The 72089-nt window shown below is 45.9% G+C and overlaps 2 long non-coding RNA genes and 1 pseudogene across 3 annotated transcripts; 2 read left to right on the forward strand and 1 right to left on the reverse strand.

Moving 5' to 3' along the window:
- Positions 1-12839: 12839 nt before the first annotated feature.
- Positions 12840-16594, forward strand: LOC123111804 (uncharacterized). 2 transcript variants are annotated; one of them, XR_006454752.1, is made up of 6 exons: positions 12840-13272; positions 14388-14660; positions 14735-14959; positions 15547-15666; positions 15872-15942; positions 16387-16594. It is a non-coding gene; the product is annotated as an uncharacterized lncRNA (long non-coding RNA). The 2 variants fall into 2 exon arrangements; XR_006454751.1 differs by lacking the exon at positions 12840-13272 and having other exon boundaries at positions 13327-14660.
- Positions 16595-22250: 5656 nt separating this feature from the next.
- Positions 22251-33086, reverse strand: LOC123114778 (protein NO VEIN-like; annotated as a pseudogene).
- A 386-nt stretch (positions 33087-33472) lies between these two features.
- LOC123116105 (uncharacterized) lies at positions 33473-34180 on the forward strand. The gene is made up of 2 exons (XR_006456938.1): positions 33473-33823; positions 33910-34180. It is a non-coding gene; the product is annotated as an uncharacterized lncRNA (long non-coding RNA).
- Positions 34181-72089: the final 37909 nt, after the last annotated feature.

The raw sequence follows: 72089 nt of genomic DNA on the forward strand, positions 1-72089 counted from the left end.
CCCGAGGTCGCCACAAGGAGCTCATGCGTCAGTTGGGTGCTACAGTTAACAGTGGGTTTGAGGACCACCTTACCGAGGAGGAGGAGTGGATTCAGCTGCATTGCCCGTGGACCGATTCTGATGCCGAGCACTTCCAGTCTGAGGACGGTGGCGCCGATGATCCCGCTATGCTCTGATGTGTGTATCCTCGTTTGCTCTCACCTGGAGCCGTAGCAACACTCCCTCTCCTTTTTGGTGTCTTGATGCCAAAGGGGGAGAGAGTTTAGGGATTTGCGATTTGTGTCTTCCGTCTCTTGTGTTCGTGTTTTCCTCGCATTTGCTTTGTTTGGTTTGTCTGTGAGACCTAAGTTCGAGTCATATGGTGTGAGACATATGCTACCTTATCTTTCCAGTATCATTATCTATGTCACTATCTAGCTTATGAGTTGCTTGTTTTTCCGGTTAAGTCATCTATGCTGCTCTCATAAAATGTAGGGGAAGCGTTGATCCTAGTATGTCTGCCATGCAGTTCAAAGCACTTATCTAGATAGCACACATCTAGGGGGAGCCCATCTACATTTTAGGACGGTGGGGTTTGTGCGCTTACTCTATATCATGCTTGTGCAAATCCCGTATTGTCATCAATCCACCAAAAAGGGGGAGATTGTAAGGGCATATTTATCCCCAAGATGTTTTGGTGATTGATGACAATGCTTTTGCGGACTAATCGTGTGCGTTAAGTTATATCAGAGATTCATCCATTGACACGAGACGATTTCCTCCCCTCGGTGTTTTATTCAAGACGGTATAGCTCCTTCGTTTCGTTGTTGGTGGACTAGTTTCGTAGGAGTCATCGTACTATCAAGAGGGGATCCGCTTTGGTAAGACTAGGGTGGAATCAACACGTACACATCCCTATCACACCCGTCGTCTTCCTTTCGCATCTTTGGAGCTGCACTTTCTCTTCCGTACCTGCTCCGTTCTGTGCCAGCGGTAGTATCGCAGTCTACAGCGGTAGTACCGCCGAAGCTCTCCAGCGGTAGTACCGCTCCACGAAGCGGTAGTACCACTCTCAGCGGTAGTACCGCTCCGCTGGGCGGTAGTACCGCTTGGGGGCCTTGGCCGTAGTACCGCAGCTGTTCCGCGCTACTACCGCCTCGATTCGAGACTGGTGTTTTCTCGTGTCGGGTTTTGCGGTACTAGGCGCGGTAGTAGAAGCGGTAGTACCGCTCCAAGCGGTAGTACCGCTCTTCTCCCGCGGTAGTACCGCTCTGGGCCAGGGCCCTGTCTTCCTCGCCAGCGCGGTAGTACTGCTGAGTAGGGAGCGGTAGTACCGCTCTCAGCGGTAGTACCGCCCTGCCCTAGCGATAGTACCGCTCTGTGCGGGGATGTACAGTGGGGTAACGGTTGGATTGTTTCCCCCACTATATAAAGGGGTCTTCTTCCCCAAAGTTGACCTACCTCTTTCCCCCAAAGCTCCATCGTTGCTCCAAGCTCCATTTTCGCCCGATCGCTCTTCCTAGCCAATCAAACTTGTTGATTTGCTCGGGATTGGTTGAGAAGGCCCAGATCTACACTTCCACCAAGGGATATTTGATTCGCCCACTTATCCCTAGCGGATCTTGTTACTCTTGGGTGTTTGAGCACCCTAGACGGTTGAGGTCACCTCGAAGCCATACTCCATTGTGGTGAAGCTTCGTGGTATTGTTGGGAGCCTCCAATTGTTGTGGAGATTGCCCCAACCTTGTTTGTAAAGCGTCGCCGCCTTCAAAGGCACCAATAGTGGAATCACAACATCTCGCATTGTGTGAGGGCGTGAGGAGAATACGGTGGCCCTAGTGGCTTCTTGGGGAGCATTGTGCCTCCACACCGCTCTAACGGAGACGTACTTCCCCTTAAAAGGAAGGAACTCCGGTAACACATCCTCGTCTCCACCGGCTCCACTCTTGGTTATTTCGTGCATTTACTTTTGCAAGCCTTCTTGTATTAAATCCATTGCTTGCATGTGTGCTAGTTGTTATTGCATCATATAGGTTGCTCACTTAGTTGCACATCTAGACAACCTATTTTGTTGCAAAGTTTAATTTGGTAAAGAAAAGCTTAAAAATTGTTAGTTGCCTATTCACCCCCCCTAGTCAACCATATCGATCCTTTCAGCATCCCTACTTCATCCCCATGGACTCTACTACAACTCGTCAAGCACCTCGAGGACCAATGACAAGAGCACATGCACGCATCGTCGAAACCGAGGTTAATTCTTTCCTCTTCGAACTTCATTCGGTTTCACATGAGTGTCGTTCTACCTCAAATGGATTCATTGTGCCTTCTTAGGTACCAAGGACACGACCATGAAGATGCTAGGAGGGAGACCCGAACATCTACGGAGAGAGAGGAGGAAGAAGGACTCGGAACGCACAAAGTCTCTCGGGAAGGAGAAGAAGGAAGAAGGAGGACGGGGAGGCCCTGGACACTCCGGGTGCCCGGCCATCCATGGCCCCGGGTGCCTGGCCGCCGGCTGGGGAACGCCCCTGGCCACCCCAGGTGCCCGGCCCACTTTGCCTGGCGCTGGTTGTGGCAGCCCGGGTGCCCGACCAAATGGCCCCGGGTGCCCGGCCCCTCCCTGGGCCACGCCCTGCTCACCCCGGGTGCCCGGGCCCTCAACCCCCGGGTGCCCGGCCTGCCATGCCCAGCCACCATCTCCCGTCCCGGGTGCCCGGGCCTTGGAACCCCGGGTGCCCGGCCCTCCTACAGGCGCAACCCGACGCGTCCCTGTCCACCCCGGGTGCCCGGACCACTCCGAGGGCCTGCATGCCTTTTTGGGCTTTTGCCCTTGTATCCCTCTCCCCCTCTTATTTTGTCCATAGACTATACCTCCCACCTAGCTCATTTAGAGGATAGCTAAGAATAGACACAAATCATAGAGCTTAGCTTATGTACCTCCCCTTGTGGGATTCCTCTTGAGAGAGAAGACTCCATTGGAGTACAAGACCTCCATTGGAGAAGATCCCTAGGGATTCAAGCCCCCCTTGAGGGAAGGATCTACCTAGATCATCAAGCCCTCATCTCCTTCATAGGATTTGGGATGAACTCTACCATGTATCTTGTTTCCCTTTGATTGTTCATGTACCTTGTGGATCTTGTGTGGTTGTTGGTCTAGTGGATGTGTAGTTGGACTTGTTCTTGAGTGTTCCTCTTGTTTTCTCTTTTGTGTTCATCTTGTTCTTGGGGATTCCCCCTCCAATTCGTGAAAGATCTTCACTTAGGGTTCCACCCTACAACAAGATGTCTCTCCGGCGGATCTCCTGGGACCGGTCGGCTTAGGTTTCTGGTGGATCCGACTGGATTAGGGCAACTTTTGTGGTCTTCCGAGTCTCTACATCCTCTTATCGGCCGTTTTTTCATCAGGGCTACGATTTGCTTCGCGGATCGCAGCCGTCGGCGTCTCCTGGTCTGCACCAATAACTTTTCGGCCACTGCTTAGCGAAGGCTCATAAGCGGCATTGAGCTATGCTCACGGCATGCCGTCGGTGGATGCATGAGGGAGAAGACTTTGCCACCCCAAAATTTTGAATATTTTTTCTACAAGGGTGTGTTTGTAAGGACCTGCGATACTTAATATATGGTTTTAGGCCTTTTCGCAAAAAGCATAATAAGCTCAACGAGACATGGTTTAGTTGTGCAAAAAAAAAGGAGACATGGTTTAGCAAACCACCGATGAAATATGTGAAATGCTTTTATTGCTGCTACATTACACAAGTCCAAATTATTTGTGTTTGTGTGCAATGTGATCTCTATGCACACAAGTAAGTCAGGAAAACATGTGTACGATGTGGTTATACAATGCAAACAGTCGGTCCGGCAAACATCTGCTTCGAAGCTCAAATGCTTTTTGATGAATAATCAAATCAGAAAAATAGTAAATAAATAAATAATATTTTTTATTAAAGCGTTGACAATTGTTCGGTGTGCTTGCAAAAATTTGTCATGAAATTAAATTCGTGGAAGTCGTGACAAAGAAAAATCAATGCTCCAAAGATGCTATTTTCGAAAGTATTTTGGAGTGCTCATTTTTGTTTTTTATGCCATGATGACTTCCACGGATGTCACTAATGATGACCTTTTTGAAGCACTCAATACATTCGCCAAAGTTTGCCATAAAAAATATTTCAGATTTTTTTTTGAATTCGTTTTCATTTGTGTCAGACTTTACTGTTCATCACGAGCTTATTTAAGCTCGACAGTAGAAGTACTTTCGTGTTGACGGCCTCTACTTCTCGTGTGATGAGCTTTTTATGCATTTTGCTATGTGTGTTCTATAGTGGCGTAATGGTGCACAGAACAAAATCTTAGAAAGGTTCGAAATTCGTAGAGGCCTGGAATTTTTCATTTGTGTCTTGCTTGCATCTTCTCTATCTTCAATTTCATGCTATAATTTTTTCCTGGGCATTCAAAGATTAATGTTTGCAAATTCTCGTGTTTTTTGGATTCAAGAAGTCAGGACATTCCAATCTTACGCCTGGTTTTTGAGAATACTACATCCGAAAGTGGCCCTAATTTGGACATCTCGGTTTGACTCTGGAAGAATTTGCTCATATGATGAACAGTAAATAAAAAACATTTTTAAGAAAAAAAAATGAATTTGGACACCCCCCCCCCCCCCAGCGGCTGCCGCCTTCCCCGGAGCCATCTGGCTTTGCCGGTGGGCATCGCAAGCAGCGGCGAGGGGAGAAGGTGAGGCGGTGGATGTTTGCGGCATGATTAGGGTTTCACCCCCGAGTCACCAGAACGGGCGACTCGAGGGAGGGGGCTTGAGCTTTACAGATGAACATTTGAATATCATATTTGGACATAAAACTATACATGTTTAATATTTTTGTCTTCTTTTATATTTGCAAAAGAGTTTTTTGGCGTGCAGGAGCGAATGCTTCCTAGAGGCGAACTTGATATCCACACCAAATTTACCTACTAATTTTGTTTGTCACCTGTCCCACCGTAATCGAGTTTTGTAACAACTTTGAGAACTGAGGTCAACTCCAGCGTGCGACCCCATCATGTCCATTCTAGTCCGCTTGAGGTATAACGGACCAATAGCGCGGTCCAACGCGCGGCCCCGAACAGACAAATGTCTGGTTTTCGACTTTTTTTGACCCATTCCCGGCCCAAACTTGCGTCGCACTTGGGGTGAAATAGGCATCGCGCGGACAGGCTGAACGCACGCCCTTGTCCTTCCCGTGGCCCGCCTGTCGGGGACACTAGCACTCCATTCGCCTTCAACCCCTCCACCCGTTCTCCCCCGCCCCACCCTGCCGTCGGCACCACCGCTATTCTCCAGCCGCCTCCTCACTGCTCACCCCCCGCCCGTCCATACCAAACCACGTCTCGACATGGCCGTCACCACACCCGCGTTTTCGTAGGAGTTTTGACCGTTGGTTGGAGGAGATTTGGCCGTCGCTGTCGTAGCCGGTGCCAGAGGGGATACGACCGCCGACGACGGCTATGAACCACGACAGCTTCCGTCGGGTGCTCCAGAGCGGCCTGTAGCCGGCCGCCAACCAGCCCTGCTGCACTGAGGTGATCATTGCGGCCTCTTTGCCACCATGACCGCAAGGTATTTGACACTTTGCCCAGAAAGGTATGGACAATGGAGATGATTTTTTTCTTCAACCACTTCATTTATTCATCGGACGATTCGTCCTCGGATGACGAAGATCTTGTGGTGGCTGCACTGGTCGTTCACGACCACATTGAACAGCAGCTTCCTCGGTACAGGGGTCAGTCCCTGGTCGTGCTCCCAACCTGAACCGCAACAGAGAGAGAGGCCACGCCATGCTCTATGCCGATTACTTTGCGAATACCCCACTCTTCAAACTGGATAGATTCCGTTGCCGTTTTCGTATGGCAAGACATGCGTTCAATCGTATCCGAGGGAGTGGTTTCTCATGACCCATACTTCGAGTGCAAAATGGATGCCCTTGGCAAGCTTGGATTCTCCTCTTACTAGAAATGCACCGCGGCCATCAGCATGTTTGCATATGGAATTTCAGGCGATCTGGTGGATGAGTACGTGCGCATGAGTGAGTCGACATGTCTGCTGTCACTGTACAACTTTTGCAAGGCCGTGGTGGCAGTGTTTGGCCCTGAGTATTTGAGGCAGCCAAATGTCGTTGATACAGAAAAGCTGTTGGTGATCAACGCCGCTAGAGGCTTTCCAGGCATGTTTGGCAGCATAGATTGTATGCACTAGGAGTGGATGAACTATCAATTTGCTTGGCAGGGCTAGTACAAGGGGCATGTTAAAGTGTACACTGTCATATTAGAAACGGTGGCTTCGCAAGATCTTTGGATATGGCATTCTTTCTTCGGCATGGCAGGTTCTCACAATGATATCAACGTGCTGCAGCGTTCTCCAGTCTTCACAAGGCTTGCAGAAGGTCACTCCCCACCTGTCAACTTTGAGATCAATGGCCACCAGTACAACAAGGGATACTACCTAGCTGATGGTATATATCCTCAGTGGCCAACTTTTGTGAAGACAATCTCTAACCCCCAAGGTGAGAAGAGACAGAGATATGCCCAAATGCAAGAGAGTGCTAGAAAGGATGTGGAACGTGCTTTTGGTGTGCTTCAATCCCGATGGGGTATCGTTCGAAACCCTGCACTGACATAGGATGAAGGGAAGCTTTGAGAGGTGATGACTGCTTGTGTGATCATGCACAACATGATCGTCGAGGACGAGTGTGATAACAACATCTTCAACCAAGGATTTGATTTTCAAGGTGAAAATGTTGATTCCCTGCACCAAAAACCAGCCACGTTGAACAGTTTGTCCAATTTCATCGTGAAATGCGTAATTGCACATTCATTTGGATCCTTAAAATGACTTGGTTGAGCACATGTGGAATCATATTGGCAACCAATAGATGTATTGGTTCATTATGTTCATTCAAGACAATTTCGATTTGGTTGTAAAACTATTTTATTAGAGACAATTTTGATTGGGTTGTAAAACTATTTTTATTTGAGACAATTAATATTTGCGTGTGCAAACTAGTTTTGAGCATTGAAATATGAATATATGGGCATTTTGACCGTGGCGGATAGGATGAGGTCAAAGAATGCGTCCGCGTATTGGGCGCACGGCCACCGCATCCCAATAAAGGCCCGAACACGACCTCATTGTCCTATCCAAACGGATAGAATTCGGGCTAAATGGATGTCTGTTTTGGGTCGTGCGCTGGAGTTGGCCTGAGCTTGGTGGTAAGCAAAATCAGAGGCACGTTCAAGAATCAACTACTATTATGCGACGATATGCTCACAATCTCATCACTAAGAAAACTATTATTCATGACGGCTGGTGTTATTTGACAGTATCCCCTCACCTGGTTTCCCAGAAATCGATCATTCCCATTCTCACGGGTACTACTAATTACAACTAGAAAAGATCTTTAGAAAAGCAAAGCTGTTAGCCAGCTTTATCTTCATCCTTCCAGCCTTCGCTTCCTGGACATTTCCTGTTCACCGACTCTTTGGACGCGGCTTGGTTAGAAAATAATAATGTCTCGTTTCTCTTTTTTCCTTTGGACAAGAATTATTGTTGCTCTTTTGAACTGCAATGTTCTGATTTATCAAAGCGATTCTCTTTCCAGAACACAAAAGATTTCACTCGCTTTGGGTTAGCTGTTTAGTTAATTAATTATATCACCAGTGCGGGATTATTTCACGTGTGGTGCACTGCACACTGTGTAGCTTATCCACGGATGATATAATTTCTCGATGGAGTAAACAAAGGCAAAAGACTAGTCATTTTCATTAATTAACAACGGTGTGAGAATTGTCCCTCTTTTTTGCTTTTCTAACAGAAATTGTTGCCTTTTCGAATAGTTGTCCCCATTCTTATTTATCAAATCACAACCCTCTTTACATAAAAGGATGTAAGAGCATCTACGAGCGGACTTGGCAAATTTGGCCCTCAAACGCCCGCTGACGCGCCCGGGCACGCCCCAGGGGCGCATCCGGACGGACTCTCATATTTTGTTTCAGGCGTCTACATATCTCAAATCTGGACTCTCAAATCCATACAAATACATGCACATCGATCATGCAACACAATGTCGCACGTAAATAGTTATTGTTGGTATCAAGCATACATAGCGTTTACATAAAATTTATTTGAAGTGCCAAACTCAAGCATTGCCTCCTTGGTTGCCATTGTGGATCCACATGTGCTCCACAAGATCATTGAATAGCTGCGTGTGCACCTGCTAATCTCAAAGATTTTGATGCATCTGCAGAAAGTTCATAAGCTGAGCCGCATCTTGATCTTCCGAGATTTCAACTTGTTCTCCGGGGTACTTCAAAATCATGGGTTTGGGCTACACCATCACTCGCATCCTCGACAATCATATTGTGTAGAATAACACAACATGCCATCAGCTGCCACAAAGTTCCTGATTCTCACATCATTGCAGCGCTCCGCACAATTCCCCAACGAGCATGAAGCACACTAAATGCCCTCTCCACGTTCTTCCTAGCCGCTTCTTGCATTGTTGCAAAGTGGCTCTGTTTATTGCCACGCGGCTCGGATATGGTCTTCACAAACGCCGCCCACTGAGGATAGATACCATCGGCAAGATAATACCCCATGTTGTAGTCCCAGCCGTTGACGCCTTGACGGTGTAGTTGCACGGCGGTGATTCCCTATTGCAAAGGCTCCTGAACACCGGAGATCGTTGATCCACGTTGATGTCGTTGTGAGAACCAGGCATTCCAAAGAAAGCATGCCAAATCCATAAATCATGTGATGCCACCGCTTCTAGTATGATGGTGGCCTCTTTGGTGTGACCTTGATACATTTCCTGCAGACCTTTGGGGAAGTTTTTACATTGCCAATGCATGCAATCAATTGATCCGAGCATTCCTAGAAAACCCCTTGCCTCTCCAATAGCCAACAACTTCTCCGCGTCCTGCGCATTTGTTTCTCTGAGATGCTCCGGTCCAAACACCTCAACCATGGCGCGGGCAAATTTGACAGTAGTCTTCAAGCACGTGCTCGCCCCCATCCTGACCATCTCACCAACGGCGTCTGCAGCAGTACCAAGTGCAAGCATCTTCAGAGCAGCCGTGCACTAAAGCTTGGCCGAGAAAGAGAGTTGGTCGCAACAATCCCTTCTCAGCTTGAAGTAGTCGTCGTGTGCCTCCACTCCCTCCAGAATGCGCAAAAACAACGGTTTCCATATGCGAAAACGGCGACGAAACCATGGATCATCCGGGAAAGCAGGTGTGGGAGCAAAGTAGTCATTGTGCAGTAGCTTTGCTCCGGACACCTTGTCCCGGTTGATCACTCTTCTCCCTTTGATTGAGCCCTTGAAGTTGAGAATATGCTCCACTTGCCGGTCCTTTTGCTCTTGCATGATCATGAGCATGATCATGTCCACTTCTTCGTCCAAATCCAACGAATTGAGAACTCATCTTGAATCATTTTGTCAAACTCCGTTGGTCCATACTCCTCGTCCGACGAAGCATTGAAATCCATCATTTACCTAACCATATCACAATAATTCCAATCGGTCAATGTGTCGAACACATCAAGCGCAAGGCGGAACCGGAGAGGTACCGGGCATACCACGGTGGCGTACGGCTGGCAACGACGTCCCCCGCGGCGAGGACGGAGCGTTCTTCCGGAGCTGGCGGGGAAGAGCCCGAACGACTGCGGAGCGGGCGCGGCGGCGGAGCGCGAGACGGACGGCGCGGAGGAGGAAGAAGAGAGGAGATAGCACATGGATCCGGCTGATCTACGGGGTGGATTTGGTGCAATTTCAAGTGGGGTCAGGCTGTCAAGTCCGACGTGGCGGGCGTGCCCGGGCGCTCAGGCGCCCGCATATCCGCCTCATATTCGGGCTGGATATGGGGGGTGTCGGTTAGTCCGGGCATTTGAGGGCCATTTGAGGGGCTCGTCTGGGTCAAAAAATTGTGACCTGACAGTGACCGGGCTGCCCGTCCGGGGCGTATGAGGCGGATTTGAGAGGTCCTGTTGTAGATGCTCTAAGTTCACTCGCTTTGAATCAGCTGTGTTATATAAATTTTGATTTAGATAGCTGTTTATATATGTGCACTCTGTGTCACGACAGAGTTATCAATGAGTACTTCACCCTACTAAAAATACACTGTATTAGTGTTAAAAAATGTCTTAAATTATGAGACGGAGGGAGTACTTCACATATGCAGGATTAATTCACATGCCGGGCACACGTTTGTTTTTGCCAATAGTGCACACATATGCAGTAGTAGTGCTACGGATTTATTCAAACGTGTCCTTCTGCCCGGATCAAATGTACCCGGAAAGAAATGTAAAATCAAAACAATAGTAAAAAAATTTATGTTTTTTTAACAAACATTGACAAATTGTCTATACATGTGCAAAAAAAAGAAGAAGAAGAAAACACATTCCTAATGTTCTGGACAAAAACAATCTTCAAAATGCTTTAAACAATATTTTTTGGTGCGCCGATTTTGTTTTGTTTTCTTGGCAAAAGCAAAATCAATTCCTAATTCAGTTTTTTTAATTTTGTTTACTATTCTTTTTCTTACTTTACTTTTTACAAAGGAGCAATTGAGCTCGCGAGCAGAAACTCTATGTCCGGATTAATTATTCTTCCGTTTTTAGTGGATTTTGTATAAAAAATTTCTAATCTATTTATCAAACATCAAGGTAGCACAAAGAACACTAAAAGTAACAGAAATTACATCCAGGTTTGTATACCACATATCGATGTCTACAAGCACTGAAGCGAACTGAAAGCGCACCGCCGTCATTGCCCTTCTCTTGCCGGAGCCAGGCAAACCTTATTACTCTTCTTCCGATGCCAATCGATAAACTTTCAGTTGAACATTGTGTAGCTCATCCACAAGGAATGTATATCGTGTTCTCTATGGTCTTTTTTTTCCTTTTTGACACAATCTCCATACGCACGAGACTGATTAAGCACGGGTATCTCTACTCCTAATGTCTCAATTGGTAGGTCGTGTTCCGGGTTTTATTTTTGTCCCACCTCACCCGGTCTTTTTTGGTACTTCTTTGGTACTTCCTCCCACCTCCCGCTCAGCCGCGAAAAACCAAGGAAAACCCCACGGTCGAGTCCCACACCCGCCCACACGCGCCTAACCTCCCGTCGCACCCATCTGTCACGAACGAAAACAAACCAGCAAAAATAAACCGGCGAAAATTAACCAGTGAAAAAAAAATCACAAACCACCCACCCGCACGTACGACCGAGGTCTCTTGCCCTCGAGCGAGAAACAGTCGCCCAACTCTGTGCCCTCGTTCGCCGCCGCCGCCCTTCGTCCCCTCACCACCACCGCTAGATCCCTTCGCCGCCGCTCGGTGCCGCCAGCCCCCGACCTCCTCCCCGTCTCCCGGCGCCGCCCGCCCCCCATCTGCTCCCCCGATCCCGGCTAAGCCCGGCCCCCACCTTCTCTCTCACTCTCGGCGGCGATCCTCGTGGTGTCCCCGGACCGAAGGCCGTCGAGGATGTAGAGCGTCGGGAGCGCGGCGCCGACGAGGAATCCCCCATGATGTGCGCGGCGAGGAGGAGGCGCTCGGGGCTGAGGAAGACGGGCGCGGACGGGTTGGGCTTCCTGGGCGCTGCGGGAAGGTGAGCCTGGCTAGGAGGAGTAGGTAGGGAAAGGACGGCGGCTCGCCGGCAGGTCACCGGCGCCGGGAGGCGGCGAGGTCGTCTCTCTCGCTCGCCTCTCCCCTTCTCCCCATCTCGCATCTCCTTCTTGCACCGTCGGTGCTGCCGTCCAGTACAGATTACCTCCGCTGCTGATTGGCGCCGCCACAGCACAACCGGATTCGGCTCTTCCATTCGTCTCTTCCCCTTTTCCATGTCCACAGATGCATCGCTGTGCCACCCCAGCGCGCGGCCGCCCCGGCTAAGCCGCCTCTGTCTCCGATGATAACTCGACGCGGCGCTCTCCCCGTTTGGCTGCCCAAATCCCTCTGCCTCGCTGTCACGGAAGTGGACGATGACGCCTCCTTGAACCAACGCCGAGGAGGTCTATGACGCAGGTTTGAAGGCGCCTGACAAGCCCATCGTCGCGCCGCCGACCTGCTGAAATTCGAGGTCGGCACCCGTGCGAACTCAGGTAACCTTGGTCGTGCTCGATAGGTATTGTCACATCATCTCAGTTTCTTCATTTTATCAAAAAAAAAATCACAGTTTCTTCAGATTGACATGGTCAGCCATGTACTAAAAATGTGATGTTGTTTCTGTAGTTAGCCTTTTAAATAGCAAGTGGGGTGTGTGTGTTGCATCTGATGTGCGTGAGCTCAACCTGGCGAGCTCCTGGGAGAAGGAAAAAGGAGCCACAACAGCCCTGGCGAGCTCGAGATGACGACGGTGCCATAGGTGGTGTGGGAGAGGAGATGGTCTCCATCCAAGGTCCGAGGACCAGCCATGACGTCGAGCTGCTGCAGCTTGGAGTCACGAGGGTATTCGCACCCCGGCGTGTCCCACTACGTGCTTTGGAAGAGACACGCATCAATCTCAACAGACCCTGATGCGTCCACATTATTTGTTTCTGAAACAAATAGCAGCTCTCCGATGTAGTAAGGAGAAACCAAGAATGACAGAGCATCCTCGTGTCAAACTCAACACACCCTGGCATTTCTCCATTGTTTGATTCAGAAACAGGCAGAAACAACTGCTATATATCTCTAAATTTATTTAAGGTTGTTTCTCTTATTTCTATTCTGATGTGCATGCATCTTCCCTTGCTATCTTCCATACACATATGTGCTACAACCATGCCATTTTGTCCTGTAAGTGTAACAAAGTAGTCTTCATGTGCAAAGAAGCAAAGGGCTTTTATGAGGCTATGCAATCATGCTACATGTTAGTTGGAAGTCCAATCTCGGCTTGATTACCGCTCTTTAAGCAAAATTATTAGTAACAGATCTTATCCTAGATGATTCTTGCTTGAACGATTTTAGAAGCACAACTATCAGTATGTGCACTTTATAAATGCAAGTCAGAATGCAGATGCTGAAAAAATATTTTGGAAATTATACATTATTCAGTCTCCCAGTTTGTGATTTGCTTTTTGTTTATGTTGTCCAGAAATGTACAAAGGACTGACATGTGTTATCTATAGCATGTCCCCTTTGTCTGAATGTTCAACTAGAAGAGTTACATCTCATTTGGCAAGGAGCACTGCAATAATACATGCAACTCTTCACAGCTACTAGCATGAAGTTGCACTCAGTCTCTCGCATGGACTAAAGAGTTATTGTCGGTATGTATCACTGTTTAATTTTTACAGTCTATAGGTTTATTTATATGGCAAGTATTGATCTCAAGGACAACATTGTTGTAACTACTGTCACCCATTCAAAAATTTCTTTAGAGGAACTACAGGTATTTTGCTGACCTGAGCATTGAAATAATGAGTACAAAAGGTTCAGGGCATATGCGAATGATTGAAGTTTTATATTTGCGGACAAGGGAGAAACGCTTAAAATTAGAAAGGCAGAGTAGAATTTTATACTCTGTTGTTGCAGTGTGGCTTTTGGGAATCCTTAGCACGATTATCCCAGAGGTGAAGCTTAGACACCGCCGTGGATTTGTCTGGCTATGAATCATGGTCATGAAATACGTTCATGTTGTTCCCTTTCCAGATGCTTTAGAACAGACAAGCGATGATGCTGGAATAAGAGGTTCTCGATTCCCTTTTATGTCATAGTTCATACTACAACACACATATACTGCAGCCTCTTAAATTATAAAATTATTGTCTCTTAGATTATAAAATTTCATGATATCAAATTGTACGTACTGCAAAATTTCTCCTTTTTACTGCCTGCTTGATTGTATAGATAGAATAACTAGATAATGATGCTCCATGCATTACTAGAGCTGTTGATAGCTTGTCCACCTAGATTATTTTACACTCCCTTCTTAGGAGAATTTAGCTTAGATATTTAGGTGCAACGCATGTACTGCGAAGCGAGATATTTAGTTTGTTTTTCTTGGGTAAACCATACTCTCGACATTCCAAAACCTCTACTACTAAAGGTACAATTTGGTTATAAAAAAACTATGCATGCGCTAATATTTTATACATTTAGGTTATGCCATGGTAGTACCATATGCACCAGAGTAATTTAAATTACAGTTTTTCTATGAGCTGTACTATTTTGCAATAATAGTACAGAAATAGATTGCAGGCATCCATGGCCGGATTTGTGATTTCTTATTCAAATAAGTTTTTTTTCTAAAACCAATCTATTATTCAAGGAGTCTGAATTCATATTATATTGTATTACTAAATAATGCCTAACTGTAAAATACCAGTAGCAGTTTTTCAAAAAAACATGGGTTACTAAGATATTATCAATGTGTTTATTCAAGCCAAATACTGCATGTCCATGGTCCATAGAGACTGCATGTCCATGGTCGCAGGGATGAGGGTAGCCGGTCTGCTCTTCGAGCATGCACTTAAGATGGAGCTTAAATCTCTGCACATGTGGTGCCTTTTTCGGTATGCTGGAAGATTGGATGAAAGCAGTACTGATCCTTTAGGTATTTCCAAATTATAGACGATGGCACGTTGGGGCTCCATACGCATACAACATTGCCGACTATGGCCTGGATGTGAGTTGTTTTCCGGACCATCGAAGATTGGTAATTCACCTTCTTCGCCTGCAGTGATGATAATAATTTGATATGTATCTGATCTATATTTCTCTCCTATTCAGGACTGGAACTCTACAATACAGTTTGCTTTTGATAATTATTGCTGGTGGATTCTAAGTTCTAACTCGAGACTAAATTCACGTATTCCCCACTTGGAAGATGGAAAGATGGGATGCTCCATGGAGTCCGCCGGCTTCCACCGTCTGTTAATCACAATCCTGCTACCAACAACTCTTTCCTGTTTTAGTAGCTCTGTCCTTTTGAAGACCCCAGCAAAGACAAAGAGGGTAAAATTTTTTTGTTAATGCTGCAAGAGATAGAGAATTTGTTTTGTAATGAAGCAATACTTGCTATTGATGCCCTTCTAAAGTAAAGTGGGCTTGGTAGAGTGATTATTAGATGCTGGAATATTTGGACCCATATAAATGATAAGATCTTCATAAATGTTGCTCCTTATATTCCAAGATGGTGCAGAAATCTCAAGGAATGCTTCAAGATCATAGAATATAGATAAAAACATCACCTCTACTGTAAAAATTGAAGCGAAAATCTATTTCCTGTTGTAATGCAGATGATGTTATCTGTGTTTTCTGGCTGATTCTTCCATGATTTTACTACTATGCTTCATTTATTCAAAATTAAAATTCTTCTGACTTTGGTACATGGCCTACTTGCATGGAAGATTAATCCAGTACTGCATTGGCGACAAAATATACTTTATATAGCAGGTCACGTCTCATGACAATATGAAGCCACATGTACTTAGTTTGTGCTCTGCAGTTTCTGAATGAGTTAGCATTATTGGAGTTTTACTTAACTTAAATAACGTAGCCGTTCTGTAACGAAAATATTTCTTATTCCCGTGGATTTGCAGAAAACTCATGGTGAAACCTCATCTTTCATTGATATACTAATTACGGACTCCCCATAAATTTCAAATGTTAATCAAAGTAAATAAGACCACCCGTCCATCGTGCAGGATCCAAGTTCTAAGGTACGTACAGATTATTCCTATTGCCTGCCAAAGAAATTGTTCTTTCTCTATTTATCATCTCCTTATAATAGTTCTTTTGATCTTCCCTGTCTTTTTTCACTACAAAAAGTCGTGCATCTTCCCCATCTTTTTTTTGTTCCAACCAACCTCCAAGTCCATAGTTTTCGTCAACATGATATACTTTTATTGGATCCGTGTGCCTAAGGAATGGTAAGCCTGGAGGATGTTGTTGAGGCATGACTTGGTCAGAGAGTCTGCCGGAGCTAAGAAGCAGAGGTACTTTTTTCTTTGTTATTTCTGATTCGTTTTTCCTAGATACTTTTGTTATGTTTCTCATGTTCTAGGCTTTAATCCCACTTGATTTATTTCATGGATCCTAACTATAATTCATATTTCTCACAATGTACTGTTTCTATACTGAACAAACACTTCATCTATATATGGCACTTGAATCTTTCACACTGAATCCGAAGCCATTATATATGTAGAAAGTATTTCCGGATGATTATGGATAAATGAGAGCTTGGTTGCACAAACCAATTCAAGTATTCCTCATAGATTACCAGCACCGTCACTGTCCACGTCCACTGCTGTTTATGGAGCACATAATTAAGATATGCCGGCCTAACACCACTGAGTTTCCTCGATCCTGAACACTCCTTTCCAGCTCGCAGCGGGGTAGTCGAACTTGACAAAAACACTGAGGGTGTTTTTAGCCAGGTACTTCTTACCAAGCTAAACCTGTGAAGGATGTCACCTCCACCGTCTGGCACCACGCCGTCGTCTCCACCCAGGAGTCCAGGCAGTTTCACTTGCAAGCACACGCTGCTGAGCCCTGTGACGTCGCTGGACCTTCCGGGCTCCCCTGCCCAGCCGGCAAAAAAGATCAGGCGCCCTGGCGTTGCACCCGCTGGAATATGGAAGATGAAGATCTAGCAGCTGACAGAGCAGACCAAGCAAGACAATCTCGCTGTCCTGGAGATCCCAGCCTGAGCAGGCCGAGCCGGCTGCTCTGTAATAGGTAGGCTTTATGATCTTTGGTCTGTAGTAATGTGCACCTTTTTCCTTTTCTTTCCTGAACTTGCTTTGCATGATGTTTGACTCCTGCACTCTGGTTTCGTTATTCGATAATGGAACACGCGGGGGGGGGGGGGGTGGCCTTCCTATTGTTCTAAAAAATCTCACAATAGCAACACCGTCACTATATGTGAATTTTCATTCTTCTCTTTCAAAATGCATTCCTTTTGCATGCGAATTGAGGGGATCATACGATGGCATAAACCTGAACGACGAGGAATTTATTAGCCACTGATATGGAATTTCTTGACAAAGATATGCCAAAAGGCAACAGAAGTCATAAAAATTGTTGAATGTATTAGCATGTGATAAGGTAATCGTTGATATAGAGGTGGTTGTATGAAAAATCTCAGTTTTATCATGTGTTGCGGTAACCATAAATATCTTCTTATTACCTCATAATTGTTGCAGCACACTTTGATACAATGAACATCAAGTAAGTAAACTTAGGTTCTTCATGCAAGAAACAATAGTGAGCATGTCAGCAATTTCAAGGAAATTGGAATAAGGGATGTACTCACACTCACATTCCAATGAGTTGGCCTCTTGGCCGTATTTGATGCAACACATGAATTACATTAGTGTATAGCTAACTTATCAACAGTATTACGCCTTTCACTTTTGTTTTCATTGTGTTATAGTTCTAATCAAATTGGGAAGTCGTGTCCTTCTGTCGTAAAAATAATTAATTTGCACAACTGTTGTACGTACCTACAATTTATAGTCCCCAATACAAAGTGACTTGAAATTGGTGGCATGCTAATCTTCTCGCCATTACTTTTGTGTTCTCTTACTAGCCTCAATTAGTCCAAAGGTTTTAAAAAACATTCTCTCCTTCATAATATCTAGAACCATTGGGATATACCTTATTATTTGTTTAGAGATGGAGATTGCATTTCCTAATGCTATTCTTTTCTTATCTACAAAGTTGTTTCATATCAAGTTCTATGTTTAAGGAATACTCCACACATTTTGTTCGAAGTTATGATTTAAATCAAGTGTATGTATAGATTAATTACCAATGGTCCTTATATAATTTATAATTGAACTTCGAAAACCAATTACTGGAAGCCCAACTAATGGATTCCATCGGGTCAATTTACTTTTCCCATAAAACTTCTCCCGTTTGAATTAGATAGATCTGGCATGTTTCATTGCATGCTACTGTTAAGCTGCAGATTTCTCTTTTTTTCGAATCAGATCTCTCTGTTTTCTGAATGGTATAAATCAAAATTACTATATTTGTTAACCATGTCCTCAATCAATTTTTTTTGTAGAGCTGGGTTGCAATTTCTATAGACTACCGACTATTTAATATGATTGTCATTTCATATTATAAGAACTACAAATACAATGTAGAGGGTAACATGCTATTATAGAAGTAGCCCGTGCGGTCAAAAACCAAGCATGTGCATGAAACGAATGTAGAGGGTATACAATGTGTATTATAATTATTATTTCAAACTTTATTTTTTAGAAATATTGCATGGAACCAATATTAATGAAACTATAGCTCACAAACATCTATCAAAATATTGACAAGCCCGTATGGACGCACGGGTTGACGACTATACTGGAAGATGTAATTATTTCTCTCAGTTCATAGTGCTTGACTAGATGGCGTCTTCCTACGTATAGAATGAATAGATGCAACCATGGACGTTTAATTATAATATGCAACGCTAGATAGAAAATTAAGGTCCAGTGTAGATTAGTAGTATTCTACCACATGAAAATATATGCGCGTCTATTATTTTTATGTTCTTGTGACAATCACAGAACCTTTACTGGAATGCATCATTTATGTGAACATTATAATGCTTATTTGTAATGATGATCTAATTCCGCATGATGATCACGAAAAGGTAGCAGCTGACGTCATAGCCATTTATGTTGCTTCTATTAGGTGTGGCTGACAAAGACGGGGGGCGATTTGTGCACGCGAAAGTCCCTTAAAATCGAGACAAATCCTTCGTTGGAACCATCTCGGTGTTCTTCGCCAGCTTCGTTGCATCGAGCCTGTGTATATACTATTGGATCTTGAAGCCCAAAGTCATTTTCTATTCCCATGATTATTTAGCAAATTTAAAAAACATTGTCGATTATATTATATGTATATTGTTGGGTAGTAGTTTTTCCCACTAGATCTGAATATTAGGAAGGATATATCTTGTAGCTGGTCAGATTCAAAATCATGTCATAATTTCTTTTCTTAAGGGCCTAATGATTGTTGTTGTTGTTTCCTTTCAAAAATTGAAACTCCTTGGTGATTATTGTAACTATCATAATTGTACTAGCAAGATTATCAGAATAACTAAGCAACTATTTTAGACTCGCCTTCTATGCCAAGCTGGAAAATTGACATGTCTTATGATTATATATGCATCCATTATTTTTCTTTGAAATGCCAGTGGCAACGCATCCATTACATGTTTTAAGTGATTTAAGATCTTCGGCGTGAAATTTTCATTACATATATTGTTTGTGTAGGATGGGTATGAGTTAAGGACGCGATTTTTATTATACTTGCTAAAACATCGTGGGAATGAAGCTAAAGGCAACTTTCCTGATAGTGCGAAAGAATTTCTTAAGTGCATCATCTAGATATTGATAGTTTTGTAATACATATTTAGTTGGAACATCGCTCAGTTTGTTACATGGACATGTCGTTAATCTTTCTTTTTGTTATCAATTTACATTGCAAAAAATGGACTTCAATTATTCAATAATTGTGTTTGTGTTATATTGTTTGTACAGTGATTTAACATGTAACTCTTGCATACTATTTCAAGAGCCCGTGGCAACGCACGGGCACTCTACTAGTAACTAATTAAGGCAGTTTGCGTATGATTAACCCAGCGGCGTCTCTAACTCGTATTGCTCTACACCGTCATGAAACAGTAGTGTCAGGGCCGGTCCTGAGATTTCAGGGGCCCGGGGCAAGACACTAGAAGGGGGCCCTAAAGCCACATAAACATAGTATTTTTTTTCTATTTCAGTTGCAAATAAATACGCGATCCGCTATAATTTTGTTGCCTTGTCATCTCAATTATTCAAAAACATTGGGTCATAAACATTGACAGTAAAAGTTGTTGCTCTTGTCAATCAACACCTTTATTACTAGGTGAATAAGTAACAGTTTGGTGCTTACTCAATATATTATCATCCTACGAATTTTCGTTAGGTTGTTCCTCAGCAGTAACTAAAGCTAGGTCCTCTGAATTCCGAGCAGTAGAAGTATTCGTGTCTGCTCTAACAAACCGTCTATGCTCCTTTTGAGGACTCAGTCAACTCACATGCCTGTTTTTATTCTCATTACCAGATGGATACTAGCAATCTTACTAATTACTACTCCCTCTGTCCCATAATATAAGAGTGTTTTCGACAGTATGTCGAAAACACTCTTATATTATGGACGGAGGGAGTAGCACACAAACATATGATAGTACTCCCTTTGTTTCTTTTTAGTCTGCATATAAGGTTTGATCAAAGTCAAACTTTGCATAGTTTGACTAACTTTATATTAAAAAATATCAACATTCATAATATGAAATCAACATTTTCAGATGCACCACAAATGTATTTTTATATTATATACGTTTAAGTATTGTAGATGTTCATATTTTTTAATATAAATTTGATCAAACTTTGTGTAGTTTGACTTTGACCAAAACTTATACACGGAGTAAAAAGAAACGGAGGGAGTACAAGAAATTAAAAACACTATGATTAAATAAAAAAATGCTAAGAAAGGTATGGAGCAAGGTACTTGATGGCTACAAAATTAAAAATTGCAAAATATTGCTGATGCTTACCAGTCACGAAGAGTTTTCTTCTTTTCTAATCCCAGGCAAAACAAGAAATCAGGGTTTGAGAATGAGATATGTATGATATTGACCTTCACGAATGAATGAACGATCTGGCGATACTATCAAAAGAGAGGATTTGCGTTGAAGAAATGGTTGATGATAATTTGGGAACTCGCAATACCTTCTTCCAACGCGCCCTGCAGCCGGAAACCTTAATTAGACGGCCTCCTACATATCTCTGGGGCGTTGTCAACCTTGGCAAGCCTGAGTCTCGGGCTGATTTGTTGCCAATGGGGAAGACATGGAATAAAGGCGAGAAGATTGCGCGTGCGACAAGCCGCGAAGTAATCGCTGTAACCTTTTTTCCCTTTCCTAAGAATCGATCGATCGACCTGTTACATGGCTGAACATTACGCACGCACAAGGAAACAGGTCATCAGGGGGCCCCTTCGTACGCGGGGGCCTGGGGCGGCCGCCCCCTCTACCCCCCACCCCCCAGGACCGGAATATAAAGCCGGTGAGACCCGTCCTGATGGATGGCATTCACAAATCACAAAGTATCTAATCCCCCTCCCCCCATTTTCAGGTGGGGATGGGGTAAATGCTTTGTGATTTTGTGAATACCACGTGTCATCTATCAGGATGGGTCTCACCTGCTAATCCGTGAGACCTGGTCTCATAGAATTCTTTTCCCTCAGAACCGGTCCTGAGTAGCGTGTACGTATATGTCATGCATATGCAGATATGCCCTTATCTGCATCATATCATTGCTCTTTTTCTTTTGTTGCAATCAACATCATGCCTTTGTTGTACTCAAACAAGGTACTGGAAATTTAGAACGATCTTTTAATTTATGTTTGATCCTTTTGTTGGATCCTTTTGATCTACACTCTTCATCTGCGGCGGTTGCTGTTCTGGTGCGTTGGTTCCATGGGGCCTTAGCACGACGACTTTTCGACTGTCTACTACAATAATGTTAACCGGCTCTGTCGAGGGAGGGGCGATGACAGCGGTGCGCCTTCGGCTCGCTTCAGTGCTTGTAGTCATCGCTAGGTGGTCTACGATTCTGGATGTAATTTTTATTATTTTTAGTGTCCGTTGTACTACCATGATTGAAGATGAATAGATTGAAAGTTTTTCCGCAACAAAAAAAAAGAGGAGGGAACAAGTTTTTAAAAGACAAACTATCATTTAGGCCATCAAATTGCTATTTTCTGCGCGGGCAAGAAATATGTTATTGCTCGCGTATCATGACCGTAACACGGTTTTGCACGCCAGGTCATATTTTGCGTGGTAGGGATTTGACTTTTTCCTGGGCTTGTTTTTGAACACAGTAGAGTACTTGTCTTGTTGATGAACGCAAGCAATGTTCTATCCAAGCACAAGCTACCTTATTCAATACTAAGTAGTTATGCATGAATTTCCGGAGCATTTACCTGCATGGACGAGTGACGGGACACGGTCAAAATGCACGTTCTTGGCCTCTTCGTCCATGGTAACTCAAGTACGTACTAGCTCGGAAAGTGAGAGGAAATTATGCGCGGCGCTGGAAGCGGAACATGGACAGAGACACCTGAACAGACCAGCGCCCGTGCTAATCGTAAACTTGAGACAGAGACATTCACTCACTAGATTGCCATCACTAAACACGTCCAGGTAACATCCGCCAAAGGGACAGGTTAGAGAGCTACGCCTACACTGGTAGTACTTCTCTACACATGAGCTACAGTGCTACACTAGTTATAGTACAAAATCTAACAGTCAGAAATCACGGAGGCATCGCTGCGTCATAAAAGGCTTGATCAAGATGCAGATTCATCGGGGGTCGGCGATTGCGCATCGGGCTTCAACGAAACTGAGATTTGGTTGAGTTTTCTATTTTTTTTCGACATAACAAGAGCAAAATTCAAGTCGTCGACCTTCTGGTGGAAGAGCTTCTGCAGATTCTTCATCACCATTATATTCGCTTTCTCTGAACCTTTCAGCACGACATGGGCGATGCTGAACGAATCCCCTTTCTCCAGCGCGAATTGCCATTCATTGGGTGTGAGTGGAACCAGTCCTTGTTCGAAGTCACGGTCGCCTTCACCTCCACATACTCTGCGGCGCCACCCTTAGGCGTGATGACAATGTCATAGGGAAGCCCAGATTCCTTCTCTTCATTCACCCACTTCACATTGCTAGGTCCCGTGCAGTCCACCGAGCGAGCATGACTCTCGTGACCGCGGTCGTCCCCGCGTGAGCGCGCGGACGCCGCCGGCCGGATCTCCATGCTCCGGCCACCCCCGCGTCTGCCGCTCCCAGATCCGGCCTCCACGTCGTCTGCTCCCCCCTTCCCTCCTGCCAGGAATCAGGTGTGGGAGCTGTGCCCCGGCGACCCCGCACCGTCTCTCCCGTCTTCACCGGCAGCTCCCCATCGGCCACCCTCAACGCTGGTCCACGCCCCAGCGAGCGCGCTGTCGCCGCCTTCTGCTGAGATGTCTGCTGGCTCCGCACCGTGCGTCGTCCCGCAGCCAACCCCGTCTGTTGCTCGATCCCATCTGGATCGGGCCCCGCCGGCGCTGGGCTGCTCCGTCCATGCTGTTGGCGGGTCAGGGAAGGTGCCCGTGGTGTCTCCGAGCAAGTTGGTTGCCCCTGTGCGTGCGCCCGTGCGGCTGCCCGTGCGGGCCTCTGCTGCGTCGATCTGTGTCGTGGAGGGCCCGGTGGGGATTTGCTCTCCCGTCGCCGCGCCACCGCATCTCGGCTCGGGTCGGCCTGAGCCCGAGTCATGGACCTCTCTCGCCGCTGACGACGACGACGACGATGAAGAGGAGCTGGCCCCTATGACACCGCCTGCTGCCAAGGCCTCGGCCCCGGCCGCTGCTCTGCCGGACGTGGTGGTGAAGGCGAGCAAGGGATGGCAGGAGGTGTTGCCCCGGCGTGGTCCGCGTCGCCCGACGTCGCTAGCCCCTGCAATGGCTCCCCGTCCAATCCCTGCTTGGCTGTACGGTAGATGTTGCAGATGCTTCGCTCCTGGGCATCGTGCGGCCGACTGCAGAGATCTGCTTTGGTGCTCCCGTTGCTTGGAGAACGGTCACCGTGCGCGCGGATGCCGCAATCCTTGGCGTCCTCCAAGTTCTTTGGCATGCCTTGCCATGCCGCCAGTCCTCGGTTCCATGCGCCATCCTGCTCTAGCTTCATGTAAGGGTGCAATGAAATCCGTGCTCCCCTCCAAGGCGCTTCACCATGGGTCTTGAGCGTCTGTCGTCTCTGCTACCGTTGGCTCAGCAACCCCACCCGATATGATGTTGCGGTCCTCTCTGGCCGATCAGACAACATTGTTGCAGAGTTGTCTGGCACGGTTTCAGAGCTTTCTTGAGCGGGCGGAGGCTGCTCTTAGCAGGCTCTCCCTTGCACCGGCTAGGTCATAGACCACTCCGATGTCATGCCCCTCTGGCGTGGAAGATGTTGGCTCTATGGAGGAAGGCAGACAAGAGTTATATGGATGTTTCTCCCCTCGTGTTGAGAACGGTTCATCGTCACTCTCGGGCAAGTCCATTGTCGTGCTTGATGCTCCGGTGTTGCAGGTCATGCCCGAGCTACGAGAGCTATGTCTTAGCCCTGGTTCGCCTCTCTCTGTAGAGCATTTGGAGGTGGTCTCATCGACGGCCTCGTGTGAGGGGCATGTGTTGCCAAAGTCATGTGAGCAACTGGAGGTGCCTAAGTCCATTGCATTGGCGGTTCATGTGGTCGATGAGGTTGCGTCGGTGATTCCTTTGGTTGAGGTTGTTGATGCGGTCAGTGTGTTGATGCCTGCTCCTGGCGGCGTCTTGGTTGATGACAACGAAACTAAAAAATTCAATGAGTTTTATGATTTTCTTGACAAATGGGTGGCTCATCAGCCGGTATCCAGCAAGACAAGTGACCCTCCAAAGAAGAAGTCAACTAAGGAGAAACCAAAGAAGAAGAAAAACAAGAAGTGTGGCGCCATCCGAAAGGCGTCTGTGGTTCCATGATGTAGGGTGGTCATTTTTCATTGGTGTGCTCACTAGGAGTTTCATTGTGTTCTACAAGTATTGAGGGTTGCGGTTGTTGCTTGTTTAGAGGGCCGCTTGATGTGTTTCGTATTTTGCGAGTAGTCTGTATTTGGGAGTCTGTATCGATTTTCACCCGGTTTTCCATAAATTAACCGGGCAACTCTCTTCTTCTTAATTAATCGATGAGGCAAATATTTTTGCCACCGTTTCGAAAAAACATTGCTAGGTCCCAGCTGCCCGGCAAGGTGTTGGTGTACCAGCTTCACCAAGCCTGCCGGTTCTTAACCGCTCATCTGGCTTGTGAACTGTGGCATTACCAGGCGTGCCAGCTCCTAACTCGCTTCCATCTTCTGCAACATCAGCGAGTTTCTCATCAACATCGGTTAGCTCAGTTTCATCAATCAGACTTGGTGAGCTTCCTGCTTCCAAGTCCAAACAAGCAGGCTCATCATCAACTTCAATCGTACTCTGTACGCCTAGCATATGTTCTGTTGTTGAATTCTCTTTCACGACATGATCCCCTTCAACCTTGATGGGAACTGAAGTATCTTCCATGGGTCCACACACGACAGGCTTGCTAAGCTCTGATGAAGATGCAGTATCATTCACCTTTATCTCTTCCTGGCTTATGTAAGAGGTTTCAAGATCAGGTGCTGTTTCAGGATTATTCGGTGGGTGGCTTTCAATGATTCCTGGGTTCTTGTTACGCTTGAGGGGGCGTCTGGGTTCATCCGGAGGTTGGAGTTCAGCTGTTGGGGAACTAAATATTTCCTCGGCGACAAACGATGAAGAAAAGGACCAAGCAGGTTCCTGTTCAGGTAACGGAGGCACCTTCTGATTATTGACAATAAAAAACTCAATTTGTTCCACTGCGGAGCCAGATTCTGACATGGTTTTGACCATGTGAAGAAAATTTGCGAAGTGTAGATCAACAGATCCATCAAAGAAAAGTTTAGAAATTTCCAGAAGAATCGAATGTGAATCAGCTTCTTGAGTAGCATATAAAATATTTCCCTGGAAATGAGTAACAAATAAAATCAATTTCAAAACCGATAATGTTACTTAGCGAAAATCTGAAAGTTTCGATGCAACGCGTCGAGCATGTCCATAGATAACAGTAAGGTCGACATCAAATGTTATTGCTAATAAATGCAACGTAAGATCATGGCAAGATAATTTATATCGCTATTTTCCAGCTGTACAATATATTAGGGGCTGAGAATATATCTAAAATTTTCAGGAGAGTGGTTTTTCTACACCCCAGCTTGGTGTTTTCAGGTGTCCTGTGAGATCTTTAAGAAATATTATCCTACCAGCATGCATAAAAGATGGGATAAATGATGACGGTGAGTCGGTACTAACTATAATAAACACTGAAAGAAAGTCAGATACTAACCTGTAAAAGACAAGAGCATTCAAATCTTCCCTCACAAGAACTATCACGTCCTTTCAGCATATACTTGTAGGATAACTTCTCAACAACAATAACTTCAAGACTGCTAAGCTTCGTGGCCTCATTTTGCTGAAATTTATTGTAAGTATCTCTATGCATCTTGTAGATGTAACGTTGCATATATGGTAAAAGCCAATTAAGTAAACTAGCCTTTCCTCTGTTGTTCCCTGTACCAGAATGCATTGGTTCTCGGTACACAACCTGTGTGAAGGTGGCAATTGTGGATGAGAATCATACTCCCTCCGTTCGGAATTACTTGTCGCGAAAATGGATGTATCTAGACTTATTAGGAGTACAACAAATGGTTGATCTAAAAATCATCCAACAAATGGACACTAGCTATCACAAATTGACTTGAATACATATTGAGCATATGCTCCTACTTCCTTCTGATAAGCTCAACATTTGAAGGGTCATTGAAGTAAATATGCATGTGTAACTGCGCAACTGGCAACACAACGAGGACCATATACCTAATATGGTAATATTCTGTAATTTATTGGAAAAATCTAAACTCGTGAGATTAAATGATGAATGAGGCTTATGGTTTTCTATCATCATTACTCAACACATTGTATTAGTCGGTCACAAACAGATTTAATAAAACTCAAACAAGATTAAGATCGCTGGGTTCAGGCAAAAGAATGAGCATATATTGTGCAAACTCACACTGAAGTCTCAGTAAGATTTTGGGAGTAAAATACTAAATGTAAAGGAAAATTCAGCAGGAGAGTTAGATTTTTTGCAACTCCATTTACTTCTGAATTCTAAAAAGATAGAAAATAAATTTGGTTCAACTTAAGGCACACAAAATTATTTGAATTTTTTGCTAGGATACTTAGTATTCCTTCTTCACAATTTTATACTGAACGTTGAACTTCACAATATCCTGATTTTGCACTCTGTATGGGAACTCAACTAAAATACCAGAAAAAGGAAATATGCAATACAATATACAAGCAAGAATGCCACTTATCAGAATATCGATTCGGTCATGTGATACGATCTAAACAGTTTGGACTGATTCTAAGATTCTAGTCAATAGAATCTATGATTTACGATTGTGACAGCTATGATCATATGATTTGAGATCTTATGCATAGAGTTCCGATCCAATTCATAATCTACGATTTCGACAACCTTGTACAAGATTTTTATTACCTTAGAAAGTGCCGGAATACCTATAATGTTCATCAATGCAGCAACCCTCCCATCGAGTTTTTGTTTGTCATCAAGAGAAAGTTCACCAAATTGTATAAATTCGACCTCACGAGTGTTCTGAAATTGCTGCTTCAGTTCATCATCATCTGCCCAGCAAACAAGACCAAAAGATGGATGGAGGGACACCCATCTGTGACCCAGGGTTGGCAATACCATTGTTTCCAACTTCTGAAGAGATTCTTTCAAGAACAAGATATCGTCCATCTTATAACTTCCAGAATGGAGATCATTAACCCATCTCACAAATACACGAAACACCTATATAGAGTGCCAAAGTGGATTTAATAATGTAGACGAAATCGTCTAGCAGAAAGCCCTAAGCTACCATAAATTGTAAATTTTTTGGTCCCCGAGGGAGTAGAATCATATTAAGGCTGAAACTGCCAACCCTACACTATGCAGGTTTGGTATTTCGTGCATGAAAGACAACTTACATGATTGGCTACTTGTGAAGGCAATGCAACACTTGATAGCCGGAGCAGTATCTCAAGGTACTCAGATGTCGTTGGTATCTTTGGTACACCACACGTCTCAGTAAAGAAATCATGGAGGCTTGGATAAGCCACAGACAACATCTTTCTCAGAAACATATTCCCCTTCATTAAAATGGATGCATATATCTTTTCACAACAGCCTGTTGGGTCATGCCAATACAAATCATTTGAAGACATAAATCTCCCGGTTACAGAATTAGTTGATGGTGAACCATGCAGTGGTGTAAATATAGAGCAGCGTGGTAGGAAATCGCGTTTAATGTTGATCTCTCCACTAGCGGCACCTTCTGACATGAAGGTGTAGAATTTGCACATCTGGTCCATTCTGAAGAAAATGCAGGTAAAGAATTGCATGATTATATGGAGCTATGGAGAAATAGAAACAAAATATATATCAAGTATGTACTCCGTCAGTCCTAAAATATAATACGTGTTTAACTTTTCAGAGTATATGCCATAAAAGTATCTTATAAGAAAAATGCAACAATATTGTTCTTACATACCCGATTCATATACTTTCACAAATATTAGTGGTCAAAATTTCAAAGTGTTGACAGCGCACATTATAATGTGCATTTATATCTTGGAAAATGGAGTGCCATGTAATGTTGTTGGATAGCTGCAAATATGTAAGAATATAATTGTCCTTATACAGTTTAATCCACATTCTAAACTTGCATAGCACATAATATTTAATGTTAACTTTTGTGACATAATATTTATCTAATGTTACAGCTGAAAATGGAGTGCCATGTAGCGCACATTACAATGTGCATTCTAAACTTGAACAATGGCGAATAGTTTTGAAATGTCAAGATAACTAGATAAGTAATATCTGGTGTTTGACAAAAATAGGCAAAATCTGATGGTCAAGCAAAAAATAAGTAATATCTGGAAATGTCACCGCATGTTCTAATTTATAGATAACATAACTTACCTTGGTGTGAGACAATACATTATTAGAAATTTAATGAAATAAATCACTCCAAAATAAACCTCATCCCACCTTATCCTTGGTGTGAGACAAGATAAAAGTTACTCCCTCCGTCCCAAAATGTAAGACGTTTTTTTGACACAGTGTCAAAAAAACGTCTTACATTTCGGGGCGGAGGGAGTGGTACATTATTAGTAACTACTAACTAGTAGTAACATTTTTCTGTTGTCCAAACAGTAGATGGAGACACCCCATACCTTGCACTAAAATTAGCTTGTGATGCTATCCAGTGATTGAGGATCAATAAAGCGTCACTGTGGGATACTGTTGTCTTGAATCCAATATCCTTCCTAAGTAATGTGCTTGATAACTATTCCACAGGAACAAGGTAAGACATTATGATGAAAACACAATATAGTTTGGCAAGGATAAATGACTACCAAGTACTAACCAGTGGTTTAGCATATGGGGCGACGCTGCCAAGAAGAGAGCGCACATTTTTAAAATCACAGAATAGATCTCTTGCGTAATGGAGGTCCTTATCCATACTCGATGCTATCCACTTGAAGTTTCGCAGACACTTCATAAAGGAAGAGTCAACTTTTCTCTTTTCACCACAATCTGTTGCATTTGTGAGACTCCTAGATTTTGTACTATAATAATCATTCCAGTATTTGTCTAGAACCTTCAGAAGATATATACAATTTTCTCGCAAATTCTTTGAGGTGAGTGTTGATAACATAGTCATCAATTCTGGTGACTCCCAGTCATACACAATATAAGGTGTTCCAGGTATACCACCTTGGAAGGGAGTACCATTTTGACAGTCATCAGCCTCAAATACATTCTTCTCAACTTCCATTACCTGAACAAAATCAGTCACACCTAACTGCTCGAAAAATTGCCTCCAACTTTGCAATTTGAATTGCAATGAAGCAGAGCTATCATGTGTCAAATAACAAGTGTCAAGTTCAATCCATGCCATATCTACATTCTGAAGGAGCTTGCCTATGTCCACTGAATTTCCATAATGTTTACTCTAGTGAATGGGTACATCAGCTGGGCACTTATAGCCACTGTTCGTAAGTAAGACGGGCATCTTTCGTAATTCTGAGACAATCTCTTCTTTCTCAGGGTTACAGCTTATACAGGGGGGCCGAAGATGTAGCATGATAAAACTCATATATTCTGTCATCATTTTCTCTTCTGGATTAGCATCTGTAGCATTAGGCAATGACACCAGGATGTGATTTTTTATAATGTCATGTCCAGACAACTTCAGCACACCAACTTTCAATAAAATATCTATAAGGTCACTTGTTCTTGTCTCTTCGACAATGTAACTATTTTTGCAGGACATGGGGAGGATGTGTGGGCTCACAATGCGAAGGCTGCTGTACAGAACTGGGAAGCTCTGTATGCTGATTTTGGATCCGGGCGGAGAGTCGAGAAGATCACAATTCAACCATATTGGGCCATCTGCTATACAGCTAAATGAACCATCTGAAAGTGGGATGCATTTCATTTTCCTGAGAGAACATAAAGTATCACTTTCAAAATTTGTTCTCAAGGGAAGATCTCGAGAAGAATGAGACAGCAACGCCGAATGAAGTGTAACAAACCAAGCACATAGCCATTCCAGTCCCAGTGACTCAATGCAACCATCAGTTTGGCAAATAGATGACATAATATCAGTCAAAAATTTCGGTCCATACTCATGTATACCTAAGGCCATTGATAATGTATCAGATACAGTAACATCTTTTGATAAATATCCAAGGTGAAGATGTTCACGGAGTATGGTATCAGGCAATAGCGTTCTAGCCTGTTCATCCCAACCCCTTAGTGTGTTGCATGGGTGGACCCACTGCAAACTGGAGCCCTCCAAAACCATGCAGCGGGTAAGGCGCAACTTGGAAAGGATCAAATGAGGGAGCTGAGAAAAGAACCCATGAACTTCTCCCGGTAGAGGCACAAAACTCATCAAGGCCGTAACAGCTTTTCCAGAGCACTTTCGGAAGCAAGGTAGAGCACAAAAAGATTCTTGAGTACTAACAAATAAAGATGGGAATTCAGACAGCAACCATTGGTCCCATGCGCTATCTGCATCCACTTCTTCTCTAGAAGAAGGCAAAACAAAATCTCCTTGAAGAATGAATTTAAGACCGTAGTTCCTTAGAGGAAGGAAAGCAAAGACAGGTTGTTGCTTCAAATAAGGTTCATACTCTCCATCTTCTGTCTCCTGCAAAGAAAATGCCATAGCTATCTCTGTACTACAGACATCATGACGAACAAGCGAGCTCTGTAATTTCTTAGTAACTACCAACGAGCTCACTGTCTCATTCCCACGTGAAATTTTCACAATGCCATCAGCAAGAGATTTTCTTCTCATTACTAGAAATTTCTCACTGAGCATATTTTTGAATTTGATGCATTTTAGCCTGTGAAGAAACAAGAGCAGAGATGGTTCAAGATCTGAAAACATGGACATGACGGAGCACATACCAGTGCCCTCCCTGAAGTTTGACCTGAAAGGGAGCAAAATACAAGTTTTCCAGGAGGAGCATGCATCGTAGCTATCTTCAGGAGATAATATTCTACTCAAAGGGTTAGTATCAAAAGGTGGAATTGCAGTCGGCAAGATAAAACCAATCTGGCCTTCTGTAATGTCGAATTTCACATGAAACCCATTTGAATGGATCTCTGGAGCATCAGTTACCTGCAAAAGAATGAATATGTATTTGTCAAAATTAGGATAATATGAAACTCAAAGCAGAACACAAAGTCATAAAAGATGGAAAAGGAAAGGTACACATACAGTTAAACTGACTGATGAAACAAGAGATATATGCACTTAAGATGGTAGCCATATATATAATTCAATTGAAAAATAATTCTATTTACACCTACCCGAAATACTGATTTGAATCCAATGCCTTTATTTCCAATATACCCCATGTTTGACCCTTTCTTTGTAGAATTACCAATGTCACACAACGCTCTAATGTTATCAGCAGAAAAGCATGTCTCGTTATTAAGAACAGCAATTCCATCATCCTGAAGAACAAACGCTAATGTTGGTTCGACATCCTTGAGATAAGTGTTGTCATCAGCATTCTGTATCTGAAATATAGAAGAAACCAAATCAATATCTGCAGATACACACCACTCCCAAGCACACAGACGAAATAAAATAAGAGGAATGAATGGGATTAAAAGCATACTAGCTCAAGGATTATGTGAGAGTCCTGGGAATATAGCTCTTGTGAGAGACAATGAAGGGCTCTGCCAAGTCGAGCATGCTGCTTTTTCAGCAAGAAGAAGAAGACGTAATCTTTCTTACACAAGTGTTCTCAGGATTTCCTTGAATACGACCAATATAGTGAGAAGAAGAGCTACGCTGTTCAGCAATTTGTGTATGCACTTCCTCGTACATATCCCCCCCCCTTCAGAACCAGTGCTGATCAAATCGATGTTGCTATTCATTATAGCATCTATTGCTCGTTGTGCATAACACTTCAGTAACGAAATTGGAGCATTGCTAGAACCATTGTAAACGTGTAGCAAGGATAGCAGCTTCACTGCCACTTGAAACGGTGATTGCTGAATGACAGCTTCTAGAAAATGGTCAACAGTGGCTGATGGATCAGGCTAGCTGAACTGAACACATCATCATCTGACCTCTGCTTTCAGTGATTTTAATGCACTGAGATGCAAATATGGATCTATGAGTTATGATGGAACAAGTAGCATAATCATAGGGTGATGATTCCTCGAGATCCTAGTTATTATCTCAACGAAACATGGATTCACCATTTCAATATGTAAACTTATAAAACATACCTTGTCAACTGGATGTTGAAGGCACGGCTCCCTCCAGGTTGCTATAAACTCCTGCAGCTCATCCAAGCTCAGTGTGTATGGTTCTTCATCATGTTTTTGCTTCTTCTTCTTCTTCTTCTTCTTCTTCTTCTTCGGGGGAAGCTTAGACCAAGAGTCCGGGCAATCCCGCAGCTTATGAAAGCTGAAAAGAGATGGTTTTTCCTCATGTTTTTGCTTCTTGATGGGCCGTTCTACCACCCGAAACCAAGAGTCCGGCCAATCGTGGTCGGACATTCCATCATCATCTGAATCAACGCGCATACGAAAGCCCGGGGCCTTCTCGACAGCAATTTGTCCGCCTTGAGTTCCGCAGCCGGCCACGAAACCAAAAGGTGCGGCCGCCGCAGCGGCAACACCACCAGGGGAGCCGGCTTGCTAGCGGAAGCTGGGGCCACGGCCACCGAATCCGCTCCCATCACCAAACACGATCTGGCCGGCATTATCCCTGCCGCTGCCGAAACCAGCGGTTCCACCGCCTAAGCCGACACCGCGGCGGCCGCCGTTTCCTTGTCCAGCGCCGAAAGTCCACGCCATCCCTGCATGCAGAAGGAATCCTCACAGACGATCTAGATTGGGTGGGGATTCGAGAGGGATTGGGGAGAGGACGAGGGAGGAAAGGGGATGCGATAGAGAGGTGGGATTAAGAGTCTTAATTCTTCGGCGATAGTCTCTGGGTTCAGTTACGCAGGGGTTTTTCCTTACAAATTTAAAAACATTATAACTGGGCACTTTTCCAACCCTCTCAGGCTACTATGTACGTTCACGCCCGTCCGATCGGCACTTTTGAAAAATTTCAGCCATTGGATTGGCTCTTAACCGCACATCCGACCGTTTCGTTCGATAATAAACGGGCACTAACCTGGGCTACATGTCTTCGAGGGCCGCTATTCCAGTAAAAAAATCGAAGGTATGGGGTTAATTGGGTCGTCAACCGCACGAAGCCCATGCCGTGTATCAGCCTCGCTCGACCATCTCCTTCCTTGCGCCGCATACCACCCCGCAGCGCCTGCTCCGCTTCCCCAATCTCTCCTCTGGCATCGCCACCGGCAAAAGCGACCTTGAGCGGAGGGCCACTACCCCAATTTCGATCTCGAGTAGAGACGCCCCTCCTGGTGGAATCCACGTGGTGGTCGGCAAGGATAGCGGCGGCGGCAACTACTCTCTCACGCCGCGCTCTAGCTGCATCCTCTCTCAGCGACGTCGTCAACCCCCTTGATCCCTTGTCACCATTCGCGCCTCGGAGATGATGATGATATGTTCCACATCAACCAGTTAAAGGCTACCCCTCTCCTCTTTCTCCGATTTAGAAATCTGAATCCTTCTCTCAAATTCAACGTTCCCCTATTCTTTGCTCCAGGATCTCTTTGTGGGAAGTCTCCCCTCCTTCCCACTTAGTCAAATATGGGACTGGTTACAGAGTCCGAATCCAAGTCCAGTGTCTGCAAAGATCCAGCGACCACGAGGGCACGCAGTTACTCATCTGTGGCACATCTTCTTGTTTTGGATTCGGTCAAAAAAGGGTAGCCTATTTTCATCCCTAGCAATTTCATGTGCATTTGTTGTAAAAAGTCTGTTGTAAAGTGGAACACTTGATTCTTGGGATATTTCTTCTATGAGGATTTAAAGTACCAGCTGTATACCACATTTCCCTTCTGCTGTTAGTTCTGTCATTTTTAAAGATGTCCAATCAGCAGGTGCAATAGAATTTACTTGCAATAATGATTATATGATGATATTACCTTTTCCCCATAATTCGCTATTTACATGGATGGATAAAAAATCTACATGAGGTCTATAGTGTTTGCTTGTCTGACTTTGTAAAGCCATGTCATTGTCAAAAAAAGAGTTAGTTAGATCCTTGTTTGATAACTCTTGCTTTCTAGACTGAATCTATCTACATTGATAATACCACACCAGACATGGCACGAATGGCACAAGAATCCTCCCACTCTGATTTCAAGCACTACGACAGTAAGTCATCTCTCTACCAGTTTTGTTACCTTTGCCTTTGAAGGATATAGAAGCTTTCCTTCTTCTCGATAGAAGTTTGTTTTTTGTAACTGTCCAGGTATTTTCCCTCTCTTTAACAATGATCTAATCCCATGTCATAAATGAGATACATGTTATGCTATGGGAACACATTGATAATATTGTACGACTAATTAATTTCTTTCTTCCTTGCTTCTGCTTTGCAGTCACTTGGTAATGTTTTAGTTGGTCTTGTCCAAAAGAGATATCAAACGATATCATTACTCTACTGTTATTGTTAAATCTTTAAGGTGAAACTTAAGAATTTGATTCTATCTTTGATTATTTTCAATATATGACAATTAGTTTCACTTCACCACAACATAAGATGTTGCAGTATTGACTCACTATACTGCTCCTATGGATTGTGCAAGTCATTTCAATTTAGTTTAGTAGTCACTCCCTGTTTGTAGAAAGCACTTCATAAATTAAATGCCAATATAGCAGCACCATTATTCTCCATAGGGTTTGTATGTTGTATCTAACAACTTAAAAAAGCAAGATCATACAGATTATCTTTTAATAGACATTCTTTAGTAGATTACTGCTAATTTTCAGATATTGCAAAATCATAATATTTGATCCAAAATCATAATATTTGGCTATAGAAAGAGGTCAGGTGTGCGATCAGCTGTCCCAAGAGCTATCTTGATCATTAGAAAGAACAGTTGTGTCATTGTTGCAGTATCTTCTAGAAAAAATACACATGCCTGGTATGCTTAACAAATCTGAATCTTTGCAAAGGGACACATTATGTCATGCTTGTTTCAATGCTAGGAGGAGTGTGTTAATGATGTCATATTCAGAGATCTCTCCTTTCTCTTTGTCTTGTTGCTCTGATAGTATTCGAGTTGTCTATTACTCTATTTTCCCAGAGCTCGTAATAATGGGGCTGACACACTAGCCAGGGCCTAGGATTGGGGTTGACAACACAAACTTTGGAATTTGGTGGCTGACAATTTGGCTAGCTCATCTCTAAACGAAAACTCTGTTTTTGACTAGAATAATCTTATGTCTAAGTAGTATGGCACTTAGATCAAGTACAATAGTGGGCTATAAGCCCGCTTACATGGCACTTTTGCCTATGTGAAAGAGAGAAACAAGAAAAAAGTAAAGGAGTGGGCTCTCATGCAAGAGCTAGGCTCTATGGGTGCTCCTAGATAAAAGTATTTAATGAGAAGAAAGAGATAGAGAGAAAGTGAAAAAAAGTTGTGGGCTTATAGCCAACCTTATAGCCAACTCTATTGCATGAGTAATTAATATTGCCAACTCTTGATGACATGGCATGTCTATATAGCCAGCAGCGGGCTATATTACTAACCATGCTCTTATAACATCTTTGGTGGTAACTCACAGACTTAGAGAGACTTTGATTTTATGAGAAAGATGCCATTTTCTTTTCTAACTATGCTCTTTGTTGGTTAATTGGGGTTTTGATTATATGAGCTGACTTATGAGCAATGCCATTTTTTATCAACTCTACATTGTAAATGATGTATAGTGTTGTGAGTATCAAAACTACAATTTAGGAACCAAATATTGACATTTAGGAACTTGCTGACAAAATGTGTCTATGCATATTTTGAATAATATTGGGTAACTAGACAAACATGATGTGTTACCACTTTATGCAAATTTTGCTTTAAGATTATGCTTCTCAATTAAATTTATGAACATTTCAACCATTTTATTAAAATAATGGACAGGCGCTGCAATGCGCGCCTTTGATGATCTAGTGATTCCCATTGACCGCACGATCCAGCGGCCACCCGCGCGAGGGTGGCCTGCCTCCTGCTTTCCTCTGCTTCGGCTCGCCGCAGTGACGCTAACTCCACCGCGCGACCCTATCCCGTCCGCCCCGGTTCGTTTGGGGTAAAAGGGACAAAGGAGGCGGCCCAGCGCGCGGGCGCAAACGGACTTTTGTCCGTTTTGTGTCCGCTTTCGACCCATCCGCGGCCCAAGTTTGCGCCGCTTTTGGGGTGAAACGAACACCACGGGGACGCGCGGGTCGTCTGTGCGTGTCCTCCCCTGGTCTGCCTGTCGGTGGCACAGGACGGGCCTTTTTCTATCCGCCCCCCTCCTCCCTCCGGCCACATCCACTCCACTCTTCCACACTCTTCCCCTCTCTCCCCCTCGCTGCCGCCGGCCGCCCACTGCCATTGCAGCCGTGCACCTCGGACGCGCGCTTGCCCAGCCCCTTCCTCTCGTCGCCGCCGAGCTACCCAAGCACGGACACCTTGTTTGCGCACCCGCCGGCCGGATTTGGGGCGGATCCGGTCGGTCTTGAGCTCGCCCGGCTGTGGGAGGCTGGGCCGCGCCATGGACTAGCCGGGCACCTTGCCAGAAGGCCATGGCAGGGCCGCAAGGCCACATGCAGGCAGTGGCTCGTCCTCTAGCTGCTCGGATCTGCATCGCCGGTGGTCCGCCGACAGATACGCGAATGGCGGCCGGCCGGGCTTAGTGCTTGCCCAAAAGCTCGTGGGCGCACCATTGCCCCTCATCAAGTGCGACCACTGCCCAAGGGTGGTCATGCGTCGCGTGTCTACAACGCCGGAGCATCCCGGATGGGTGTTCATCAAGTGCTTAAACGATGGGGTATGTGCTCTTTTAGCTTCGGTGCATGTTTTTGCTCTTGGATTAAACTAGTGGTGCTAACTTTAAGTTTTATTGTGTAGACAGGATGCAAGTTTTGGTATTGGGAAGAAGAGTACATCGATATGTTGATAGAGCGAAATGTAGTGCATGTTCGTGCACTTTTAGCTATCTTAGAGGCTTTAGATGAGACAAGTGCACTTGTTGCTAGATTAGAGTCTAGGCACGATACTACGTGCGAAGAAGCAACAAGGCATGATACTACGTGTGAGGAAGCAACGTCGACTTCTGGCTTGAAGAAGAAAGGAGGGGGCAACATCGTGCCTCCTCCACAGATCAATAATGAGTGCATTGAGAAGGCGCTAACCCAACTCAAGGGAGCAGTTATGGAAGTTGGGTATCTTCTCAAATGTATTCTTGTGGTTCTTGTTTTCTTTGGCCTTGTTTTACTAGTCAAAATATGATGATGTATTGTCATGTACCGAAAATGAATGATAAAAAAAGTTTAAGGACTTGCAAAGAAATATACGCGGACAGGATGGGGCAAATCGATGCGGCCGCGCGCTGGGCGCACGGCCACCGCATCCCAGGACAGGCCCGGACACGACCCCAAACCCCTACCCAAACGGACAGAATCCGGACAAAACGGACGTCCGTTTGGGGTCGCGCGGTGGAGTTGGCCTGACAGAACTTTAAAGTTCCTGAGTCAGGCTCGGGGAACGCAGGTGAAGAAAAAGCGGGGCCGAGTTCATGTGACCACGGAGATGCCATTAGCTCGTGCACATCTTCGAAAATGACACCGACGAGCAGCTAAGCGGTGCTTCGTCTTCGGTCGGTGGTACACGGCGGCAGCGATTCGTGTCCTCCTCTTCTCCGATTAAGCGCGTGATTTGCGGCCGCCATAGGCAAATTTGGTCCTAGATATAAGCCTCCTAGTCAATATGAGCTTAGGGAGAAGTTGTTGAGTGATGAATGCAAGGACCAAGAGTTTGTTAGATGACCGTGAGAAAGAGAAGATAAATCTTGGATGCACCATCATGAACGATGCGTGAACAGACATGAAGAGGAGGAGTATAATGAATTTGCGCATGCATTGTAGTGGGGGGGACAAGTTTTCTCAAATCAAAGGAAACATCCGATGTGTCACATACAAGTGAAGTCATCTTTCAGCTAGTGGAGGGCGCAATTGAGGAGGTAGGGGTGGAGCATGTGATGCAAGTGGTGACGGACAATGCTTCCAACAACATGGGAGCCAAGAAAATGTTGCTTGAGAAGAGGTCGGAGATCTTTTGGAGCTCTTGTCCAACTCACACTATCAACTTGATGCTCCAAGAAATTGGCAACCTCAAAAGATTCAAGACAATAGTTGATCAAGTAAAGAACCTCACCATCTTCATCTATGCACATCACAAGACTTTGGCATTGATGAGGGTTGCTACAAAAAGGAGAGATGTCATAAGGCCGAGGGTGACAAGATTTGCTTCCGCTTTTCTTACTTTGCAAAGTTTGTTGGAGAAGAAAGATGCTTTAAGGTGTATGGTGGTTGAAAGAGCTTGGGAAGAGATGAGTCATGTGAAAACAAAGAAAGGCAAGGATGCAACGACAATGGTGATGGATGCTATATTTTGGAAAGGTGTCCTCCTATGCATAAAGGTGTTTGAGCCATTGGTGAGAGTTCTTCGTTTGGTTGATGGGGATATTAAGCCATTGATGGTCTGGCTCTATGTAGAGTTGGTGAAGGCCAAGAGGGAGATGAAGGATGCATTTAGCAACTTGGAGAGGAACTGCAAAGATACTATGGCCATTGTTGACAAGAAGGTGAATGGAAGGCTTTGATTCACCATTGCACATGGTCGCATATGTGTTGAACCCACACTATAGTTATGTGGATAGCTCCATCTTTACCATTGCAAATGAAGGCTTCTAGGAGTGTGCTGAACAATACCTTGAAAATGATCCAGAAACTTGCATGTTGGTTGTCAATGATTAATTTATGAAATATGAAAACAAAGAAGGACCATTTGGGAAGAGGCTGGCAACAGCTTGTGAAAATAAGAGCTATAGCCCAGGTATATCAGTATTTGCTTGCTTCTCCTGGCCTTGCATTGCTACTGCTTGTTGCTGCTCTAGCTGCTGCTCTAGTTGCTGCTGGCTTGCTGTTATAGCTGTTGTTGATGTGTATGCTGCTACTAGAGGCTTCTATTACTGTTGTGCATGGTGGTGGTGCTATTGCTACTGTATATGATGTTGCTGCTGCCAGCTGTTGTTGTTTATCCAATTGCTGATGCTAAATGTTGCTCATGTTTGTGGTAGTTGGTTGGTGGAAGCTTTATGGTGGAGAAACACCAAACTTGAAGGACATGGCTATGAGAATCCTCTCTCTGACCTCTAGCTCTTCCGGTTGTGAAAGAAATTGGAGCGCCTTTGAATTGGTATATCCTCTCTCTACTTGTTTGTCCAATCTCATTTTTCTGTTCTCTAATATTCTCTCATGTTATGTTTAACTTTAAATCTTTAATATGTAATTGTAGATACATACCAAGAGAAGAAATAGGCTCACAAACGAAAGATGCAATAATTTGGTCTTCATAAGGTTCAATAATAGAATGTTGTCTAGGAAACAAAAGCTCCTGGAGAAGAAAAACAGGATGTGCTCATCAACACCAATGCTACTGAAACTCAAGGATTTCTATTTGAAGGAGGGAGTAATCATGCAAATGTTGTTTATCTTGATGAGGAAGATGAGGGTGTCCATCCAGGTACGGGTATATCATGGGATCTTCTTGTTGAAGCAATGGGAGCACAAGAGGAACTCCAACTTCGTAGGAGTGCAAGAGTGAGAGACCTTGAGGAGTAGGAGTTTGAATACAATGGTGATGAAGAGATGGTGGATGAAGAAGAGATTGAGTATGAGGATGATTGAGAGGCATTGATCAAATTATCATGCATTTGTCTTTTGTTTGTTATTTGTTATGTAAGAGACTATGATGGAGTGGTGAGACTATCGCGGATCGTGGTCGTGTTACTTTGGTATGACCGTTTGGTAGAACTAAGCAAGTTTAAGACTTTTATTTGTTATGTAATATGTTTGCTTCTACTTGTGAAGTTGTGAACTTGTGATATGATCTGCCTATTGCATTGCTTGTTTGCTACTTTGCTAGTTTGCTTTGATTGCTCATTCAATTTGGCGAAGCTAGGAAAGGGAGAAGGCTATGAGCCAGAGCCAATCGAATAAGATTCATATTACATTTTGTGAATTTACATATGAGTATACCATATATAATGCTTTGCTTCATAGATGGTTGCTGCTCCTAACATCTTGTCATCTTCCCTATGATGTATGTAGCTGCTGCATAATGCATTGGAGGGAGAGGACCAGAGGATAACACACAAAGAGGGAGGGGCAACATATTGGGGAGAGAACTGCTACTTCATGAGCTTGTGTTGATTTTTCCCTTGAAGAGGAAAGGGTGATGCAACAAAGTAGAGATAACTATTTTCCTCAGTTAAGAACCAAGGTATCAATCCAGTAGGAGGCACAAGCAAGTCTCCAATATATGCACCTGCACAAACTAACAAACACTTGCACACAACGCGAAAAGGGTATGTCAATCCCTTCACGGTCATGAATAAGAGTGAGATCTAATAGAGATAGGTATAAAAAATAAATAAAAGATAAAACTAAAGTAAACATAAATAAAGTGCATCAAGGTATTTTTGTGTTTTTGGTTTTATAGATCTGAAAATATATGATGGAAAATAGACCCGGGGGCCATAGGTTTCACTAGAGGCTTCTCTCTTGAAGAAAACATACAGTGGGTAAATAAATTACTATTGAGAAATTGATAGAAAAGCGCATAGTTATGATGATATCTAAGACAATGATCATGAATATAGGCATCACGTCCGTGACAAGTAGATCGAAACGATTCTGCATCTACTACAATTACTCCACACATCGACCAACTCCTGCCTGCATCTAGAGTATTAAGTTCATAAGAACAGAGCAACGCTTTAAGCAAGATGACATGATGTAGAGGAATAAACTCAAGTAATATGATATAAACCCCATCTGTTTATCCTTAATGGAAAAAAATACAATACGTGCCTCACTACCCCTTTTGTCACTGGATGAGGACACCGCAAGATTGAACCCATCAGAAAGCACCTCTCCCATTGCAAGAAAAACCAATCTTGTTGGCCAAACCAAATCAATAGATCGGAGAGAAATACAAAGCTATCCCAATCATGCATAAAAGAGTTCAGAGAAGACTCAAATAATATTCATAGATAATCTGATCATAAATTCACAATTGATCAGATCTCAACAAATGCACCGCAAAAGAAGACTACATCGAATAGATCTCCAAGAACATCGAGGAGAACATTGTATTGAAGATCAAATGGAAAGAATAAACCATCTAGCTACTAGCTATGGACCCGTAGGTCTGTGGTAAACTACTCACACATCATCGGAAGGGCGTCAAGGTTGGTGTAAAGGCCCTCCGTGATTGAATCCCCCTCCGGCAGAGTGTCGAAAAGGCCCCAAGAATAGGGGCGGGCCTAGGATTTAAAGAGTGTGTATTCAAAATTTCAAAGGCGATTTTTCCAAAGCTTAAAGCCTTGTTTTTGCTATGTATAACCAAATATATCACCATAGTTCATGTGGCAATTCCAAATTCTCATGCCTAAACAATTTATAATTCACTGGAAAGAAATTACAAATTTAAATATACTAAAAAGAAATCCAAGTAGCCAAATTAACTTACTATTGTATGCATATATTACTATTGGTGTTCGGCCGGCCTACTAGCAGCGGAAAACGAGGGTGATGCATCAACACCTGTAACGATACATAAATTTAACAGATCTATGCTAAGATTTGACACAAGAAAGCAAAGCCATCTTAACATTGGAGGATAAATATGTATTAAGATACACGAACACATCGAATTATCTACCAGATCGAACAAGCCTTCGATGCGGTGATGCCCACCTATGTCAACTGCAAAGATGGATTAAAGATGGATCGAGACAACGAGAGCCAACAGATGGCTACCGCCGGATACCTAGGTCGCCGCCCAGTGCCTAAGCCGCCATGCGCGTGGGCGATCAGCCCAGCCGTCGTTCCCTACCGCTTTGAGTGCGAACGGAATTGGGGATGGGAGGTGTCGGTTTCTTATGCGATATGTTTTTTACCCAAGTTTTTCCCAAGTTTTTTTACCCAAGTGTTATGCTATCGAATATCGATGGATTGTGCGTGCAAGCCCTGCGTGTTGCAGCAATTTGGGCCACATGGGCCACGCCGGGGTGTGGGCTAGTCCTCGTTTTTGGGTTGAACTCGTTAGCTAGCCTGTTTTCCTCTATCTTTTTTGTTTTTCTCCATACATATACATGGGATACATGTGTTTGTTAGCAAAAATAATGGGTATTCAATTGAATACCCTTGAATTGAACTGGGTCTGCCCCTGCCCAAGATGGGATCTCACGAGGACAGAATCTTGCGACGGTGGGAAAATATTTTTGGTGTGCCCTCTGGTGTAGGGGGAGTATTTGGGTATTTAAGTCAAAAACAAGGAAAAAATCAGAAACTGGCACTGGGCACTAGGTTAATAAGTTAGTCCCAAAAATAATATAAAATAGCATATTAATGCATATAAAACATCCAAAATAGATAATATAATAGCACGGTACAATCAAAAAATTATAGATACGTTGGAGACATATCAAGCATCCCTGAGCTTAATTCCTGTTCGTCCTCGAGTAGGTAAATGATAAAAACAGAATTTTTGATGTGAAATGCTACCTACATATTTATCAATGCAATCTTTTTTATCATGGCAAGAATATTCAGATCCATAAGATTCAAAACAAAAGTTTAATATTGACATAAAAACAATAATACTTCAAGCATACTAAATAAAGCAACCATGTCTTCTCAAAATATCATGGCCAAAGAAAGTTATCCCTACAAAATCATATAGCATGGCTATGCTCTATCTTCATCACACAAAATATTTCATCATGCACAACCCCGATGACAAGCCAATCAATTGTTTCATATTTTTAATATTCTCAAGCTTTTTCAACTTTCACACAATACATGAGTGTGAGCCATGGATATAGCACTATAGGTGGAAAAGAATATGGTGGAGGTTGTGAGGAGAAGAAAAAAGGAGAAAGTCTCACATCAACTAGGCAAATTAACGGACTATGGAGATGCCCCATCAATTGATATCGATGCAAGTGAGTAGAGATTGCCATGCAACGGATGCACTAGAGCTATAAGTGTATGAAAGCTCAAAAGAAAACTAAGCGGGTGTGCATCCAACTTGCTTGCTCACGAAGACCCAGGGCAATTTGAGGAAGCCCATCATTGGAATATACAAGAAAGTTTTATAATGAAAAATTCCCACTAGTAATATATGAAGCTAACAAAATAGGAGACTCTCTTTATGAAGAACATGGTGCTACTTTGAAGCACAAGTGTGGAAAAAGGATAGTAACATTGTCCCTTCTCTTTTTTCTCTCATTTTTTGTTTGGGCTCTTTAGCCTCTTTTTTCATATATTTTTTCGTCCGGAGTCTCATCCCAACTTGTGGGGGAATCATAGCCTCCATCATCCTTTCCTCACATGGGACAATGCTCTAATGATGATGATCATCACATGTACTTACTATCGGTGTCAAAACCGGCGGATCTCGGGTAGGGGGTCCTGAACTGTGCGTCTAAGGCTAATGGTAACAGGAGGCGGGGACACAATGTTTACCTAGGTTCGGGCCCTCTCGATGGAGGTAATACCCTACTTCCTGCTTGATTGATCTTGATGATATGAGTATTACAAGAGTTGATCTACCACGGGATCGTAGAGGCTAAACCCTACAAGCTAGCCTATGATTATGATTGTTGTTGTCCTATGGACTAAACCCTCCGGTTTATATAGACACCGGAGGGGGGCTAGGGTTACACAGAGTCGGTTACAGAGAAGGAGATCTACATATCCGAATTTCCAAGCTTGCCTTCCACGCAAAGGAGAGTCCCACCCGGACACGGGACGAAGTCTTCAATCTTGTATCTTCATAGTCCAACAGTCCAGCCAAAGTATATAGTCCGGCTGTCCGAGGACCCCCTAATCCAGGACTCCCTCAGTAGCCCCTGAACTAGGCTTCAATGACGATGAGTCCGGCGCGCAGATTGTCTTCGGCATTGCAAGGCGGATTCTTCTCCAAAATCCCTGAGTACCTGTTGTAATGAGCATTGTCCGGCTTCCATTAATGTCGCACTCCTTGGCTTCTGTGCCTTAATAATGGCAGTCTCCACGTGTTGAGTGAATGCAAGAAGTCGGGGGCATTTTTACATTTGCCACCCTGACCATGTAAGTAAATCGTCTATTTAAAGAGACAGGGATCCTTAGATCCAAATCACACCATCTTCCCTCAGCGAGTATCCATCAGAGCACGCTTGGAAAAAGACATTTCATCATGGCTGGCCGCCGTAGCTCCTCCTCTCGCTCCCATAGCACTAAGCCAGGTGACTGGGAGAAGTGTTCTGTCCCCCACGGCCGATTGGTAGAGTTGCAGACCCAGGGATTTCTCCCGCATGCATATATGGTCCCCGTCCGAGCCGGACTAGCCACTTACAATGGCGGGGAGCAGGCGGAGAGTTTTCCCAACCCATCCAGGGGGAGCGGGTATGCCTTGTCCCTTACTTGTTGAGGGGACACAGATTTCCAATCCACCCGTTCCTCCACGGGCTCCTGGAGTACTACGGCCTCCAGCTGCATAACTTCACTCCTGCCTCCATATTGCACATCGCTGGCTACATCGCCCTTTGCGAGCTATTTCTAGGCTGCAAAGCTCATTTCGAGCTATGGAAGAGGCTATTCTGCCTTGTCCCCCGCACTCAGGAGGGATCAATATACCAAATGGGCGGAGCTGAAATATGGCGTATCGCCGGGACCGGATACCTGTCCGGTACTCCGAAGAATACATCTGAAGACTGGCCTTCGGAGCCGTTCTATATGGAGGATGTCCCCCTTCTGGACCCTATTCGGATGGGTCTTCCTGAGTTTGCTAATGCCCCGTTAAAGAAACACCACAGCTGGCGCCCCCGGAGCCCCCAGTAGGAAGATAACAGAGAGGTCCTTTACCTGATGGGCAGGATAAAAACACTAGCCAAATCAGGACTGACAATAATTGAGGTTATGTCAATATGCATAATGCGGGGGTGCAGCCACTTCAGTATCGGGGGAAACCCATGTGGCATTTCAACGGAGAAGTCGATGCCACCCGCTGCGGTCGTAAAGGTCCGGACTCCGCCACCACTGTGGCGAAAATACTGCCCGATTTATACAAAGGAGAAGAAGAGGAGTTCCTTTGTATTAAGCCACGGGATGGATTTTCCATGTACAACCCCCCAAGCTGGGTGAGCTGCTATCCTTTACTCAACTCCATTCACTCCCGCATTCTCCATCACAAATATTTACCCTGCTAATTCATAGCAGGAACTGCGAAAAGCTGTGAGGGAGGTCCACAACCCGTCTCCACAGCCAGAGGACCCCGGACTCAAAGAAGATCCGGACGTATTTGTAGAGCTTGTTGACATGACGTTCTATCAGCTAAGCCATGACGGTGCCTTGGTGGCCATCATAGCTGATTATCCTGGCCTACTCCCTGCGTCACAGGTAAGTAAAACTGGAGTCCTAACTTCCAAGAAGGATCCCTTCTTTGCGCTTTACCCCCCGCCCATGTATTGCGTTTTACAGGGAAGGCCATCGGGGCGCCGTGCCGAACCCACGGTGACTCGCCAACAAGGGGCACCGAAGCCGGGTAGGCTTAAAAGGAAGGCAGTCAGGACTGAGACGCTGTCGTAGAGGTATGAGTAAAAACCTGCTCCATGATTACCGTCTCTAAAATATAACAATGTCCGTGGTCCCTGGTAGAAAAAACACTCACAGGACAGTGTCTGGAGAGCCTGCTGGCCACGCCTCCACCAGCCGGATTCCAGAGCCGGACTCAGGGGTGGAGGCTAACGCGGGGACAACTCCGGACGGTCCTCCTACAGAGGATGCGGATAGAATATCCGCTACGAATTCCGAAGTGGAGAGTGCCATGAATCACAGGCGTCGACGGGCCATACTCCTCGACCCTAATTTCTCCGAAGAGGCGTTCAACGCCTTCAACTCAGGAGATGCGTACATCCGAGCTGCTCAAGATGGTCTTGCTAGGGCCACGGACCAGTATGTGAAGGATATACGGGTAAGAAAATCTGATAATTATGTATACCAGTAGCCCCTGAGACTTGAAACAGTTGGCACAACTGATTTAAGGATCATTGTATGCATAGGTTCTTACGGAGAAGAATACTCAGTTGTCTAAAGAGCTGGAGGAATGCAAAGCCCAGCTACGGGCCGTAGTTGCTGGAATGGACGAGTCCAAGAAGGCCTCATCTGATGATGCTTGTCTTGATTGAAAAGAATATATTGACATGTACCAGTTAGTATTCGACATTTATTCAAATCTAACAATAGATTCTGCAGACAATCCCGGAGGTAATCTGGAGATCATATCGGGGGATGAGCAACATGCTCAACGACAGTTAGAGGCTGGCGAGTGCATGCTGACATGGGTTATTCGAGAGAAAAATGATCTCCAGGATGCCCATACCCGGTTGGGTGTTGAACTAAAAGATGTTCAGGCCCAACTTGCTGACTCCGTGAAGGAGAATAAGAGGCTTCGACACGGCATTTTTAGTAAGTGCTCGAACGAACCTTTATATAGTTCGGCGAAGAAGCAGGCTAACAGAGTTATGTCTGTAGGTATGCTGACAGGTCGCCCTGAAGAGGAGATGCCTGGATCCGCAGGCGATCTGCTGCAAGAGCTCTCACAACTGCACAAACAAGTTCGGCAGGTGATGCAGGGTGTTGCCCAGGCCTTGTGGCCCTCCACCTTCCTGCCTGGAGGCATGGGGGAGCTTGTAGAGATGCTCAAGGGAGCGCGGCGGCGCTTCCGATTATGGAAGATATCAGCCTGCCGACAAGGTGCAAGGGAAGCCTGGGCCATGATGAAGACGCGATACACCAAGGTTGACCCGAATCATATGGCCGAGGTCGGACCTGTAGGGTCAGATGGGAAAGAAATCCTCGTTAGTCTGGTATATGACTAGGTGGGATTAGCTGCAAAGTATTCCCAACAGGATTGTAGGCTAGACAACCTGTTGGATGGTATAGAAGAAGAATTTAGTCAGTCCAAGTGATCTTGTACTTCAAATGACATATTTTGTCCCTAGCCGGATTGTAAGTCATTTGTCATGATGGACCTTTTCGCTTCAACCTCCGGACCCGACAGTCCAGAGTGTATACGAATACCCGCTCAGTTATGTAAAAACCGGGGTACGCGTGGAAACGAGGCGTAGGGGTCATAAATGCTTGAACAGACAAGTACCCAACTAGCTATGTTATATTACATGGATAGTAAGAAACATCTTCCAGGGAGAATAGTTCCGTTAAGGGTTCCTTTCCCTGGGCACGCATGCATTAACGTGCATGTCCGAACTGCGAAAAGAGATGCATGATATAAACATCTGGCGGCATATGTTGTAATAGGTAAGAAACATCTTTTGTTCACCGATTGAATATTCCCTTAAGAACGCTAGCTTTCGGCTTCACCCAGTCTGAGGTAGACATCTGGCTGACCCGACAGTAATAATCGCAGAGGTGCTCCCCTTATGCCCTAGCCGAACTAACGGGAACGTAGGGCATAAACACAAGAGCCAGGCAACCCAGCTTGGCCAAAACTTAAGTCATATTGATGCATATAATGGCGAAAAAAGGTACATATGGAAAAGTGACGCATATGTGGTGGGCATAAAGCCCAGAAGAATTATATTAAGCTTCTGCATAAGAAGCCCCCAGGTATATTGAGCGTGCATAGCGCGACAGGAGTGTGTGGTCGAAGCACACTTGAGGCTTTTAAGGCTATAAAAAGAAAGAAAAAGAGAGAAAGAGGATATAACTTTAAAAAGAAAGGCGGAGGTAAGGAGACGAACACAGAGTTCGGCACTAGGCGTAGGATCTTCGGAGTCTGGCCGCGTTCCATGGGTTCGACTCGAGTCGATTATCTGATGCATCACGCAAATGGTACGCTTCTCTAGTGAGAACTTTATCAATGATGAAGGGACCCTCCCACTTGGGCTTGAGCTTGTCCTTTTTCTTCTCCGGTAGGCGTAGAACGAGTTCGCCAATGTTATAAGTTTTGGCCCGTACTTCTCTGCTTTGATACCTTCGAGCCTGCTGCTGATAGAATGCGGAACGGGCCTTTGCAACGTCACGCTCCTCCTCCAGGGCATCTAAACTGTCCTGCCGATCCAGCTCAGTTTCTCTCTCTTCGTACATGCGCACTCTAGGTGAGTCATGAATGATATCGCAGGGTAGCACCGCCTCTGCGCCGTACAACATAAAAAATGGTGTGTATCCGGTGGTGCGATTTGGCGTGGTCCGCAGCCCCCATAGTACGGAGTCGAGCTCCTCGACCCAGTGCGTATCTGATTCCTTCAAGGATCGCACTAGTCTGGGTTTGATGCTGCTCATAATAAGACCATTTGCTCGTTCGACTTGACTGTTTATTTGGGGATGATAGACTGAGGCATAATCAAGCTTAATGCCCATGTTGCTGCACCAAGTTTTCACCTTGTCGGCTGTGAAGTTGGAGCCGTTCTCAGTGATGATGCTGTCGGGGACACCGTAATGGTGTACGACCCTGGATATGAAGTCTATCACTGGTCCGGATTCGGCCGTTTTAACTGGTTCCTCTATCCATTTGGTGAATTTATCTACCATGACCAACAAGTATTTTTTCTTATGGCTTCCTGCTTTAAGGGGTCCAACCATATCGAGCCCCCAGACTGCAAAGGGCCAAGTTATGGGGATTGTTTAGAGAGCGGTAGGTGGCATATGGCTTTGATTTGCAAAAAGCTGGCAACCAACGCAATGTTGGACGAGGTCCTGTGCGTCTGCTCGGGCTGTCGGCCAGTAGAAACCTGTACGGAAGGCCTTGCTTACAAGGGCCCGAGCTGCGGCGTGGTGGCCTCCGAGTCCAGCATGAATTTTGGCCAGTAGCTGCCATCCTTCCTCTTCAAAGATGCACCTTTGGAGCACTCCGATCGCGCTTTTCTTATAAAGCTCTCCCTCGTGAACCTTGTAGGCTTTAGAGCGCCGCACAATGCAATGCGCCTCATTTTGGTCCTGAGGGAGTTCTTGCCTATTTAGGTAGGCTAAGAAGGGTTATGTCCATGGGGTGATGACATCCATAATCACATGGGCCGAAGGTGTTATTTCGGTGGCGGAGCCTCCGATTACGTCGGATTGTTCGGGATCTGGGGTCGTGTTCGGATCCGGACTGGTATTGCCGGTCTCCCCTTCCCACACCACGGATGGCTTGAACAGCCTTTCCAAGAAGATATTAGGTGGGACGGGGTCGTGCTTAGCACCGATGTGGGCGAGGATATCCGCTGCTTGATTTTTTTCTCAGACCACATGGTGGAATTCGAGCCCCTTGAACCGAGCTGACATTTTGAGGATGACATTACCGTAAGCCACCATTTTTGGGTCCTTGGCGTCAAAGTCTCCATATATTTGAGATATTGCAAGGTTCGAATCCCCACGCACTTCCAGGTGTTGAATGCCCATGGAGACTGCCATCCGAAGACCATGAAACAGAGCCTCGTATTCGGCTGCATTATTGGAGTCTGTGTATAATATTTGGAGTACGTATTGGACTGTATCTCCGGTGGGGGATGTCAGGACAATGCCTGCCCCCAGACCAGCCAGCATCTTAGAGCCGTCAAAGTGCATGATCCAATTGGAGTACGCGCCGTACTCTTTAGGGAGTTCGGCTTCTATCCATTCGGCGATGAAGTCGTCCAGTACTTGCGACTTAATGGCTCGTCGTGGTTGTATATTATGTCGAACGGGAGGAGCTCGATAGCCCATTTAGCAATCCGGCCCATGGCATCGCGGTTATTTATTATATCGTTGAGTGGTACTTCAAAGGCCACCGTGATTGAACACTCTTGAAACTAGTGTCGTAGTTTCCGGGATGCCATGAAGACCGCGTATGCTATCTTTTGATAATGTGGGTACCATGACTTGCATGGAGTGAGGATAGTGGATACGTAGTATACCGGCTTTTGAAGCGGGAACTTATGTCTGTCCGTCTCTCGTTCGATGACGGGCACTGTGCTTACAACCTGGTGTGTTGCAGCTATATATAACATCATGGGTTCGCCGATATTTGGTGCGGCCAGGATTGGGTTGCTGGCCAAGAGGGCCTTTATTTCTTCCAATCCGGCCGTGGCCGCATCTGTCCACTCGAAGTGTTCGGTGCGTCGAAGAAGGCGATAAAGGGGTAGTGCCTTTTCTCCCAATCGGGAGATAAAGCGGCTTAGGGCAGCCATGCATCCAGTTAATTTCTGGATTTGCTTGAGGTCTGTTGGGGTAGCCAACTGTGACAGAGCTCGGATTTTAGCCGGATTGGCTTCAGTTCCTCTACTGGAAACGATGAAGCCCAGCAGCTTTCCGGCAGGCACGCCGAAAACGCATTTTTCCGGATTGAGCTTGATGTCATATGTTCGGAGATTGTCGAACGTAAGCCTCAAGCCGTCTATTAGAGATTTGACGTGTCTGGTTTTGATGACCACGTCGTCTATGTATGCCTCCACTGTTTTGCCGATTTGTTTTTCCAGGCATGTCTGAATCATGCGTTGATAGGTTGCAACGGCATTTTTGAGCCCGAAAGGCATGGTGTTAAAACAGAATGGGCCGTACAGTATGATGAATGCCGTTGCGGCTTGATCAGACTCCACCATCTTGATTTGATGGTCTCTGGAGTATGCGTCGAGGAAGCACAATGAGTCGTGTCCTGTGGTAGCATCGATGATTTAATCAATGTGGGGGAGGGGGAAGGGATCCTTAGGGCAAGCCTTATTGAGGTCCTTGAAATCGACACATAGGCGCCAGGATTTGTCCTTCTTTGGTACCATCACCAGGTTTGCTAGCCAGTCCGGATGTTTTATTTCTCTGATGAATCTGGCCTTGAGTAACTTGGCTAGCTCTTCTCCCATGGCTTGTCGCTTAGGTTCTGAAAAGCGCTGAAGAGTCTGCTTGACCGGCTTGTATCCCTTTAGTATGTTTAGGCTATGTTCGGCCAGCCTGCGTGGGATACCTGGCATGTCTGAAGGATGCCAGGCAAAGATATCCCAATTCTCACGCAAGAACTCTCACAGTGCAGCGTCTATTGTGGGGTTCAGTTGTGCCCCGATGGATGCTGTTTTTGTAGGGTCCGTTGGGTGGACCTGGAATTTGACTATTTCGTCCGCTGTTTTGAAAGAGGTGGACTTGGGTTGTTTTTCGAGTATCACATCGTCCCTGTCCACTGCGGAGTGTGGCACAGTTAGTTCTTCGGCCGCGAGGGCTTCGGATAATGCCTCAAGGGCCAGTGCGGCGGTTTTATTTTCGGCGTGGAGTGCTACGTCCAGATCACTAGCTAGAGTGATGATTCCATTAGGCCCGAGCATCTTGAGCTTCATGTACCCATAATGGGGTATAGCTTGGAAGCTCATGAATGCGTCCCGCCCTAAAAGAGCGTGGTATCCACTACTGAATGGGGCCACTTGGAATGTGATTTCTTCGGACCTATAATTCTCCGGCGTGCCGAATACCACATCTAGTGTGATTTTTCCTGCACATCGTGCCTCCCGACTAGGGATGATTCCTTTGAAGGTCGTGCTGCTTTGCTCGATGCGGCTCTTGTCTATTTCCATTTTGTTAAGAGTTTCCTCGCAGATGAGGTTTAATCCGCTGCCACCGTCCATGAGCACTTTAGTAAGCCGGAAGCCGTCCACAATTGGACTAAGGACCAAAGCGGCTGGTGCTCGGACTGTTCGGGATTGAGGTTCATCACTGGCATTGAAGGTTATAGCCGTGTCATTCCATGGATTTATTGCTGCAACATGGCAGACTTCAGTGAGGCTGCGGAGTGCTCGCTTGCACCTATTATTTGAGGCGAAAGTCTCGAAGACTATCAATACTGTATTGTTATTTTTGGCGGGATGATGCTCTGCGGTATTGTTGATGAGGAGATCCTCGCTGCTCTTGGCCACCTGCCGGAGTATCCAACATGCTCTAAGGCTGTGTGTTGGTATGGTATCCGGTGTACTGTGAATTTTGCATGGCCTATTGAGCCATCCCTCCAATACGGTTCCACGCCCTATAGTGGGCTTATGTTTCTTTGTAATTGGATTGGGTGACTTGCGAGAGTGCACCCTTTTAGTTCGGACGAGGGGTTTAGTAAGAACCGGAGGATCCCAGAATTTTGTTTGTGTTTTCCAGGCGCTTTCCATCGCGCAGTACTTCTGTACTATGGCCACCAAGTCATCAAAGTGTGCTATGTCACAGTGACTTATGGCGTTAAGGATTCCCCTGTCCGTGGAATTTTTGCAAAAGAATGAAATTGCGTCTTCCTCGCGACAGTCCTTGACCTTGCTCATTACAAGGAGGAATTTGGCCTAGAAGTGATGTACTGTCTGTTGGGGCTCTTGTCTAATATGGGAAATATTGCATGTATCTGGGTGGGTGGGTCGATTTAAGTCCAAATCCTGACCCAATCTGAGACCCAGGGGCGGAGGAGATTCCGAGCTTGGCAGTTCGGGCTCCGGGATGTTGCCCAATTTTTCTGGCCTGCTGTCTGATTCTAAGTTCAGAGTTTGGGCCGTGTCCTCCCGTAGACGGGTATCTGGCTTGGGGAGCTTGGGAATCCGGACATAGTTCATCCTCAGAATGGAGGAAGAATCGCTGCATTGCTCCTCCACCACCGCTATCTGATGGGTGACCGGCGGAGAGTTAATCTCCCTTTGGTCGGGTTTAAGCCCAATCCGATCATAGTCCGTAGCGACTCCCAGAGCGGTGATGCGATCCAAGAGCTCGTTTAGGGAGGAGAGCTCCATTGGATCCATCTGCTCGGTGAATTCCGAGCTAACGTGGAGGCTGTTTTTGATGACCTGAGAAGTCATCGTCGGTGCGATGGATGAACGGGCGGTCATGACGAAGTCGCCTAGTCGGAGAGTTTGGCCTAAAGCTAGGGCTCCCCCAGAGGTGATGTGATACTTGATAACAAGGCGAGCCATCAAGCCTTCTCGTGACGGCACAGTAGAACTCTCAATGAAAGCACCAATGTCGGTGTCAAAACCGGCGGATCTCGGGTAGGGGGTCCCGAACTGTGCGTCTAAGGCTAATGGTAACAGGAGGCGGGGGACACAATGCTTACCTAGGTTCGGGCCCCTCGATGGAGGTAATACCCTACTTCCTGCTTGATTGATCTTGATGATATGAGTATTACAAGAGTTGATCTACCACGAGATCGTAGAGGCTAAACCCTAGAAGCTAGCCTATGATTATGATTGTTGTTGTCCTACGGACTAAACCCTCCGGTTTATATAGACATCGGAGGGGGCTAGGGTTACATAGAGTCGGTTACAGAGAAGGAGATCTACATATCCGAATTTCCAAGCTTGCCTTCCACGCAAAGGAGAGTCCCACCCGGACACGGGACGAAGTCTTCAATCTTGTATCTTCATAGTCCAACAGTCCGACCAAAGTATATAGTCCGGCTGTCCAAGGGGTCAGGACTCCCTCACTTACAACTCAAGAATTACAACTCGATACTAGAACAAGATATGACTCTATATGAATGCCTCCGGTGGTGTACCGGGATGTGCAATGATCTACATGATCATGCAAAGCAATATGACAATGATGGTATGTTTCATAACAAATGGAACGGTGGAAGTTGCATGGCAATATATCTCGGAATGACTATGGAAATGCCATAATAGGTAAGTATGGTGGCTGTTTTGAGGAAAGGTATATGGTGGGTTTAATGCACCGGCAAAAGTTGCACGATACTAGAGAGGCTAGCAATGGTGGAAGGGTGTCGGATTTCGGGTTCCGCAAACCCTTGATAGGTTTGAACTCTGGGGTGCTTGCGGAGATGTCAACCTACCTAGCCTGCCTACTCGCGATTCCTCAAAGCCTAGCGCGTCGAGCTCAAAGGGACAAAGAGACACAACAGTTTATCCTAGTTCGGGCCACCTTGCGGTGTAATACCCTACTCCAGCATTTTTGGTGGATTGCCTCGAGGGGCCGAGGATGAACTAGTATAGTGGATGAACAAGCCCCAGGAGGTGAGGTCTTCTTGAGCTCAGGTGAGCTGGTGAGGTGGTCGAGTGAGAATCAATCCGATCCTTCCCTATGGTGGTGGCTAAGTCCTATTTATAGTGGCCTTGGTACTCTTCCCAAATGTTGGCGAGAAGGGATCCCACCACGGCGGGATTTCAAGGGGAACGGGAAGTACTTCCTATCCTGACTAAAGTGGTCTTTGCCTGCGAAAAGCCCTTGGTCGTGACGCTGTGTTGGGATCGGCGATGACCTCCGTCCTGGCGGTCTTGGTCTTGTTGCACTGATGGAAACCTTTGGCTGATTCCTCAGGACTCCGCGCCTGCCGCTTGCCTCCTTTGCACCAAAGAGGAAACTGGTACTCTGCGCCCGCTGGTGCCCGTTTGGCCTTGGTCGTCATGGCTCATGTCAGCTGAACCTCGTGAGGTGCACCTTGCTTAGAAGTCTCCGCCCCTCGGGAGCCAACCTGAGGAGGCCGATCCCCTTGGAGGTCTTGGTGTCGTCCGCCTCGCGAGGCTTGGCCCCTCGTGAGGGTCTTGAGTTGTTGATGCTAAAGCAGGCCCGTACCAGGCCGTTGATGGAGCCTTGCAGTGGGCTGCAGGCAGGCAAGTCTGGGTACCCACGTATCTAGAACACCGACAATAGCCCCCGGGCCCAAGGCGCGTTTGGACTTGGCTTCTAGGCGAAGACAAAGGGCAAGCAAGAAGCCCCGCATGCCCTAACCGCCCGCGGCCTTGAACGACGCTTGGCAATTGATGGGACGTAGGCGTCTCCACTTCCCCATGCTGCCTCGGCAACCGTTCGACTTGACGGGTCGATGCTGCATGCAGAAGATCATTATTACGGGAGGTCGTGGAGGCCGCCGGTTGGCCTCCCTTCAGCTATAAATGAGGGAAGGGGCAGAGCCCCCCTCGCTCATCTCTTCCTCCGTCTTCTCGCTGCTCGTTTCTTCTCCTTCTTTGTCTTTCTGCTGCTTCCATGCCACTGACGAAGAGGTTTTCTGCGGTCGAAAAGGGAAAGGCTGCCAAGGAGGGCCCAGCTTCTCCGCCTCCCAAGAGGGGCCGCAGCCGTCCCCGCAAGCACCCTGCGACCCCGGCGGTGGCTCCCAGGGGGCACGGGCGCGCATCTTCAAAGGCCGACGCCTCCCTTAGCACTCGTGGTGGTACTTCTTCTCGTGGTGGGGGCCACCGGCTCCGGGGAAGCCCCCATAGGGGTGGTGCACCATGGTTGCATACCCTCCTCGCCCACGCTTCTCCTCACTATACATGCTCCCGGAGTTTGTGGTGTGGTCAGAGGTGCCTGTCGGCACCTCGCTCCGGCTCCCGCGCTTTTTCTCCGGCAAGCTGTTGTCCTCGGGGCTCGACGGCCTCTGGCTGTAGGCTGACGGCTGCAGCAGCAGGGCCTCGTGGGTGAGGACTGAGGTTGCCGCCACGGGCAGCATGGTCCTAACCTGTGGCTGGCAGACATTCGCCCGCGCACGAGGCCTGAGCAGGAGGTGCAGCCTCCACTATAAGTACGACGGCCTGGCGACCCTCTTCATGAGGGTGTTCAAGGAGGACGGCTGCCGCGTGGGGTGCTGCCCAGAAGACGGCAGTGACGACAAGGGCGACGAGGGTGAACTTGGCCTTGGTGATGTCCGCTCCTCCTCCCGCAGTGGCAGCTCTTCCTTGGATGAGAGCTCGAGCAGCGGTGGCTACGACCAGCCTCCACGCCGTCGAGCTCGGATCGACGGCGGCGGTGGGTCGTCCCGCCGCCACGCCCCGGTTAAGCTAGAGGGAAGCCCGACCTGAGGTTAGGGCCGCCAAACTTGGACTCGAGACCTGCCACAGCCTCGGTCCGCTTGCGGGTGAATTGGTGGAGCACCGGGGGCACCTTGAGGTGCTTCTTGAGGATGCGGCACTGGCGCTGGATCCGCACACCCTTGGGCCATTTCTGTTTAACATTTCCTTTCCTCCGCAACTCGAAAAAAGTAGGGTGCCCCGCTGGGGTGTGTAATGTACTATGGCAGTTATGCCCCTTTTATGCAATGTTTATTATCTTAATGCTGTGCCATGATGTCTGTACTCTGGGTAGGCAAGGGTAGGATAACTTAGCTTGACGTATTTGCGGTGGCTTCCCACCTTACGAGGGTGAGGCCCTTGGCATCTGGTGAAGCCCCCATTCCTGGCGACTCAGGAGGTGCTTTAGGCCTCGGGAGGTGTTGTAGATCCACCGCAGAGCTATTTTTAGAGAAAAAGAAAGCCTGTCTAGCACCTCATTCCTCTTTGCACGAGTCTCCTGTCATAGGTTAGTTGTGGCTTAATGCACCGCGTCATGCTGCCCGAGGGGCACGAACACGAGGGGGTGCTGGTGCCCGTGAGCTTGATCGAGGGCTCCTCGCGAGGATAAAGCCGAAGCACCAGGGCAATGGGGTTCGGCACGGTGTGCTCGTGCGAGGGCATGCCCATGCACACATACACCTGCCTAGCCCCCACGCGCAAGGCACGCAAGGAAGAGCGACGAGCAACTGCCACACCTTCCTGGCCCAGGCTAAGAATGAACGAAACGAGAGGAGAAAAAACCAACTTGGCGAACCAAAGTGCTAAAGCACCAACTCCATTAAAATACTACTAAAAATTGCAAGAAACTTCGGAAAGCAAATGAACAGCCGCGTCCAGCACCTAGTCTAGTCTTCTCACCAGCATGGAGCTAAGTGCTGCCACTAGGACGTGGGAGGGAGCCCCCGTGAGGCCCCAGGGTGGCTCTCAGGAGACTCCGGGGCGTGTACAACCCAACTCATTATTACGTGAGTGTGTCACGAGCGAAGACCTTGATAGGGCGGAGCCTTGCTTCATGGGTAGAACTTCCGGAGGTGCTGGATGTTCTAGGCGTTCTGGATGGGGACCCCGTCCTGTGTCTCTAGGCGCGCGGCGCCAGGCCTGGAGACACGGGCAATCTTAAGCAAGCCCTCCCACATGGGAGAGAGCTTGTGCAACCCCTCCCTGGAGAGCACCTGCCTCAGGACGAGGTCACCCACCTCCAACGTCCTAGAGCGGACGCTGCAATGGTGGTACCGCTGCAGCACCTGCTGGTTCCTTGCCATTCGGAGCGGGGCTTGACGGTGGCATTCCTCCCCCAGCACGAGATCCATCCCCCACATGGCATCCTGATGTGCCTCATCAAACGCTAGGACCCATGTGGAGCGATGCTTGACCTTGCGTGGAAGAACCGCTTCAGCTCCGTAGACGAGGAAGAATTGCGTCTCTCCCATTGGCTTGGTTGCGGTGGTGCGGATGGACCACAACACAGACTGGAGTTGTCGAGCCAGCCCCTGCTGCAGGCCTTGAGCTTGTTCTTAAAGGTCCTTGCCTTGAGGCCCCTCAGAACCTTGGTGTTGGCGCGCTCAGCCTGGCCGTTGCTCCTGGGGTGTGCCACTGAGGCATAGCATATCTGGGTTCCAAGGTTAGCACGGTATGTTTTGAAAAGGTTGCTACTGAACTGCGTGCCATTGTCGGTGATGATGCGGTTAGGGACCCCAAACCGGCTCACGAGCCCTTGATGAACTTGACGGCTGATCCAGCTGGGATGGTGCGGACGGCTTCTACCTCCGCCCACTTGGTGAACTTGTCGATGGCGACATAACCCCCCTGGCGCTCGGGGAAACAGCCCCAAGATGTCCAGCCCCTAGACCGTGAACGACCATGTGATCAGAATAGTCTGGAGGCCTTGCACAGGCTGGTGGATTTTCTTGGCGTGGAACAGGCATGCTTCGCAGGAGTGCACCATCTCAGTGGCGTCGTTGAGTGTAGTGGGCCAATAGAAGCCATTGCGGAACGCCTTGCCCACAAGGGTGCGTGATGAAGAGTGGTGCCCGCAATCCCCACCATGTATGTCCGCCAGCAACTCAAGCCCCTGCTCCCTGGAGATGCATCATAGAGAAACGTCATTGGGCCTCTTGCGGTATAACTCACCGTCGCGGATGCAGTATGCGGTGGCCTAACGAGCCACACACTCGGCATCCTCCTCCTTCGGCAGGGTCCCTTGGAGTAGGTGTCGGTGTCAAAACTGGCGGATCTCGGGTAGGGGGTCCTGAACTGTGCGTCTAAGGTCGATGGTAACAGGAGACGGGGGACATAATGTTTACCCAGGTTTGGGCCCTCTCTATGGCGGTAATACCCTACTTCCTGATTGATTGGTCTTGATGAATATGAGTATTACAAGAGTTGATCTACCACTAGATCATAATGGCAAACCCTAGAAGTCTAGCCTATATGATTATGATTATCTTTATGGACTAAACCCTCCGGTTTATATAGACACCATAGGGGACTAGGGTTGTACAAGGTCGGTTACACAGAAAGGAATCTACATATCCGAATCGCCAAGATTGCCTTCCACGCCATGGAGAGTCCCATCCAGACACGAGAGGAAGTCTTCTGTCTTGTATCTTAATAGCCCAACAGTTCGGCCCATGTTAATAGTCCGGTCGTCCGAGGACCCCCTAATCCAAGACTCCCTCAGTAGCCCCTGAACCAGGCTTCAATGACGAGGTGTCCGACGCGCAGATTGTCTTCAGCATTGCAAGGCGGGTTACTTCTCCGAATACTCCAAAATGGTCTTCGAACACATAAAAAGTGTCCCGCTCTGCAAAACAAATCCCACACACAACCGTAGAGAGTATAATATTTCACAAGTCCAATCCACTGACAACATACATTACGTCACCACTCGGTCGCTATTCGAACCATTTTTTAGCATGCCGCTCCATATTTTAAGATGCGGTTTTATTGGCACGTCTTGTCAAAGCGGAGATCGCGTCCCCTTATTACGGGATTCTCATCAACACGGGCGTGGATAACCCAATCATTTTGTTGGCATGATTCCTTGGGAATAGGCATGTTTTAAGGCCCAGGAGGGGCGTCTGATATTCATCGCCTTTATAAAGGGGCTAAGATTTGTCCTTTTTCCTCTACACCAACCCTTTCCTCAACCTCTCCCTCCTTGAGTTCTAGCACCCAAGGTTCAAGCTAATCTCTTTGCGCCTCCCAGTCATTTCCGAACCCAGCCCTCAAGGCCGGTGGGTGGCTTCCTCCGTCACTGAGGAGGATATCGTGAAGCTCCGGGAGGCAAGATACCTGACCGCGGAAATGCTCCACAGGTTTCCTGATCAAGGGTAGGTTATTCCTACCCCCAGATCCGGCAAGAGGGTTGTATTCATCTCCCACTTCCTCCGAGGGCTAGGGTTTTCTCTTCATATCTTCGTTTGAGGGCTCATGTTTTATTATGGGCTAGATTTCCAAGATCTAGCTCCAGACTCCTTTCTTCACGTCTCGGCATTCATTATCACGTGCGAGGCCTTCCTCCGAATTCCCCCACACTTCGGCTTGTGGCTTAAGACCTTCAATGTGAAGACGAAGATGGTCGATGGGAAACAGGCGGAGTGCAGCGGTGCTGCGGTGAGAAAACTCACCAATGCTACTTGGCCAAAGGGCTCCTTTACAGAAACTTCCGACGCGTGGCAATGGGAGTGGTTTTACATCACTGAACCTCGTGGCAACAAGTGGGCAGCTACACCTGCATTCTGATCCAGCCCTCCATTACAGCTTGCATCATGGATTAATAAGGGTCTGGACGAGGGATCCGTTGACAAATTGAAGATGCCGCAAAGCCACATTCGGAGCCTTATCGAAAAGGACACCGGTCTCATGAACATAATCCAAGTAATGCTAATCCGTCGGGTCCTGCCGTGCCAGCGATGGCCTCTCCGTATGTGGGAGTTCAATCTGGAAGGACCACGAACCCTTCAGCACCTCCCCGGCACAACGCTCAAAGGAATGTGGAAATTATTCTTCGGGACACGGAAAGAGTGGCCGGATACTACAGAGGACATCGGCCTTGACTGCAACCATCCGGATACCCCGGTAAGCATTCGATTTTCGAACACAGCTTAATTAAATTTCTCATAACGCCATATTGAGAAAACCATACTTGGCAGGGCTGGACAAAGAAGGCGGAGAGAATTAGGTGTTCGGCCCCTCTTCCAGAAGACTCGGCCGATCCGGTGTTAACAAGGATGCTGACTCCGGCGCCATATCAGGTACCGGCGGAGATTGGGATTCCCACTTCCGAAGATGAAAGGGAAGGAGAAGCTGACATCCCCTCTCCCCCTGGGAGGAAGAGGACCGCCTCCGAAGACTTAGAGATAAAGGCTTCTAAGCGGGGGAAGATATCCCTGTCAGGGGGTTCCGGTTCGGAAGGCGATGCTGATATGCTGTTGAGGGAGTCCTGGATTAGGGGGTCCTCGGACGGCCGGACTATATGCTTATGCCGGACTACTAGACTATGAAGATACAAGATTGAAGACTTCGTCCCGTGTCCGGGTGGGACTCTCCTTTGCGTGGAAGGCAAGCTTGGCGATTTGGATATGTAGATTCCCTTCTCTGTAACCGACTCTGTGTAACCCTAGCCCCCTTCGATGTCTATATAAACTGGAGGTTTAGTCCGTAGGACAAGAACAATCAAAATCATAGGCTAGCTTCTAGGGTTTAGCCTATACGATCTCGTGGTAGATCAACTCTTGTAATACTCATATCATCAAGATCAATCAAGCAGGAAGTAGGGTATTACCTCCATAGAGAGGGCCCGAACCTGGGTAAACATCATGTCCCCCGCCTCCTGTTACCATTAGCCTTAGACGCACAGTTCGGGACCCTCTACCCGAGATCCACCGGTTTTGACACCGACATTGGTGCTTTCATTGAGAGTTCCACTGTGTCGTCACCATAAGGCTTGATGGCTCCTTCAATCATCTACAACGATGCGGTCCAGGGTGAGGTTTTCCTCCCCGGACAGATCTTCGTATTTGGCGGCTTCGCACTGTGGGCCAACTCACTTGGCCATCTGGAGAAGATCGATAGCTACGCCCCTGGTCATCAGGTCAGGTTTGGAAGCCTGAATTACACTGCCGACATCCGCGGAGACTTGATCCCCGACGGATTCGAGCCCATGACAGGTGCACCCTGCAGTCGCGATGAGCGTGACCTAGACCTGCCATCAGACGGTGTTCAGGAGATCACACCTGCACCTGCCCCGGCTCTAAATCCGGCGCAGATCGTGCCATCCGAGGACGGGAGGATGGACCCTGCCACGGAAGCCGCACACTCAGCGGCGATAGAGCCGAACACAGATTTCACTTCCAATGAGGTCTGCGTCATCGGACCCTCGGACTCGTCTCTGGCCATAGGCTCCGAACTGCGTGTATCCGTGCCCATCGGATCTAACTGGGCACTGATCATGGAGTTTAGCTCCATGGATATCTTTCAGTACTTTCCCTTGGGCGACGTGCTAAGCTCATTAAAATCTCTCCCCCTGTCAGGAGACTCTTGGCTGAACTATGTCCGGCTTGAGTGGGAAGCGGACGACGAATGAATTCGTTACCCACCCACCACCCACTTAATAGCCACTGTCGACGACTTAACTGACATGCTTGATTTCGACTCCAAAGACATCGACGGTATAGACGACGACGCCGGAGAAGAACAAGAACCACTGCCCACAGGGCGCTGGACAACCACATCATTATACGACATATATATGGTGGACACACCCAAATAAAACGATGGCGAGGATCAAAAGGATGCAACGGAGGGTGATCCTCTTGAGAAGAAACCTAAGCGCCTATGTCAACGGCGCCGCTCTAAACCCCGCCATAGCAAAAATAGCGATACTGGCACAAGAGACAATAGCACTCCGGATGATGCCGAAGACGAAAACAATCCCGCCCAACCAAGCTTCGAGCAGGCCAGACGGGAGGATGGGCAAGCTAGCCCTGATGAACAGGCAATGGATGAAGACTCAGAGGATGACAATTACATGCCCCTCTCCAAAGACGAGGTGGGCCTCGGCGACGAGGAATTTACCATGCCTGAGGATCCCGTCGAGCAGGAGCGCTTCAAGCGCCGACTTATATCCACTGCAAAGAGCCTGAAGAAAAAACAGCAACAGCTTCAAGCTAATCAAGATCTGCTAACTGACAGATGGACTGAGGTCCTGGCGGCCGAGGAATACGGACTCGAGCGCCCAACCAAAAGCTACCCGAGGCGCAGGTTGTTACCTCAATTCGAGGACGAGGCACTAGATCCTATACCACCAGCGCAGGATGCGGCTGACCGACCACCTCGTGGTCGAGACAAAGCGACATATCAGCCTGAACACCAGCCCGCACCCCATCGCCAAACAAACAAAAACATGAAGGCCCGGGGCTACACACATGACCTGCGAGACGAATTGAAAAACAAAGCAGGACAGTCAAGACCGATCTACGGATCGTGGGTGCGCGCCCCAACGCATGACGATGACTGCCACGGCGGATATACTAAATACAAATCCGTCCGGGCCGAACACAGCAGACCAGATTCATCGGAACTGTGTCGTGATGTAGCCCGGCACAGAGGCGCCGTGCACCCCCTATGCTTCACTGACAAAGTAATGGATCATGAATTTTGATACGTCTCCAACGTATCTATAATTTTTGATTGTTCCATGCTATTATATTACCCGTTTTGGATGTTTATGGGCTTTGTTTTACACATTTATATCATTTTTGGGAGTAACCTACTAACCGGAGGCCCAGCACGTATTGCTGTTTTTTTTGCCTATTTCAGTATTTCAAAGAAAAGGAATATCAAACGGAGTTCAAACGGAATGAAACCTTCGGGAGCGTGATTTTTGGAACGAACGTCATCCAGAGGACTTGGAGTGCAAGTCAAGAAGTAGTGGAGGCCTCCAAGAGATAGGAGGGCGCCCCCTGTATCGTGGGCCCCTCGGGCGGCCACCGACGTACTTCTTCCTCCTATATAAGCCTACGTACCCCAAAAACATCCAGGGAGCCAATGAAACACAATTTCCACCGCCGTAACCTTCTGTATTCGCGAGATCCCATCTTGGAGCTTTTGCCGGCGCTCTGCCGAAGGGGGAATCGACCACGGAGGGCTTCTACATGAACATCCTTGCCCCTCCGATGAGTTGTGAGTAGTTTACCACAGACCTACGGGTCCATAATTATTAGCTAGATGGTTTCTTCTCTCTTTTTGGATCTCAATACAATGTTCTCCCCCTCTCTTGTGGAGATTTATTCGATGTAAACTCTTTTTGCAGTGTGTTTGTCGAGATCTGATGAATTGTGGGTTTATGATCAAGTTTATCTATGAATAATATTTGAATCTTCTCTAAATTCTTTTATGTATGATTGAGTTATCTTTGCAAGTATCTTCGAATTATCAGTTTGGTTTGGCCTACTAGATTGATCTTTCTTGCCATGGGAGAAGTGCTTAGCTTTGGGTTCAATCTTGCGGTGTCCTTTCCCAGTGATAGTAGGGGCAACAAGGCATGTATTGTATTGTTGCCATCGAGGATAAAAAGATGGGGTTTATATCATATTGCTTGAGTTTTTCCCTCTACATCATGTCGTCTTGCTTAAGGCATTACTCTGTTCTTATGAACTTAATACTCTAGATGCAGGCATGAGTCGGTCGATGTGTGGAGTAATAGTAGTAGATGCAGGCAGGAGTCAGTCTACTTGTCACGGACGTGATGCCTATATACATGATCATGCCTAGATAATCTCATAATTATTCGCTTTTCTATCAATTGCTCGACAGTAATTTGTTCACCCACCGTAATACTTATGCTATCTTGGGAGAAGCCACTAGTGAAACCTATGGCCCCCGGGTCTATCTCTTATCATATTTGCTTCCAATCTACTTTTATTTGCATCTTTACTTTTTGCATCTATATTATAAAATACCAAAGATATATTTATCTTATCACACTATCTCTATCAGATCTCACTTTCGCAAGTGGCCGTGAAGGGATTGACAACCCCTTTATTACATTGGTTGCGAGTTCTTTGTTTGTTTGTGTAGGTGCATGGGACTTTTGAGGAGCCTCCTACTAGATTGATACCTTGGTTCTCAAAAACTGAGGGAAATACTTATGCTACTTTGCTGCATCACCCTTTCCTCTTCATGGAAAACCAACGCAAGCTCAAGACGTAGCAAGAAGGATTTCTGGCGCCGTTGCCGAGGAGGTCTTCGCTCAAGTCAAGACATACCAAGTACCCATCACAAACTCATCTCCCTCGCATTTACATTATTTGCCATTTGCCTCTCGTTTTCCTCTCCCCCACTTTACCCTTGCCGTTTTATTCGCCCTCTCTTTCCCAATCTTCTTCTCCTTTTTCCGTTTGCCTTCCCATTGCCACGGCCGAATCAAAAAGAACTAAGGGCTCTTTCCTATGTTCTGGTACCTTGGATAACCCTTCTATCCTCTCTAAGCTCATAAATAATGATGCTATAGAAAGACCCACCGGGGTCACCAATGAGAGCTTGAATAATTTGGATGAGGATGACTCTGGAAATTTTTTGCTATTTACTTGATGAGTCTTTAAAAGATGCTTGGGATAGGTTATTAAGGATTCGGGCTAGCTATGTGCCACAATATCAAATTGAAGTTTACTTAAAAAGTTTCTATATTGGCTTGCACGCTTCTTTTAAACAAGTTTTAGATTCTATTTTTGAAGAAGGTTTTCTTGAAGGGGATGTTATAGATACTTATGAAAAAATGAAAACCATATTTGCGCACCCTATGAATGATAAGGTTGAATCAACTACTCTCTTGTGCTTTTATCAAAATGAAATTATCAAAGAGATGAAATCTAGTTTAGAGGCAAACTTCCCTAACATGCTTAATCTTACTTCATCCATTAATGGACATGTGCTTAACCTAAATAGGAGAATGAATTCCATAGAAAGGAGATCCTCTTTTCCCTCTGCAAGTGCCAAAAATGGCACTACTTAGATCTATCTTCGCTTTTATGCCTAGCTAGGGGCGTTAAACGATAGCGCTAGTTGGGAGGCAACCCAATTTTCTTTGTGTTTTTTGTTTTTGTTCCTGTTTAGTAATAAATCTTGCATCTACCTCCTGTTTAGATGTGTTTTTATCTTTTAATTAGTGTTTGTGCCAAGTAGAACCTATAGGATAACCTATGATGATAGTTGATGTGATTCTGCTGAAAAACAGAAACTTTGCACGCACGAATTTAGATTTGTTAAATAACAGAAACGTGATTTTGCGTTGATTCTTTTTGATGCTGATCAATAGACAAAGTTTCCAGGACTTCCTATTTTTTTAGGATTTTTAGAGTTACAGAAGTTTGCGTTAGTTACAGATTTCTACAGACTGTTCTGTTTTTGACAGATTCTGTTTTTCGTGTGTTGTTTGCTTATTTCGATGCATCTATGGCTAGTAAATTAGTTTATTAACCATAGAGAAGTTGGATTACAGTAGGTTTAACACCAAATAAAATAAATAATGAGTTCATTACAGTACCTTATGTGGTGGTTTTGTTTTCTTTCACTAACGGAGCTTATAAGATTTCCTGTTGAGTTTTGTGTTGTGAAGTTTTCAAGTTTTGGGTAAAGCTTTTATGGACTATGTAATAAGGAGTGGCAAGAGCCTAAGCTTGGGGATGAACATGGCACCCCAAGATATTCAAGGATAGCCAAAAGCCTAAGCTTGGGGATGCGCCGGGAAGGCATCCCCTCTTTCGTCTTCGTTCATTGGTAACTTTACTTGGAGCTATATTTTTATTTGCCACATGATATGTGTTTTGCTTGGAGCGTCGTGTATTATATTAGTCTTTGCTTTTTAGTTTACCACAATCATCCTTGCTGTACACACCTTTTGGGAGAAGCCTATTTGATTAGAATTTGCTAGAATACTCTATGTGCTTCACTTATATCTTTTGAGCTTGATAGTTTTTGCTCTAGTGCTTCACTTATATCTTTTAGAGCACGGTGGTGGCTTATTTTTGTAGAAATTGCTGGTCTCTCATGCTTCACTTATATCTTTTTGAGAGTCCTTTAGAACAACATGGTATTTTCTTTGGTTATAAAATTGGTCCTAGAATGGTAGGCATCCAAGTTGGGTATAATAAAAACTATCATAGGAAGTGAATTGGATGCTATGATCAATTTAATACTTGATAATTGTTTTGAGATTTGGAGGTAGTGATATTAAAGTCATGCTAGTTGGGTGATTATAAATTTAAAGAATGCTTTTGTTGAAGTTAGCAAGTCCCGTAGCATGCATGTATGGTTAAAGTTGTGTAACAAATTTGAAACATGAAGTGTACCTGGCTTGTGCATCCTTATGAGTGGCGGTCGGGGATGAACGATGGTCTTTTCCTACCAATCTATCCCCCTAGGAGCATGCGCGTAGTACTTGATTTTTGATGACTTCTAAATTTTTGCAATAAGTATATGAGTTCTTTTGACTAATGTTGAGTCCATCGATTATACGCACTTTTACCTTTCCACCATTGCTAGCCTCTTCGATACCATGCATTGCCCTTCTCACCTTGAGAGTTGGCGCAAACTTCGCTGGTGCATCCAAACCCCGTGATACGATACACTCTATCACACATAAACCTCCTTATATCTTCCTCAAAACAGCCACCATACCTACCTATTATGACATTTCCATAGCCATTCCGAGATATATTGCCATGCAACTTTCCACCGTTCCGTTCATCATCGTCATGACATACTTTACTTTTGTCATATTGCCATTGCATGATCATATAGTTGACATCGTATTTGTGGCAAAGCCACCATGCATTATTTTTTATACATGTCACTCTTGATTCATTGCACCATCCCGGTACACCGCCGGAGGCATTCATATAGAGTCATATCTTGTTCTAGTTTCGAGTTGTAATTCATATGTTGTAATCAATAGAAGTGTGATGATCATCATTATTAGAGCATTGCCCAAAAAGAAAAAAAAGAAAAAAAAGAAAGGCCCAAAAAAAGGAAAAACGAAAAAAAGAAAAAAAGAAAAAAAAAAGAAAAATAAAATAAATAAAAAGGGCAATGTTACTATCTCTTTTTCCACACTTGTGCTTCAAAGTAGCACCTTGTTCTTCATGTAGTGAGTCTCATATATTGTGCTTCAAAGTAGCACCATGTTTTTCATATAGTGAGTCTCATAAGTTGTCTTTTTCATACTAGTGGGAATTTTTCATTATGGAACTTGGCTTGTATATTCCTACGATGGGATTCCTCAAATGCCCTAGGTCTTCGTGAGCAAGCGAGTTGGATGCACACCCACTACTAGTTTTCTTCTGTTGAGCATTCATTTATAGCTCTAGTGCATCCGTTGCATGGCAATCCCTACTCCTCATGTTGACATCAAATTGATGGGCATCTCCATAGCCCATTGATTATCCTCGTCAATGTGAGACATTCTCCTTTTTTGTCTTCTCCACACAATCCCCATCATGATACTCGATTCCACCCAGAGTGCTATATCCATGGCTCACGCTCATGTATTGCGTGAAGGTTGAAAAAGTTTGAGATTATTTAAGTATGAAACAATTGCTTGGCTTGTCATCGGGGGTATAGAAGTTGGGAACATCTTTGTGTGACGAAAATGAAGCATAGCCTAACTATATGATTTTGTAGGGACGAACTTTCTTTTGCCATGTTATTTTGAGAAGACATGATTACTTTGATTAGTATGCTTGAAGTGTTACCATTTCTTTTATTAATATAAACTTTTATTTTGAATCATTTGGATCTGAACATTCATGCCACAATAAAGAAAATTACATTGAGAATTATGCTAGGTAGCATTCCACATCAAAAATTCTCTTTTTATCATTTACCTACTCGAGGACGAGCAGGAATTAAGCTTGGGGATGCTTGATACGTCTCCAACGTATCTATAATTTTTGATTGTTCCATGCTATTATATTACCCCTTTTGGATGTTTATGGGCTTTATTTTACACATTTATCTAACCGGAGGCCCAACCCGTATTGCTGTTTTTTTTACCTATTTCAGTATTTCGAAGAAAAGGAATATCAAATGGAGTCCGAACGGAATGAAACCTTCGGGAGCGTGATTTTTGGAACGAACGTGATCCAGAGGACTTGGAGTGCAAGTCAAGAAGCAGCCGAGGCCTCCATGAGATAGGAGGGCGCGCCCCTGTCTCGTGGGCCCCTCGGGCGGCCACCGACGTACTTCTTCCTCCTATATAATCCTACGTACCCCGAAAACATCCAGGGAGCCAACGAAACAAAATTTCCACCGCCGTAACCTTCTGTATCCACGAGATCCCATCTTGGAGCCTTCGCCGGAGCTCTGCCGGAGGGGGAATCAACCATGAAGGGCTTCTACATCAACATCCTTGCCCCTCCGATGAGTTGTGAGTAGTTTGCCACAGACCTACGGGTCCATAGTTATTAGCTAGATGGCTTCTTCTCTCTTTTTGGATCTCAATACAATGTTCTCCCCCTCTCTTGTGGAGATCTATTCGATGTAAACTCTTTTTGCGGTGTGTTTGTCGAGATCCGATGAATTGTGGGTTTATGATCAAGTTTATCTATGAATAATATTTGAATCTTCTCTGAATTCTTTTATGTATGATTGAGTTATCTTTGCAAGTCTCTTCGAATTATCAGTTTGGTTTGGCCTACTAGATTGATCTTTCTTGCCATGGGAGAAGTGCTTAGCTTTGGGTTCAATTTTGTGGTGTCCTTTCCCAGTGACAGCGGGGCAGCAAGGCACATATTGTATTGTTTCCATCGAGGATAAAAAGATGGGGTTTATATCATATTGCTTGAGTTTATCCCTCTACATCATGTCGTCTTGCTTAAGGCATTACTCTGTTCTTATGAACTTAATACTCTAGATGTAGGCAGGAGTCGGTCGATGTGTGGAGTAATAGTAGCAGATGCAGGTAGGAGTCGGTCTACTTGTCACGGACGGGATGCCTATATACATGATCATGCCTAGATAATCTCATAATTATTCGCTTTTCTATCAATTGCTCGACAGTAATTTGTTCACCCACCGTAATATTTATGCTATCCTGAGAGAAGCCACTAGTGAAACCTATGGCCCCCAGGTCTATCTCTTATCATCTTTGCTTCCAATCTACTTTTATTTGCATCTTTACTTTTTGCATCTATATTATAAAATACCAAAAATATATTTATCTGATCATACTATCTCTATCAGATCTCATTTTCGCAAGTGGCCGTGAAGGGATTAACAACCCCTTTATTGTGTTGGTTGCGAGTTCTTTGTTTGTTTGTGTAGGTGCGTGGGACTTTTGAGGATCCTCCTACTGGATTGTTACCTTGGTTCTCAAAAACTGAGGGAAATACTTACGCTACTTTGCTGCATCACCCTTTCCTCTTCAAGGAAAACCAATGCAAGCTCAAGACGTAGCAAATTCCCAGAAGGGTTTAAACCCGTAAACATCGAACCATATGATGGGACAACAGACCCCGCGGCATGGATTGAAGATTTCCTTCTCCACATTCACATGGCCCGCGACGATGATCTACATGCCATCAAGTACCTCCCACTAAAGCTCAAGGGACCAGCTCGGCATTGGCTGAATAGTCTGCAGGCAAACTCCATTGGCAGTTGGGAGAACCTGGAAGACGCATTCCTTGACAACTTCCAGGGCACTTATGTGCGACCACCGGACGCTGATGACTTAAGTCACACAACCCAACAGCCCAGAGAGTCAGCCAGGAAATTCTGGGCTCGGTCCCTAACTAAAAAGAACCAAATCGTCGACTGTCTGGATGCCAAAGCCCTAGCGGCCTTTAAGCATAACATCCGTGACAAGTGGCTTGCCCGACACCTTGGCCAAGAGAAGCCGAAATCCATGGCAGCCCTTACGACACTCATGACCCGCTTTTGTGTGGGCGAGGATAGCTGGTTGGCTCGTAGCAACAGCACATCAAGAAATCCTGGCACTTCAGACACCAAAGATAGCAACGGCAAGCCCCGGCGCAACAGACACAAGCGTCGCAATAATGGCGATAACACCGAAGACACGACCGTCAATGCCGGATTCAGTGGCTCCAAGTCCGGTCAACGGAAAAAGCCATTTAAAAGAAACAATCCGGGCCCGTCCAGTCTGGACCACATACTCGATCGCTCATGTCAAATCCACGGCACCCCCGATAAACCAACCAACCACACCAATAGAGAATGTTGGGTATTTAAACAGGCCGGCAAGCTGAATGCCAAAAATAAGAAAAAGGGGCCGCATAGTGATGACGATGAGGAGCTCCGGCCGCCGAACACAGAGGGACATAAGAAATTTCCTCCCTAAGTGAAAATGGTAAATATGATATACGCCACCGATATTCCCAAGCGGGAGCGGAAGCGTGCACTAAGGGACGTCTATGCGATGGAGCCAGTCGCCCCAATGTTCAACCCATGGACTTCCAGTCCGATCACCTTTGATCGCAGGGACCATCCGACCAGTATCTGTCATGGCGGCTCAGCCGCACTGGTCCTTGACCCTATCATTGATGGATTCCACCTCACACGAGTCCTCATGGACGGTGGCAGCAACCTGAACCTGCTCTATCAGGATACAGTGCGCTAAATGGGTATTGATCCCTCAAGGATCAAACCCACCAAAACAACCTTCAAAGGTGTCATACCAGGTGTAGAGCCCTGTTGTACGGGCTCAATCACACTGGAAGTAGTCTTCGGATCCTAGGACAACTTCCGAAGCAAGGAGTTAATCTTTGATATCGTCCCCTTACATAGTGGTTATCATGCACTGCTAGGACGAAGCGCATTTGCTAGATTCAATGCGGTGCCGCACTATGCCTACCTCAACTCAAGATGCCCGGACCCCGCGGTGTTATAACAGTCAATGGAAGTACAGAGCGCTCCCTCCTACGGAGGAGCACACTGCGGCCCTTGCAGCAAAAGTACAGAGCAGCCTCCTCAGACAGACCCTCAGTTCGGCTATAAAACCCACGGACACCATCAAGCGAGTCCGGAGTACTCTGCAACAGGATCATCCGGCCCGTCCAGAGCTTGCCTAGCAATTCGACCTCCGTCCTAGTCCCAGTTAAGCGGTGAAATTTGTGCCGCGCGTACATAATTACGCACTTAAAATACCATGGGCATAGACGGAGGCACAACTAGACTGCGGTCCACAATGCGGCTCAATCGCCCCAGGATCCGCATACCTTCACCTTTTTCTTTCTTTCAGGTCCCTCTCTTCTTGAGGTTCTTCCGATAACCTCATTATCGGACCCATCATGGGACGGAAACGCCAAGGAGGGAAGGAACTTTGACGTACAAGGGAATCCCCAGGTGGTCTCTGATAACGATCGCTATACCTGTTTTACATACCCACACGCACCTCACTCTTGGTTAGGGCATGTCAAATAGTCCTATTTTCTTATCGCACTACTTGTATACATACGCCTTGACGTATCACTCAAATAACAATGGAAAATAATGTACAACGTCAGCTTATTATTACATTTCTTTTTTCCTTGACTGTTTATTTACCACAAATCGCACCCGTAAATTCTGGTACGTCCAGTTCGCCAGGGGCTTCAGTGTACCCCATAACATGACAGGAAAGTCCGAACACTTTCGACAGTGCGGCACCCCGAACTTATAGCATTATATTCATCAGCTCCGAATCATGTCTTGGGTCAATAGTTGGGTTGCCAGGCTCCTGTGCTTGCTACCCTACGTTCTGCTATATCGGCTAGGGTAGTAAAGGGAGAACTACTGTGATTGTGTCCCGGTTCTTCCAGACAAGCACCTCAGTAGAGAAAGCCAAAACTTGACTGTCATGATGCGGTGAGAGTT

The sequence above is a fragment of the Triticum aestivum genome, chromosome 5B, assembly GCF_018294505.1.
Source record: "Triticum aestivum cultivar Chinese Spring chromosome 5B, IWGSC CS RefSeq v2.1, whole genome shotgun sequence".
Classification (NCBI taxonomy): Eukaryota; Viridiplantae; Streptophyta; class Magnoliopsida; order Poales; family Poaceae; genus Triticum; species Triticum aestivum.